The sequence below is a fragment of the Megalops cyprinoides genome, chromosome 1 (assembly GCF_013368585.1).
Source record: "Megalops cyprinoides isolate fMegCyp1 chromosome 1, fMegCyp1.pri, whole genome shotgun sequence".
Lineage (NCBI taxonomy): Eukaryota > Metazoa > Chordata > Actinopteri > Elopiformes > Megalopidae > Megalops > Megalops cyprinoides.
In genome coordinates this window covers 45,874,125-45,938,677 of record NC_050583.1, presented here as the reverse complement: position 1 = coordinate 45,938,677, position 64,553 = coordinate 45,874,125, and the positions used below count along the sequence as shown (strand labels likewise).

Sequence of the window (64,553 nt, the reverse complement as noted above, 5' to 3'; positions counted from 1 at the left end):
AACACACACATATGCTTTCACACTTGCGTGCACATATGCTCACACATACTCAAACTCATGTCTCCTCTCCCACTCTCTCACACACACACACACACACACACTCTCCTCCCCCCTCTCTGAAACTTCTAGCACAGGATCATCTGAGGTTAAAGGGGAGGTGTACCCTTGCGTGCTGGCAGGGTACTCTAACACGCTAAAATTCATGCTGAAAGTGATGCAGGAATGTGTTCATAATGCTTCCCTCCATCTGGCCTCCGAAATGAATGTTCACATGACGAGCACATGCAGTCACTGTGGCCATTCCCCTGGCTTCATTCTTGTGTAACATGCTGCCCTTAAATTACCCATAATTACCGTCTGCCTTTTGCCACGGCACTGGAAATGTATGTCTTAATCAGCTCACAGAAATCAACGCTCACAGCAAGTCGTGTTGGCAATCAGCTTAGCAAGAGGCCAGCTATCAGGACAAACGGCCCCTTTTTAATAAAGTCATTTAAGAACAGTCCTAACTAGCAACAGTTTTTCAAATTTGTAACACAAACCAAAAAAAGATGTTTCACTGGTAGGCTGCTACATTATGAGTTTGTGAGAGCGTACAAAAGATATGAAAGCTTTGTATTTCAGAGAGTTGTTCGTGAGTTGATTTCAAAACCTTAGTCATACGAGTGCTTTTACAGCTGCTCTCATGTATGGAGGCCATAAACAGAAATTCCGACAGACGGGAGGTTCACCTGGTGCAGGAGGTATGATCAGCTTAAGGCCCCAGTCCTCGTACCCACATCATCTGATCTGCTCCGTTGCCTTGGATCGTTTGTGTAATTTTCCATTAAGGCTGAATTTTAGAGTATAGGGTAATGAAGGCTTCTTGCTGAGCTTCTCGCCGGAAGCGCACTCTCTCAGTGGACCTCAGACCATTTGCTGTCAGCGCTGGGGTTGGAGAGGCATCTTTATCCTGCAACCTTTTCCACATCTCTCCAAATCACTAGCCTCCAATGGTATTAATTGGCAGGCATGACCTCTTCCTAATCAGAGCATGACAGGCAATAAGCTGCTGATGACTAAGTGATACCGCTCCACCTGGGTAAAATGAACAAATTTTAGTACAGTTTTAATTATTATGCATTTTTTGTGGACACACGTGTGTGTGTCTGTTTGTGGCCATTTCATTCGCAAAAAGTTAAAGATTAATGTCCTAACATACTGTAGGCAAAAAGATGTATGTTAGGCTAAAATTGCCCATTGAGAGGTAACTGCTATCAGGCTACTGTAGGGCATGTCTCGCAGGTGTGTTTCTGAGCACCACTGCTGCAGACACTTCTGCCATTCAGCCTGATGTGTTCCTCTCATGTTTAAAGTCTGATCTGAATGGACTAATAATTGAAGGTATTTTATCAGAAAGCCATTGTACATGGAATATATTGATGATCAGGCCAAAATCATATCAAACTCATTATTCAGTGTTGAGTTGATTCCCTGATATGTTTTGATTAATTTGTGAGTATGTGCATGTGAACACATTTACATCTGAAGCTGTTGCAAATTTTACTGAATTCATTACATGTGAATGTGTATGATTTACTCATCCCCAATGTAACAGGAACATTGTGTTTTACCAGGTTAAAGATGTGGATTGGCAGTAAAGTTTCGGACTGGGCAGAACCCGAGGGAGTTTTGGTAAAGGTGGTAAAGGTGATGACCCTCAGAGATTCTCTCATTTATTGAATCACTGATGATTTTCAAAATGAGTTCCTGTCTGTGGGCGAGTTAATTGTATCTACTCTGCCTGCAGTGAAAAAAAAACACATTTAAGACAAGTACAGTGGCTGGAGCAAGTGCATATCACAGTGTTTGGTCTGTTGATGTGGGCTGATGCTGGCTTTGAGGTAAAGTGAGGTGGTGAAATCCTGCAATTGAGGGGCAGTCAGGCCTACAGGATTCAGGGGACAAGGTCAGAAGATTACAGAGAGTGTTTTTGGATTTTTTAATATGCATAAAACAGCGATTAACAGAAGCAGCACTGGGCATTGAAGCAGTTCTCTGAAATCATGTGCTTTACAATGTCTCATTTACTTCAATACTTCACAATCTGTTTTAATATCACTGTTCACCTTTGCCTTTGCTTATAAGGGATCGGTAGTTTCAGTTTGGCTTTGAAAAGGAAAAGAATAACTCCCCAGTTATGGGGTTTTCGCGTTTATGTCAGGCTAATGTTGCAACTGAGGAAAAGCTGTTGAAAGTTTGCGGGATGATTCTGACAGCGAGGGGGATTTGTAATTAAAGTCGGGAGATTCTCGGTCGGTATGGGAGGCGCGTTTTCTGTCCTGTCTGTCGTCCCGCTGCCGTGACACCTGTGTCCGTGGGCTGGGCTCTCCGCATGACAGCGCCATTAACCGGCCGCGACTCCGGCGCTCACCGCCAGCCGCAATCAGCGCAAAGCGTCCGCGCGATGCGCGAGCCGGCAGCGTTAATCCTGCGCACGCTTGTAAATGGGAATGCTGCAGTTCTGCGATTATACCTGAGTGCGACCCTTTTGGTTGCCTAAATATCCAGACACAAGACCACCGTGTCTGTGTCGTCACTGGAACAATCTGAGGACTAGCTCAGGGGGTGCTACCAGTACTGCCAACTCTCAAGAGCAAAAAGTGGCTAGACTTTTTTCCAAAAGTAGCTTTTTGTTGATAGATGTTGGTGGCAGTGGAGCTGGGAGTTGAGAGAATTGTATATTCTCAGTGTTTCTCACTCCTACAGGGTTACCACTCTAGAATGAGGACCATTATGACCTGAATGTTTGGGCTTTTTCGGTAACTTGGCGACTTCTATGTGTACTAAATGCCATTTGGCCTCTACATTTCCCTACGTCCACTAACAAAGCCATTAAGTTGGCAGCACTGGACTGGGCTTTGCACTGTTCCCAGAGGAAGAATGCAAAACAGGGTCTCAGTGTACAGTGCATTAGTTCAGTAGTATTAGGCATGGATATGTATTGGTCCATTTGCAGTATATTTATTTCAAATCCATCAATGCACTGTTTTTGAATTATGAATGGGACAATTAAAAAATAAAATGCCATTATAGAGGCAGGTTCTTGGCGAACATGCAGGCGGATTGATTAAGCTTTAATCGGTCCTGTGGCTTCTCATCCTGATTCTCTCTTGTTGCTGGAGGTTGAGCCTGGAGTTCAGCTGCCATTTGGTCCACACGTCCTGCAAGCTTGCCAAGCCCCTGACAGGGAGAGAAGCATATCTGAAAAGCAATTTTCCATAAATCCTAGGGATATCATAGTGGAGCTTTGTTCATTTATTTTATTTTTTAATTATTTTGAATAGTGAGTACAGGGTTGCAATCACCCAAATATTCTGAAGAGGTAGGGTGTAAGGGGTTTGTCTTTAATCATTTTGTAATATATTGAGTTGGAAATACATTAAATTCACATAAAAAATTCATTCTGCATAAATGAAAGTCTTATTTTAAAATGGACCAGTAAATGCTGGTTACCAATCCTCCCCTGTAAATATCCCATCATGGCAGAGCCAATGAGAAATCTTCTTCACTTGCAACGTCATGACCAAAAAAATATTGGTTACTGTCTCCTGATTGGTAGAGAGAGAGAGCTCCTCCTACTGTGTTGATGTATGAGAGTGACACAGCTGGACTGGTAGGTCGGGAGTATGAGTCATTGTGAATATAGTCTCTGCCCCAAGTCCTGACCCTGGATGAGTATCTTCTTTTTACACAGTATCACTGGCAAGTGTGAAGCTCCGGGAGGGGAGTGCAGAAGATAATAACATTATGTAAAATGAAGACACAGGCAGGCACACATTGTCACTCACTTACTCACTCACACATGTGCATGCACACACACACACACACACACACACACACACACACACGCACGCACATGCACACACAAGCACACACTGTCACTCACTTGCTTTTATCCAAATACCTTCACTTAATAAATACTGTCACTCTTGCACACACAAACACACACCCTCACACGCATGCTTGCTCGCTCACTAACTTACATACACACACGTTAAATAGGCATATGCACACACATTCATATTTGAAGGAGAATTCCAGAATCAGAACAGAGTTTAAAGGATTTCTTGGTAAACATATGGTGTCTGCAGAATTCAGATTCTTATTGTGTGTGGCCACTGCGTAAAGGAATCCATCTGGAACAGTCTGTGTTTTTCTGATAAAGGCGTGATTTAGCCCAGTCTGCAGAAACCCCATCATTTATTCTCTTATTTATAGGAGCTCTGAGAGGTGTGATTCATTTTCACAAACAGAAAAGACAGAGCTAATCAAAAAACAGAGGGCTTGTGATTTTCAGACGGCCCTGGGTAATTTATAAATGAGTGGAGACATGGAACAGATTTTAGAATAGAAAACATTTACATTTTACATTTACAAAACATTTTCCTCTTGCTTTTCACCAGTATGGACAGACTCAGCATGGATACAAGAATACCATATTAATGTGACTGTGTGTATTCCATCAACATTTGTCCTAACCATGATAAGTATGTTCAAGTCATAAATTTTCCCTTCAAAAATAGAGTTTGGTTTGGTTCAGCAGTCACCAGAAAATTTCCTAACACCTGCAGGAAGATTTTTCTGTCCTGCTATGATTGTACAGTCACATTAAACCGTGAGGAGTCTGACCCACGGTGTTGCTCCCCTCCATAGGATGAGCCTCAGGTCACAGATCTCTCCCCAGCACAGGTAATACAGATGACCACAAACTGGTTTTACATAGCGGCCTTCTCTCTGGAGCAAGACCACACAGTCTGGCTTCATTCCTGTCACACAGCTGGCCCATTTGCACCCGATCTGGGTATAGGAACACGCCTATGATATCACAATGTACAGACCTGCCCTGGGACGGGTCGATATTTTCCTTTAAAGGTGGCAAGGGGGAAGGGGGGTTCCTTCGAGACTGATGCCAAAGAATCTACAGCTTCTTGCAACGTGCTCCCCCCACTTCATATCAGCCGAGCTGTACTTAGCGCCATGTGGGAAACCGCCACGCTGAGATCAACAAACTCCTATTTTCTCCTGTTGAAAAACATACAGACAAACGATACTCTTGGAACTGCGGTCGTAAATATTTCTGGCGCACTCCAAGTTTCAGACAACCTCCCAAGACGACTGCCCTTTGAGCTCACTGAAATTGCTTCCCAGTCTGGCTGTTTTTGTCTAAAATGAAGCCAATGGAAGCATGTGTTTTTTTCCCCTCCCGATTCGATGATCGCATGTGGGCTTATCAGATTGGCTCCACTGCAAAATAATCAAGAATCGGAACGCTGAAGTAACATCGCTACAACGTAAGGGAAGCGTTCCAATGGCATCTCCGGGGGGCTTTATCTGGGTGTTGGTGGGCATTACACTGTGACTGCCTTTGGTGTCCCTTTTCTATGCTGTCAATGTGTGCTTCACTGATATGGAAGCAGCAAAGGAAATATGAATCACTTATGTGCCTAAGTTTTGGGCTGTCCTGCTCCCACAGGGGGTAGGAGTGAAATCAGGATGTGAAGAAGGGCCAGAATAAGCAATATAGCGAATAACCGTCACCGAACCAACTGCAAATTAAATTACATTTTCATTAAAAATTAAATGTCAGAGCTGCCGTTTCGCGCGTATTTTGACACTCTGGGGGCGTTTTCCTTAAGAGCACACTTTTAGGCCCCCGCGGGGCCACACTCTAGACCGCAACACAAGTCACTGCTCACCCCTGCCTGAGACAAGGGCAGCTTCTTGCAGTGATGCACAGCCGGTCATAAAGCGCCTGGAGACAGAGAGAGAGGGGTGAAAAGCAGGCCAGTTTCACACAAAACACTTACTGCGCTGCGGGAATGTGGGGAGGGATGCCATTCTCCACCGCAGCAATATCTCTCTAGTCACTTCACGTTAGTATTTTGTGAAGATGTAATCATGATCTTATCTACCCGCAGGGCTTCCTACACAGGGAGGTACGGTTTTCTCTGGGACTAGTTTCGTCTTACAGGAAGAGTAAACCCTGTGTTAGCGGCTTAGTTGGTCTAGGGTGGCATGGAAATGTACAATTTCCACTCTAGATGGAGACTACATTCAAGTATATTATGAGTTGCGTATAATTAGGTTCGACCTTAGGTTCGCCAGGTCGACCTTGCCATTACTTTTCAAACTAGGTTTGAAAAATAGTTTTTACCTGATTACTTTTACAAACTAGAAAACATTCTGGCTCAATTCTCAGAATCTGCGAGAGATTACTGCAGTTCTTGCCCTGACTTTCAAATCATCAGTGCTGCCCTAACTTGCTCGCCGGAAATGGAATTCTTTTGATTTGCACTTTGTAATTCAGCCACGCATGCAAGCCCGTATCTTTTGCATTCGACATCGATCGCTTTGAAGTTGTGAGGATATTGGAGTGCAGAAAAAGGGACTTATGATGTAGCTATTCTTTTTGGTGAAATAGAGAAAGAAGACGGTTCGCTTGGAACAGGTACAGGACAACTTCAGAGATGTTTAAATTAGTGGAAAGAAATCGTTTCAGCAGCGCTATTGGGTTCTCAAAGAGTATTTGTTCCTGAGCCAAGACCTTTCTGTCCGCGTGATGCCGAAGCGCATCCCAATACCGTTGAACTATACCTGACAGATTGATATCAAAGTGAAACAAAAGCATCCAGAAGTGAGGTAAACATACACATCTGCAAAGCGCTAAAATCAATGAGGAGGCCTCAAAGGAACGAAATCCAATCTGTCCCAGTGTCGCCACAAGGCAGGCCACCCGACTCGGGGTAAAATAAAAACAAGATACCTGGGTTCTAAATACAAAAAGTTACTTAATGTAAACTTTTTCTTTCTCCCTTTGTTTTTGACTTTACTGCCCCGGATTTTCATTCTGAAAGCATAATGGCATGGTTTCCAGAGAAAATGTTCTTATTTTTTGTAACCATTGCGTGGAAATATTGTCTTAAAATCTATAATTATAAAGAGGTTTTAAAGGTGCTGACAGAACAATGAAAAGGATTACGCCACAGTCTTGGTCTTTCGTTACTTTTGACAGCAGAAACAATATTTCTAATATTTCTTAAGTATATCTAATATCTGACAGCACCGTAAATAAATTCAAACAAAAATTAAACGGCTTCAGGTTCAATCAGTTCATGTTCATTTAAGTTAAACTTCTATCTCAAACGTCACATATTCATGCGCTTGAAGCAGAAACGGGTATTAGGACACTGCAGTAGACATGACCATTGGGCTCTGGGAATGTATTGATGTGAAATACAATTCTACGACTTTTCCTTCCTCACAAAACCGAATCCCGTGTGCATTCCCACGATGCGTAATAACGCAATGCAGGTCGCGGTCCCTGATGAGAAAGAAAAACACAGGTACTGTTTTTCTTGCAGCGTTCTGAAGCGCAGGAGTTGATGACGGACGAGTAACTGACGGGAGCCGTTCCATTGGTCGCGAACCCCGATGATGTCACTGCTGGAGTTGGTGTCTTGGCTGCTCCGCCAGCAGAGTGACACTAGGAGCAAACTGGCAGGAGGCGCTGACTGGAGGCGCCCGCACGCAGCCGAGTCGGAGGGGAAGTCGCGGGAATCGCATTCATGAGCTCGACTCTTTCCGCAGAGTTTCGCTCACAATGGGAGACGGTTCACCGTCTGTCGATTACAGTAATGAATCGCGGCACGGAGCTGTGGATCTCAGCTCGCCGGGAGCCGGCATCTCCGAGCAGTGGATGGTAGGCATGGGGATGCTGATGGGAATGATAGTTCTGGTCATCGTGGTTGGGAATATACTGGTGATCGCTGCTGTAGCCAAGAACCAGAGGCTGCAGACGCTCACTAACGTCTTCATCATCTCCCTTGCGTGCGCTGACCTGATCATGGGCGTCTTGGTGGTGCCGTTTGGCGCGGTGTTAGTGATCAGAGACACCTGGCTGTACGGGTCATTCTTCTGTGAATTTTGGATTTCGGTGGACGTCCTGTGCGTTACTGCCAGCATCGAGACGCTCTGCGTGATTGCCATCGACAGATACATCGCCATCACCTCTCCTTTCCGTTACCAAAGTTTGCTCACTAAAGCCAGGGCGAAGCTAATAGTGTGCGTAGTGTGGGCTATCTCGACGCTGGTCTCCTTTCTCCCAATCTTGATGCACTGGTCGAGGGATGACAAAGAGACCTCTTGCTATGACAATCCCGAATGCTGTGACTTTGTCACCAACCAGGCTTATGCCATAACCTCCTCTATTATATCCTTTTACATTCCATTGGTGGTTATGATATTCGTGTACGCAAGAGTGTACCGGGAAGCGAAAAAACAGCTGAGGAAGATTGATAAGTGCGAGGGACGGTTTCACAGCGGCCAGGGCGTCCCAAACGGAAAGCCAAACAGAAAAAGACCGTCCAAGATTCTGGCCATGAGAGAGCAGAAGGCACTTAAAACGCTGGGGATCATTATGGGCACGTTTACCTTGTGCTGGTTACCCTTTTTCATCGTCAACGTTGTGCGAGTGTTCAGCGCAGAGGTGGTGGACAGGGACCTCTTCGTCTTCTTCAACTGGTTAGGTTACGTCAATTCGGCTTTCAACCCTATCATTTACTGCAGAAGCCCCGACTTCAGAAAAGCTTTCAAAAGACTGCTCTGCTGCCCGCGACAGGCGGACCGAAGGCTGCACGTCAGCTCCTGCGACCTGTCGCGCTGCTCCGGTGGATTCATCAACTCCCTGGATCTCAGTATGATCGGAACCTGGTCGGACTGCAACGGGCTGGAAAGTAGCGACTGCAGCCTGGACAGGAGCGGAAAACGGACCCCTACCGAGTCGCAGCTGTAGCAAACGGCAGATACCTGGAGGTGGAAGCAGACTTGGGCTTCTTTGTAAAAACGAAAACAACGATATATATTTACCGTTCAGGAAAGAATCCCATTCAGGGCAATGCACAACTGTAGCCATTGCTTAGATACTCTAGAGATTCTGTAGTATATTATCACAGTTTCGATTAGGCGTAGTTAATGCTTTATAGTCAAATAACCAACATTTCTAACTCAGAACTGTGTGAAAAAGAAAATCGTATCAGTCATATATTTCACATCAGTAAATTCACAAGCAGCCGTAGCAGCTTAGTTACAGACATTTTAGCGGATCATTCCCGGTTGGGGCAGAGGGACGCAAACCTCGTGCGGACCCCGTGTTTGGGTAAGAGGCGGAATGGAAGGAGTTCTCTGAGAACACTATAATCAGACAAGTGCTCAGAGCCAATGCAATGAAAAATTGTGAATTTTATGAAGTCACTTTATTATTTGTTTCGATAATGAATGTTTGACCTCATAGCTGCCTAACGTGCAAATTGCACAGATAGAAATTGTTTATATTAAACATGTTTTTGCTAAACTTTAGGCTACAATATTTATTTGGCACTTGGTACAGAGGGAGCAACCTAGCGAATCTAAGTAATGTCTCACGTAAGTAACGTGAAACAAGCAGGATATTATTAAATAAACTGGCACTATGAGATATCCATTTGATATTTATAACATCGTTCCAGACAACGTCAAGGTGAAACTTCTCTGTTTTGGATATGAACTAGAGGGAAAGTGAATGGCAACTCTTGCGTAGCCGCGTTTGAAAAATAACTACTGGGTTCAGATATTATGACAATCGCTGGAAGGGATAGATTATTTATTAGCGATGTGAATCTTTTTATATGTATGTACTGGTTGGCTTATTCAATAGAGAAACGCACGGTGACCTTTCCTTTTTTCTGTATGTTTTCATTTTTGTGCAAAGGACGAAAACGACGCTACGTTCTTGCTCCTTCTGTGATTATGAAGTTTGAAATAGACTGGTGTATGATTTACTGACAATGCACTGTATGTGAACTCTCCACCTCTCTCTCCATCTCTCTTCGTATTCCACTCGAGACTTTGTCTGTGTGTACAATTACTCACATAAAGTATTATCCGACAGATGTCCAGCTGCTCAATGTGCAATACAGTGTCCTGACAGACTGAATTGTGAACACAGTAAAAGTAACTCGTTTCGTAAAGCACATTTATGTTCGTCTGTTTTTTGAGTACTGTGGTATCCTGTGTTTATCTTGGGAATGTGTGCGTTAATCTCGTGGGTTGTATTTTACAATGATTAGACCTAAACAGCACGCGCAGTTGAGTCCTATTGTCGGGATAATACAGTAATAACGTTATTTTCGACAAAACAGCGGCTTTGCCACAAACCACATTTGCACGTACTTACGTCTCTGTGAAGCAAAATATTGTCATCAAATCGTAACGTCATTTACCTTTAGTTTTTCGGGACTTTATACTCATGTCAGGGAACACTTGGTTCGTTGCAAAATGTGACAACATCATTTACATACTGTAGCATTGCACGAGGGGTCTTTTAATGCCTTTGTTTGTGTTGGTTAGAATGTCTTATATAGTGATTTTTTTCGATGCTGGTGCATATAAAACAGTTGCATTATAAGCATTCAATGTGTATTTGAAAAGAAAAACGCAAAAGCAGCATTACCTGCCACGCTTTCTTAGAAACACGTTTTCCAACTGCCCTTATTTTACACTGCACTTCTTTTTATTTTCATATATTCATGAGGATAAAAGCCTTGGAATAAGGCGTTTCAACAAACCAGATATTGCTTGTCGTAGAAAATTGGGTACTACATCTGAAAACATATCTTACAATGAACAAAATATTTAAGAAAACGAATTCAATGCATTCTCATTTTAAAATAAATCTTGTAGTGTGAAATATTTACTCGAAAAAGGATTCTGTTTCAGGAAATTCAAACAGAAAGCCATAGGCTACATCTGTTTCTCCAATGGTTTTCAGACGTATTTCTATGACAAACACCTGTAAGCTCATGTAAATAACGTTTTAAGTAGCTTCTTGGCCAATTTCCTATGTGAGTCCACAGCTGCGTCTTATTCAGCAGATTAAATGGGAATGAATTAAAATACATTTGCATTTTGCATTCATATAATACTAATCTCACAGGGGGGCTACTGCAAATTTAAATGAGCCCAAAAGCTGAATGGAATACAGTTTTCCGTGTTAGTGTATAAGCCTCGCGTAAACATAATTATCCGCATTAATAGGCTACATGCTACAGAACCGAGTCTGAAAACAACAACAACATAGCCTACTCTCGACGACATCTTTTTATCTGTTTTCCTATTTGGCAGATGCAGGGTGACGCCCAGAGCTATGGAGAACAAAAGTGCTGGCTGCATGCAGTGTGGAATACCGAGAATGGTGGAAGGAGAGCGGCAGTAAACTCACTCACACTAACAGTGTTTATTACTCCTCAATTTAAGAACAGCAGCAAAACGCTAAGCAGCCCAAACGACTCAGCTCTCAGCGCGCTAAGGCGCGCATGAAGTGTTTATATATTAGAGATTACAGCGGTGTCCAGTCGCACCGCGATGGCTCGTTTCCTCAGGAGAGTTATTAGAATGTTTCTGCTGTGCCTCGGGTTGACCTCTGCCCGGGATCTCTTAGATGGGAAGTCGGAGAACCGTTCCTAAAAGTGCGGGTGCATTATTCGGCCTGTTTTGTCGAAAGGTCACGGGGTCAGCTCATTTCACAGGCTGTGCACTGCTTCTAGCTCAGAATCCCCCCAAAGACACAAAAATCAAATGAAGTGTGAGATCCTATCTCACTTGGACATGTTTATCCAGATTAAAGACAGAATTGCAAAAATAAGATTTACAGAGTAACTCCTCTGGCAGCACCACAGAGGAATTCTGAATAACTGTTTGTTTAAAAGTACAGCTTGGCATCTGTCTTGATTTCCCAGTCCATGCTGTAAAACAAACCAGACAGCCCATGCTTAATCGTGACCCCTGCCCTTTGGTGGCAAAGAGGCAACACAGATCCCAGGTCAGTCCTGGAGGGCGCTGACCACCATCCCTGCTGTAAACATTGCACTGAGCGGGTGGTGTCAGTGGCAGCTCTCCACAGCCACTGCACTGAAAAAGACCCGCTGCGTTGCTGATGACCAGGCCCTGTAACCTCTCCAAACAGAAGCTGCTGCTGCAGGGTATTTTTAGAAGGAGACAATGAGAGCAGGGGTCAGAGAGGGGTCAGAGAGGCTAAAAACAGAGCCATCAGATGTCTGGACACCGTGCGCTTTTTGTCCCTGGAGACTTTCCATCCCGCTGTATGTATTTGATGTCACTCCAGCGGATACCATCAGCACATCAGCTTCCCTGGCCAGATAAAGAGCCTTGTTTTTCAGAGGCAGAGAGAGTGTCAGTGTGCTGACAGTGAGACACGTACTCTAACCGGGCCCAACCGGGCCTCTCTCACATTACATTACATTACATTACTGTCATTTAGCAGACACTATTATCCAGAACAATTTACATAGCTTACAACTTTATCCATTTATGCAGCTGGCTGTTTAGTGTGGCAGTTGTGGGTTAGGTACCTTGCCCCAGGGTACAACAGCAGTGCCCCAGCGAGGAAATGAACCAGCAAACTTTTGGCGACGTGCCCTGCTCCTTACTGCTGCGCCATTTACATTTATTCATTTAGCAGACGCTTTTATCCAAAGCGACGTACAAAAGTGCATATAGTGGGCAAACAGGCACAAGCACAAGGGCAAGATGTGTACAGGTCATACAAAGGTCAGTGTAGCGAGACAGAACTAATCTGATCTAAGGGTACATATAACAAATACAATCACTGGGACAATAAAGTACCGCTATACTGCCTAGGCAAAAAACGTGCTACAAATACAAGGTAAGAGATAGAACTACAAGGACAAGCCAAGAATCTTAGATCTAAAAGGTCGAAATGGCAAGGGTGTCAGTCCAGGTAGAGTCTGAAGAGGTGTGTCATCAGCCCACGTCTGAAGTGTTGGATTGAAGGGGTTATTCTCAGGGGGGTGGGGAGTTCATTCCACCATTGGGGGGTGATGACAGAAAAGCAACGTTTTGAGGAGCCTTTTGTTCTGATGGTGGGAGGAGCAAGGCGTCCGGATGTGGCAGAGCGAAGTTGTTGAGCGGGTGTGTAAGGTTGGATGAGGTCCTGGAGGTAGGTCGGGGCAGTCTTTTTTGCAGCAGAAAAGGTGAGAGTCAAGGTTTTGAAGAGGATCCTGGCTGCGATCAGGAGCCAGTGGAGGGATCTCAGTAAGGGGGTGATGCAGGAGAACTTTGGGAGATTGTAGATCAGCCTAGCAGCTGCATTTTGGATGAGCTGTAGTGACTGAATGGTGCAGGCTGGGAGGCCTGCAAGGAGGGCGTTGCAGTAGTCCAAGCGGGAGAGCACGGTGGCCTGGACAAGCAGCTAGGTGGAGTAGGTGGTCAAAAAAGGGCGAATCCTCCTGATGTTGAAGAGGAGGAATTGACAGGAGCGTGTTGTCTGTGAGATGTAGTCGGTGAAGTCCAACGTGTTGTCGAGGGTGACACCCAGACTCTTCACAGAAGTGGAGAAAGTTACTGTGGTGTCGTCGAGGAGAGGGCTTGGCTGGGATGAACAGCAGATCAGTCGTGTCCAGGTTAAGCTTGAGGTGGTTGGAGGCCATCCATCTGGAAATGTCGGCCAGGCAGGCAGAGATCTTTTCATTGACCTGGAGGGTGGAGGGAGGAAAAGAGAAGATTAGCTGAGTGTCATCAGCATAGCAGTGATAGGAGAAACCATGTGAGTTAATGACTGAACCAAGTGAGTTGGTGTAGATGGAGAAGAGGAGGGGTCCCAATACAGAGCCCTGGGAGACACCTGTCGTGAGAGGAGTGGGTGTCAAGGTGGAGCCTTTCCAGTAGACCTGAGAAGATCTACCAGTCAGGTAGGACCTGAACCAAGAAAGGGCGGTCCCAGAGATGCCAATCTCCGAGAGCCTGGCGATGAGCAGCTGGTGATTGACTGTATCAAACGCAGTGTAGAGAAGAATTAGGACCGAGGACAGGTCGGAGGCTCTAGCTGTGTGGAGGGCCTCTGTCACCCCTGTTTCAGTTGAGTGCCCGGGTCTGAACCCAGACTGGTGGGGATCCAGGAGGTTGTGCTTGTGGAGAAAGGGAGACAGTACCACACTGCCCCCCCATGCTCAGGTGCTTCAGAAGCCAGAAACATAACTTTAACAGTAAAATCACTTTTTTCCCCACTAAAGTCACTTTAAAGTAGTCCTGAAACCTTTTGCATGATTAGCAATTCCTCCCATTTCAATGACAATCACCCGGCAGCAGCTATTTCCTTTGACTTCACTTTGTTTAATGCTGTGTCATTACAGTGCTTCTGTGTACTTTGCACATTCAGTCATTATAATTACACCAGAGGGATTGTGTGACATTAAATTAACTGGATTATTATAAAGGAAAAAGTGGTTTGGTTTTAATTTGTAACCATCCCTAATTTTTCCTCTTCATTTTAACTAAAATGATGGTACTCAAACATAATGCTGCTACCAATACAATCAGGGAGATTTTTTATCTAAATCAGTTTCTTAAAAGCACGCAGCAGTCAAACACATCTTCAGGATCACGCTGTCTGCCTCATGTTTGCAGCTCATTGGCTTTGGCTGCTCTCATATTTCCAGCTCATTGGCCATCACTACTTTCAGGCCTCCTCTTGCCATGCCTAAATAGAGTGTTTGGGACCCAAGCAAAATTCTCGCAGGTCTTTATGAAGTGGCGTAATGCCCTACCCTGCAAACACACTCTGCACATCTAATGCATTAATGGTACACGCTGACAGCAGCCTGTTTGTTCTTTTCCTACTGCTCCTTCCTGTGGTGGAGTTTGTGTTTTCTGTGCCACACTTACAATGATGCTGAACACAGGAGTCGCCTCAGGGGCAGGCATTTGCCCGCTTAACTCAGCGGGTGCTTGCAAATACAGCATGGTGCTGCTACTGGATGCCGGCCACTGTTGTATCCGGCCTTGTGTCTCCAGTGTCTGCCCTTACCTTGTGTGGCACCTGGTCCTTAAAGATGCACCATGGGTGAAGCCTGCAACTCCCTGCGACTGTTCCACGCTACAAAACTCTGGGATCAGCCACAGCCTATGTCAGACCTACCAGAACAGCTTACATAGGTTTACAACGCTGCCTCTCAGCGATCATAAGACCATCCCTGTGGCAATGCCCCGATCAGAGCGCTGGAGAGACATGCTCACTGATAATTCAGAATAAGAATTTACTTTGAGTCATGCTAATGAGTAAACAGGGGCGAGACAGGCAGCGCTATTGTTATCCCGCCGCTGTCATGCGGTCTCCGCTGGAAGGTAATATCGGCTCTGCGCCGTTATCAGACATCGCCGAAAATAGGCCGAGCTTTTACGCAACACTCGAGGTGTGAGCACATGATTAAACCGGCAGCGCTCCGACACCGGGGCTAGGCGCAGTTATGCTGGTTTTCTCCGGTCCTCAAAGGTTAGAAAGCAGCCGTGATTAACGCTGACCACCGTGTACGTTACCGCTTTGTGGTAAAATACAGAACATATATGCAGTTTCTCTGCACGCTTTTCATGTGTAGTTTTAACGTCAGTAGACTTTGGGTCGAAACAGGATGGAGTATGGAATTAAACACGATCACGCTAAATAAATCCTTAGAGCTTATGCAATCATGTTAGTCAATAAATCATGTTAATAAATTGCATTCGTGAAACTGCATTAACTGTCGTGAATCACGTCATATTAGACCACGTAATCTTATATAACCCTGATTTAAAACGATTTTGTTAAACAGTAGAGAGGTGGTTCGATTTCTGATCCAAATGAAGCCAGGCCTGTGGCGAGAGGAACATCAGGCTGAAACGATGCTGGTACTTCTGCGTTTTAAGTGTTTGTAACCCGAACCCATTTTACAGTGATTTCAATCCCGATGAATGTTGGAGAATTTTGTTTCCAAACATTGCATTCTTAAGATCGTGTAAACTTGAGCGTGTTTGTTGTGAGAAGCGGTCTGTATTTCTGACAACACACTCAGACACTTGTGTAAATATGACTATTAATAGCGCTGCCTGCATGTTCAGGAAATGCACCGCCTAAAACACGTTGGGCAACAAGAGGCCGCTGCAGACCCTGCAACGTTCTGTGATTTTCGCGGGCCAGTTCTTTATCGCAATACATAAACTAAAGGCTGGTGTTTGAAATCACGGGTCTGGAAGACTTCATTGTTTCATTGAGTCATGTGCACTGTATATACACACTATTAGCAGCCTTCGGTGGCTAATGTGCATCGGACTGAAACTGATCAAAGGATGCCAAAATCTGCCGTGCAGCTCTTTAGCTGTGTAGGCTTCCTTCAGGCAGAGAAGTCTATCTGGAGCTGATATCCCTCCACACGCGCTGGCGTGCGTCACTAGGAGCGCCAATTTGGACTGTTTCCACGTTTCAATATTTGAAGCTGTCAGCATATCTATACATAAAATGCCGCTTTGTAAATACGCCTAAACACACTTGGGGGCGTTTATAATGAAAACTGATCGGGAAAATCACTGTACTACCACATGAACTCCTTCGAACGGATATTTTTATCGTTCGACGTGTCCTATATGCACATAACATAGTATGATTTGGTCAACACCAAGGTGTGACCGCACCAAACACTGTGAAACGCAGTTTTTGTTTGAGGAGTGGTGTTTACCCGTGCACTTGCCATACAGGACAGTATTTACCACGTGATCGACATCAACCTTCTTTTCTTGTCCCTAAAATTACCTTAAGTGTTTCGTATCAGTGCTGTGTTCAGGCAACATTTGTACTCCCGTATGCCTTTAAAAAACAGATGCTCTGATATCAGTCCAGCTGAAATAAAAATACTACTTGTAGTATATTTTGAAAATTAAGGGGTTTGCATGCTATTAGAACAAAATTCTCAGCTCGTTGGCACCTGGTAGTCGCTGGTCAGTTGCTAGTTTCTTCCCGACCTTGTATTTAGCTCCTGTCAACAGTGTTTCATTAGTCTGTATTGAATGCAGACGCTGCAGGTTAAGGAAATTGCCTCTGTCACTTGGCGAGACCAGGACGGGCTGCAGTCAATGGGGAATAATGAGAGCACCACCCCATCACATTTCTGTCCCCAAAACACGCAGGAATGACAATCGCGACAGGGAGGGGGATCCAACGACGACATGATACGTGACTGTACATGAGCGTTGTGACCGTGTTGTTTGGGGAAGAGCAGGCTTCTCTGTGTTTGACCCGAACATTATATAGACCATGTGATGAGGCTATTATCATTTTTTCAAACATTCCTGCTTTGAAAATGTTCGTATAAAGAGAGCTAGTGTAATACAGTTTTCTACAGTTTCAGCAACAATCTGACAAACAGTACTTACTGTATGCACTTTTGTAAGTCGCTTTGGATAAAAGCGTCTGCTAAATAAATAAATGTAAATGTAAACAATCAGACTGAAGAGGATGCATTGTTGGTATCGCTTTTGTATTGCTGATCATTGGTCGATCTTAAAAACAAAGAAATTCCGTCATAATAATTTTAGTGTCATCCGCCATGAAAAATACTTTTTGGAAAATGATGGCATGCCTTTTATTCTCAACAGCAGCCAACGAAAGACTGGACAGATCACAACTGCTTACTGTTTACGCCGGTCGCTCTCGTGTTGAGGGTGTGTGGAAATGCATGTCGGCGATTGGCTGTCTGGCAGACAGATCCTCACATGAGGTAGACACTAAAAAGCTCTGAACTGAATTCTGCACTCATGTGGAGAAGATAAACGAAAACACCAACCTGTGCGGTCTTAGGGCAGCGTTTTGTACATTATTTGCTTTATTCCAAGACCATGCCCTTGAAATTCAATGTCATCACTTCAGTATTTCGTTAACGTGACTAAAGTAAAACCCAGCCCTTGATTTCAGTATTTGACAAAACTTTACACTATACCAATTTAAGAACTGATCAGAAATTACATTTGGGCATTTTACCCATATATATTGACAAATACATAAATGGCAAATTACTATAATTTGTCTATTTATTTTCATAGTATTCACAGTGGATGTACTAAGAAACCATTCTCCTTAGAAAGGATTCATCAGTGTCACGTCTAGCTTCACTATATGAAGTATTTGTGTAAAGAAAAATCTGCCTCCTTCTAGCATACCTAAACATTTCTCAGTTCACTCTATGGAAATGCTATGGCTGATAGTGTGTAAGGTGTCTCATTAAAAATATCCCGGTTGAATTATTCGCCAGCGCTCCGTGTGAAAGGAGAGGGCTGTGTGCTGGGTTGTCGCGTGAGAGAGGCGATCCCCTTGACGTGCCCTTTGGGCCACAGAGTGGGGGGAGTCAGAGGGCCAGGGTGCGGGCACCATGGGGGTGCAGGAGAGAATGGTACAGTAAACAGGACAGTGTTTGTTATGGTGTTCCCTGCATGCCTGCAATATTACAGCTGTCCTGTTACGAAACAGAGCAGATCTCATTGAAGCTCTCCTCTCTCCCCAGAGTTACATTACATTTTGCATTACATTATTGGCATTTTAGGAGATGCTCTTATCCAGAGTGACTTACATTGGTTAGAGTATTTTTTTAAACGTTATCCATTTATACAGCTGGATATTTACTGAGGTAATTGTGGGTTAAGTACCTTGCCCAAGGGTACAGCGGCAGTGCCCCCAGCTGTAGTAACCCTCTGTCCAAACCCATCAATATATAAATCAATGGATGGACTCGTCTTATACTGTGTCTGCTGCCAGCCCACCCAGGTGATGTACAGAACAGTGGGTCTGCCCATTTCAAATCTGCAAGAGAACAACGGTGCTATAGTATAAATTTTGCACTCACAATGCAGTATATACACAGCTGCATGCCTAACCCTGCTGTTCTTAGATAAAGCACTTATCCAGTGCACTCTAGATAAGAGTGTCTGTTAAATGAATAAATGTAGATGTATGTACATGTATGAATGCCTATTCCTGCATAAGTGCCCCAGATGGTATAATGCCCTGCCCCTCACCTAAGTCTGACTATTACCTGTGTGTCTCATACCTGTATGTCCTGTACATCCTGTACATGACGTAATGCCTACACCTGAAAAAAGCAAAGTTTTTGTTAATACCTGTGATGCAGATGCAGAGGCTGTACAGGATTGCTGGGTCAGGTGTCAGGGATCAGGGGTCAAATGCAATCCACCAGTTTTATGAGTGTAAACTGCTTAAAAAAAACCTGGGAGTGAATCCCACTTGAATCTGAGATACGACACCAAGCTTCCCTGACAGACTTCTGCCTCCTCACAGTGAAAGGCCATGTGACAAAAATGGCACACAGAGTGTGTAAGAGTGTGACCCAGTCCTCTGGGTGATCCCAACACTCAGCACCCTTTGTTAGGGGGCAAAGAGCAAATGGCAGAGAATAAAGCCAGTTTTAGATGTATGTTTTATTCCCTGTAACTGCCATATATACAGAAAGAATACAGAATCATATTTTAAAAACATTTGAACATTGTACAGAATGCTTTATCTACAAATTTATAATCACAGTTTGACATTTAATTGAACTGAACATATTGATGGATCCAAAAAACAACAAAAAAACAAATAAAAATGACAGAAGAAAATAAGCCCTGTTTGAGCAATTATGATAAAAGACACAGTCTTCATACTCCTGACTGTGCTGGAAAATGTAGTGAGATCCACCAGCCGCCTTTTTGACTTCATATTAGAAATCTGTCTTCAGGGAGTGAGGTGCCAGTTGATCTTGTATCGCCAGGGAAACGCAGTGCCAGCACAGTAACGTTGCCACAACGTTCCCACAACATTGTCAGGACGCGTGCACTGGACTTGGGTTACACTGACCATGGTCAAGCACCTCTGTTTCTTCGGGGGAAAAATAACGGCTGTGAACAACACCACGCACGGCGGCCTGCCCCACGACGCAGCAAAGCAGCGAGCCACTGGCCACAGGACGCAACGCCTCACACTCACCGTCAGCAGTACAACTTCCACACGCCACATACAGTCCTTCACAAACGCGACTCTGCCTCTGGCACCCCAAAATCACCAGGGAAGGCCTCCCGTGGCCCGAATCGCGTCTCACTGAGCCACCCCCAGATAACGAAGGTCCTCTGATCTAAAAGACATAACTAACGTGGTTTATCTTAAAGAGGAGCAGCCATCCGAAAAGCTGCACATCTGAGAGCAGAGGCAGGCAGTGTGTTTCTCAGCATTTGAGCTGAGCGTGACTCCACGGTCGGCAGGTAAGGTGCACCTCACAGCAGAGAGGCCTCGGTGATCAGGGGTGTTAATTTCTTCATTTCAGCCTTATGTCCACCGTTCCCTCGCTACTGCTAGAGGGGTTTCAGAAAGCTCTAAAAGCTCTTAAAGACTCCCCCTCTTCTGCTTCTTTGCTCCAGGAACACACTATTGTGCCCTAAAGATGGGCCTCAACAGACTTTTAAGCACACTTTTTCACATTTTCACACTTATCGGAATTACACAGTGCATAGTGCAAATTTACTGTACGAAGGCAGAGATATTTCCAGCAATCTGATCACGTATAGAAGTAAATGATGCATCTTCTTCATTTTTTTTTTTGGGGGGGGGGGTGGTTTGGAAAGGTACGGCAATCTGATATTCATTTCCCCTCTAAAGAAAACAATGAAAATATTCTCAGTGCATCTCCTCATCTCTCAGTACACGGCATTAACCTGCTTAAAAAAAGATGTTGCTGAAACGAGGCTGGAACATCTGAGCAACGCTGAATCCTAACAATGCTCTCTGCATACAGGTGTGACAAATATTGATATCAATGTTGTTGTACAGGTGTGACTGACGCCAGCACTGACGTTCATGTAAAGTCAACACAGCTGTTGATGTACAGGTATGATTAATAACAACACTGACGCCGATATCCAGGTATGACTGACACAGTCGCTGGTGTGAGGGGCAGCAAAAACCTGATATCCAGAGAGTCCTTCATTGCTCTGTGCCTCGGATACGAAAACGCAGGTCACAGCTCATTCTACGTCAGCCGGCTGCTTCTGAGCGCTCACCACGGGTGAGCGGCACACCTGTACGCCAGCATTCAGACCTCTTCGGCAGGTGTGTGTGCATTTCCGGTCAGACCCTCTCTGAGGGCAGGAACAGCGGCTGCACGCCAATAGGAATTGCACTTTTGCCCTCGATATTTACAGCGTTCCTTCACCACACTCTCATGTGAACCCAACAAATTACACACCCATCCCTTTTCAACGTCGCCATGCCAACAACAGCACGACGGAACAGGGCCAAACAAAGCAGGAGTGAGAGGGAAAAGCAGCAGACAGGAGGTGCAAATAAAAGGACAGGACAAGCAGCTCGCTACAGTGTACAGACAGGAGAAAGGCCTCTTCACACCATCGCTTTAAGCAAAAATGTAGAATAATATTTTCACTTAGTCACAATCACAGAAAAAAACCCCATCAGGCCCTAGGAAAACTGTTCCAACATTTTGTTTTGTGGATGTAAATGTGTCTATCTTTATATATCTTACAGAATAGAGCTGTACAGTGTTAATACTGGAAACACAGTGGATGTTTTTGGCTTGGATTTTGCAGTATAACCGCAGTGTGGAAAAATCACCCATGCAGAGTATCTTTGCGAAAATGGAAATATTCTGAGTAGAGCCAGAGCAGATTCTTTCTTTTCAAGTTACAATGCAGAGAGTGCATCGCATTACCAAGGACGAAATACATTCAATATTGGCACAGACACAAGGGAAAAGGGGCGTGTGGAAGCCAGGCTGTGCCGAGCCCGAGATTCTGGACAGGAAGCTGCGTCTCTGACATCACAACACTACATCACACTGTATCTACTCACTACTGAGGGCAGCAGCCCACTGGGGAAAGTCCCTTCATTTCACCTTTAGGTCCATTTCAGACAGGAGGTGCAGGATGTTGGCATAATAACAACAGTGATTTAACGGATGGGGGGCGGGGGTAAAGGTACGTTCTGTGAATTTGGCTACTTTTGATTTAAGAGAAAAAACAAACACAGGGAGGAGGAGAGATACGAAACTAGCTTCACGCCTTCACTCTGTTCCTTTGGGAACAGATGGAGCTACACTGCAGGTGAGGAAGAGAGAGGGAGAGGGAGAGGAGGAAGAGAAGGCTGTGGGGGGACAGTGCTCAGGGCTCGGGGGGACAGGGCTCGGGGCTCAGGGGGGACAGGGCTCAGGGCTCGGGGCTCGGGGGGGACAGGGCTCAGGGCTCGGGGGGGCTGGATCAGCACAGCTGAGCAGGTTACTGACATGTTTCTCATTGTTTTTGCTGTGTGCAGGGGCCCAGCTCCCTCCTGCTGCCGCTGCCTGGGTGTGACAGGGCGTGGCTGGGCGTGGCTGGGTGTGGTGGGCGGAGCAGGGAGTCCCTCCTCTTCTGGTGCATGGGCGGGGCCTGGACCCCTCCTCCTCGGCCCCTCTCTCCTGACCGCCCTGGAGCAGCAGCAGCTCATTTCCTCTTCACTCTCTCCTCCAGCTCCTGCTGCTGTTTGATCAGTCTCTCAATCTCTGCTCCCAGAGTCTGCAGGTTCTCCTACCACAAAGAGAAGCAGCATTACACACGTGCACCGTTACACAAACGCGCAACTAAACTTTCACTTACACCACTACACATACACTCTGACCATTACAGATGCACATCAGACACGACCATTACAGATGCACACCAGACACGTACCCTTACACATATGCTGTCATTCATTCACAGTCCCCGCAGTGACTTTTCTCATCCTCTCCCTCCGTTTCCACTTCATTCACTCAGTCAGTCAGTCAGTCAGTCAGTCAGTCAGTCAGCCAGCCAGTCAGTCAGTCAATGACTCATTTCCCCCTGTATGTCCAAGTGAGCCCATTCCCACCGCAGCACCTCCCTCTCACAGATCAGGCTCTGTGTGAGTCTGCAGATCACCCTTCACACACCCATACACACACACACACACACACTCTCTCTCACAGCCTCTCACAGGGTAACACTGCTCTGATGTGTCAGAGGAGTGTGAAAATTGTGAGCTGAGCAGAGGTGTTTCACAGCTCATTCTGTTCAATCAGAGCACAGACAGAGGCTGGAAATGAGCCTTCAGTGATAAAATCACAGAGAATAATCTCCTTCTGAAGATTTGTGGCACTGCAGGATGAGATTTACTAAAGGCAGCAAGGTGTGAGAACTGCTAACAGCCAGAATCATTCAGCATCCCTGATTCATGAGGATGAGCTCAAATAAACTATCAATGAAGACAGAGGAACAACAGCAAAGCAACACTGAGAATCACAGCTTTCCTGTGAGAGACAGACACACACAGGAGGACTCCCAGAAGCACACACACACACACGCACGCACATGCTCACGCACACACACACACAGGCAGACAGGAGCAGAAACAGATAGACAGACAGAGGCAGAGACAGACAGATAGAGGCAGAGAGAGAGACAGGCAGAGAGACAGACAGACAGAGAGAGGCAGAGAGAGAGACAGGCAGAGAGACAGACAGACAGAGAGAGGCAGTACCTTTAGGGTGATGTTCTTGAGCAGTGTGTCCTCCAGCAGGGCCTGCAGTTTGCGGTTGATCTCCAGGGAGAGGTCGAGCGTGAGGCCGCTGTCAGCCGGGTGGGAGGTGTACAGAGACGCCATGATGCCCCCCCGCCTGCTCAGGTGGGCCTTGTTAAAGTCCGACGCCTCTGATGAGAGCGCGCCCGACTCCTCCCGAAGCACATAACTCTGAATGATCCTGTGAGACGGAGAGAGAGCAAAAGAGGACCTTAGAACAACAGCCTCTCTCCTGAACAACCAGGACAGCCTTCAAACCACACCCCCTCCCACCTCAACAACCGGGACAGCCTTCAAACCACACCCCTCCTGCCTCAACAACCAGGACAGCTTTCAAACCACACCCCTCCTGCCTCAACAACCAGGACAGCTTTCAAACCACACCCCTCCTACCTCAACAACCAGGACAGCTTTCAAACCACACCCCTCCTGCCTCAACAACCAGGACAGCTTTCAAACTACACCCCTCCTACCTCAACAACCAAGACAGACTTCAAACTACACCCCTCCTACCTCAACAACTACAACAGCCTTCAAACCACACCCCTCCTACCTCAACAACCAGGACAGCCTTCAAACTACACCCCTCCTACCGCAACAACCAGGACAGCCTTCACCAAAAAGGCTGATAATCCAACATGTTTTATTAGATAAACAGCCTGAAAAGCACAGGGTGTGTTTCACTGCTGAAAAATCTCCACTCATAGTTTGCTCCTGCTCTTTCGTCAGAGCGTCAAAGTGCCTGTGTCTAATGCAGGAGACTCACCATCTCTAACCCTCTGCAACAAGTCAGGCTTTTCCAATATCCATTTGAGCGCTTAAAGCATGTACGGGCAACTGTCCTGAAATATTTAAAACATTTAATGTTTGATGGAAATTAAAATTTTTCATTAAAAATTAAATTTCTCCTTCTGCCTCTTAGCATGAGTCTAAAATGGCTATGAATTCATAATGCACACAGGGAGAAACCAGCCTCTTCAGGTAACAAAAAATAGATGATATCTCCTGCTCATCTTAGTGTCTGAACTTTACACTGGTGGATGCGCTCGAGTACAAAATGAGTGAGACCGATGCTATTTGCAAATGTAAATTGCCAAAGACTATGTGGAAGGACACACCGCAATGCATTCTGGGTTTTGTACAAGCGTTACAGTGGCTGAACATAACCAGAAACGATTGAATCACCTTCAGATCACCTTGTGTTCTTAGTAATTAAAACAAATGAAAAGCTTTTCAGTAAGATTTCCTACTATAGAAACTGCAAGGAATTCCCAGCTGAATTGTACTGCAATATCACCCTTTTAAGACTTCCTCCTGTTCATTTACTGAGCCATTACCCTTATAAGAGTGTCTCCACTTAATTCACTGTGACATTTTCCCTTTAAGTCCCATTAATTTCTGCAGGTTGAATCCCTGCAGTTGGAAAATTCCACTGTCCTTACAAAAGAGGCAGTGGGGGAAGGGCACACCGGAGCGCTTTTGTGTAACACCTTTTGTGTAACACCTCAACACTGAGCACTGAGCCACCACTTTTTAAAAAAACACAGTTTTCTCTGAAGCTGTTGAACGTTAAGATTTATCCAACATCATTCATTTTAGATCCAAGTCTACTTTATGCCAATGCTGTATGTTAGACTGTTTTAAAACCACAGCCCTCTTCTGATTCTCACTTTTATCAGAGGACCGACTGGGACACAATAAGGGTTTACAGGCTACCTTAAATTAGACAGCTAATTTAAAATAGAAAAAATAAAAAGCCAGCTGGAACAGAACCTCAGGATATGACCAAAATTGAAGCTTTACCTTTATTAAAATAAGAAAGCTCAAGCTTTCCTACCGGCTCATGAAAAGCACTGCGTTAGTCTGCAGTAATTTGTTTTAAATTGGCTCCATTTGAAGCTGAATGAGGCTGCTGCTCGGGTCCTTTCGGTAAGCAGGAGGAAGCAGGAAGGAGCACCTGAAAGCGGTACCCATGGTTTCACAGCGGAACAGCAGAAGAGCCCCGTCACGCCGCAGCTTGAAGGACAGAGTCTGCGCTTCCATTCAGAGCGCTGAATGTCCCCCTCACGAGGACATGCATCTTCACTTTAATTCTAACCTGTCTTCACAAAATCAGCAGGGCAGTGGGCAGACTCCCGCCAAACCAAATGCCAACGCCACACAGACACAACCTCCATCGCGCCTGTCTCTGAGGCCAGTCCCCCATCCCATCTTCTAACTTGCACATGAATAAATATACTGCATATGCATTCTAAAATAAAGAACCACGTCAAACAGACATTCAGTAATATCTGGTGACTTAGGCTAGGTTAGGATAGGGTAGGTTAGGTTAGGATAGCTTTTCATGCTCTGTGTCCCTGCAGCCAACACTGCTGAGCTCACAAAACATGCGCTTCTGTGCAGGAATTTCACAGTGACAGCAAGGCCACCGGTGACATGAGAATCAGGGTCAGGGAGAGGGAAGGACACCCACTTCTGTCACGTCTAAAAGGACACAACACACTTCACACCTTACAGCAGGAGTGATACGCACTCTGTGAAAGAGAATGAAAAAGGACACAACACACTTCACACCTTACAGCAGGAGTGATACGCACTCTGTGAAAGAGAATGAAAAAGGACACAACACACTTCACACCTTACAGCAGGAGTGATACGCACTCTGTGAAAGAGAATGAAAAAGGACACAACACACACACACACAAACCAAAAATAATTCAACAAAGGAGCTTACCTTGAACTGGTCTCAGGTCCGATTGGACCCCAGTTCCCCAAGGCAAGTATTAAAGCAAACAAAAATTGATTCATTAAAAAAAAATTTAAAACATAATGTAATCTAATGGACTTTTCCAATACGTTTCCGTGGCGACAGGGCAAAAAGAGATCAGCGAGATGCAGATCAGCGCCTGACAGGAGCAAGAGCACGCACACTCAGAGGGTATTCTTTCTCAGTCTTCCTCAGGTCCCTGTCACATGATCACTAAAGGACAAAGACCAAACCCCTCAGTGGGGAATATCACCTCTGCTGCCTGTTCTTCTCTCTCCTGCTTTCTGGCTTTTTCTCTCGCTCGTTCTCATCCCTCAGCCTCTCCCTCTGGGATCTGGAAATCTGGGTTTATTGCCGTAAAACAATGCAAGACATCGCTCGTATAACTGCCATAACCCTGCAACAGGCACTGCCCGCATGGTCAACCCTACTGAACACGGCCCGGTCCACAACCCTGTACACAGCACAGTCCGCATCCCTGAACACAGCACGGTCCGCATCCCTGAACACAGCACGGTCAGTGTCCCTGAACACAGTATGAGGAGAATAACCTGATAATGAGCGTAACCATAGTCACATCACTACCTTCCTATTTTTCAGTCTTCTAATCCATGTAACTGAGCCACAATACCTGACTTGTCAACTGAATCCCACCCTTCTCCAAAACCACCACTGTCAGATGTGCCTCTTCCCGAATACAAACGCATCTCTCTCACATCTGCCCAGCGAAATTTATCTTTGAAAATAGTTCAGTGCAAACACATCTCTCTGATACCTGACCAGTGAAATGTATCTGAAATTCAACATCCAAATGAATATGCACGAGCAGTCGTCTGCTCTAATGGAAAAATAACCCAGCCCTGCCTCATCACCCACAGCTACACTATAAATAACCCAGTCCTGCCTCATAACCCATAGCTACACTATAAATAACCCAACCCTGCCTCATAACCCATAGCTACACTATAAATAACCCAACCCTGCCTCATAACCCCACAGCTACACTATAAATAACCCAGCCCTGCCTCATAACCCACAGCTACACTATAAATAACCCAACCCTGCTTCATAACCCCACAGCTACACTATAAATAACCCAGCCCTGCCTCATAACCCATAGCTACACTATAAATAACCCAGCCCTGCCTCATAACCCATAGCTACAGTATAAATAACCCAGCCCTGCCTCATAACCCCACAGCTACACTATAAATAACCCAGCCCTGCCTCATAACCCCACAGCTACAGTATAAATAACCCAACCCTGCCTCATAACCCCACAGCTACACTATAAATAACCCAGCCCTGCCTCATAACCCCACAGCTACACTATAAATAACCCAGCCCTGCCTCATAACCCCACAGCTACACTATAAATAACCCAGCCCTGCCTCATAACCCCACAGCTACAGTATAAATAACCCAACCCTGCCTCATAACCCCACAGCTACACTATAAATAACCCAGCCCTGCCTCATAACCCCACAGCTACAGTATAAATAACCCAACCCTGCCTCATAACCCCACAGCTACACTATAAATAACCCAGCCCTGCCTCATAACCCCACAGCTACACTATAAATAACCCAGCCCTGCCTCATGACCCCACAGCTACACTATAAATAACCCAGCCCTGCCTCATAACCCCACAGCTACACTATAAATAACCCAGCCCTGCCTCATAACCCCACAGCTACACTATAAATAACCCAACCCTGCTTCATAACCCACAGTTACACTATAAATAACTCATCCCTGCTTCAAACCCCAAAACTATAAATATCCCTGCTGGACTGTGGGGGGTGCGGAGCAGGCAACTGTTCAGGAGAGGGGGCAGGGGGGCAGGTCGGGCATGATTAATTCACACCGACTGACAGGATGGCCAAACACAGCCAGAACAGGAGGCTAGTGGCAGTCAGTGCTAAAGAGGGACAGACCTGACCCAACATCTCAGCTACTGTTTTTCTTGTTTGGTTTCTTGCATGTTCACTCCATCTGTCACACTGCTAATTGAAAGGAGTGTACAGCTAAGTGATAAATATATTGAATAAAAAAAATAAAATAAAAAAGACTGAGTGATCAGGGCTTTGGGTGATGTGAGGTTCCAGGCCGTCGTCCGCGTCCTCCTCCTCCTCCCGCCCTTCCTCGCCCGTCTCTCTCTCTCTCTCTCTTGCTCTCTCTCTCTCTCACTCACTTGGTCTTTTTGCGGATCTCCTCCACCAGCTGCTTGATGTGGTCCTCCATGAACTCGATCTTCTCGTTCTTGCGGGCGTGGGCCTTCTGCAGCCGCACGATGCGCTCCACCAGCACGGCCTTGTCCACCTCGGGGAAGCTGTCCGCCACCACCACCGCCGGGCCCGAGTTGTTCTCCGGCGAGCGGTCGTCCGTGCTGCTGCCGCGCGCGTTCAGGGACCCTGCGTGCAGGAAACAGCGAGCGGGAAACAGGAGGCGGACAGGAAGCGGTGTCAGCAGCAAGGCCGGGGCGATGCGCATACAGCTCCAGAGATATACCGTCCAATAGAGTGTGCTTTAAATCTCACTGGAATCTGTCCTGGCGGGTGCTGTAATGCCTGCTGGTGCACTGGGCCCAATTACAGAGGTTTCTGCTTTACAGTCTGCTTTTCCACAGGATCAGAATGAAACACTAATGCCTCCCTGAGACACTGAAAAATACAGCATGCTGGACTCTGTGCCCTGTGGACTGTTGTCTACCCCACCCTCTGTAATTAAAGTTTACCAACGTAAATTTTACCTGAGCACAACAAAGTACCAAATGACCTTTGATCATTTGTTTTTGATCTGATTACTTTTTTAGGAGTGTGTATTATTCAAACTATCTGGTTCTGATCTACTCAGGCAAAAGGGTCTATGTGTAATTCATGAGTAGAGCTCTTTGACACAAAAGGAGTCTGTTGCAAGTCTGGCGCGTGTGTGCACATGGTATGTGCATGTCTGTGTGAGACAGTGTGTGTGTGTCTGTGTGTGTGTGTGTGTGGCTGAGAGTTTAAGAGTGTGAGAGAGATTTTCTGTGTTAAGTGGTAAGAGAGTAATTAAGTTAAGTTATGTCTGCACACTAACGTACTGATCATTTCTGAGAGTGCCCTAGTGCCCTTGCTGAAATAAGCTCAGTGCTAATTATTCGTTTCTGGTGATTACAGTTGTCATCAGACAGGATAGATATTAGGAGCTTAAGGTGTACGATGACTCCCACACAACCCCCCCACCACTCACACACTCACACACACTCACACACACTCACACACACTCACACACACTCACACACACACACACACACACACACACACACACACACCACAGCCCCGCCCGTCACAGTACCAGAGGAACTTGACCGGCTGCCCATGCTGGAGGCCTCTCTGTCACAACCGCCATTTTCAACCTGGTCCAACTTCTTACGTGCTGCGGACAGAGAGACACAGTGTTACTACAGAGAGAGAGAGAAAGAAACAGAGAGAGAGAGAAAGAGAGTGAGAGAGTGACATACAGTACATTGAGTGTTACTACAGAGAGAGAGACAGAGCGAGAAAGAAAGAGAGAGAGAGAAAGAGAGCGAGAGAGTGACATACAGTACATTGAGTGTTACTACAGAGAGAGAGAGACAGAGTGAGAAAGAGAGAGAGAAAGAGAGAGAGCGAGAGAGTGACATACAGTACATTGAGTGTTACTACAGAGAGAGAGAGAGAGAGAGAGAGAGCGAGAGAGTGACATACAGTACATTGAGTGTTACTACAGAGAGACATAGACCTGAGTGCTCTTGCAGACTGTAAAAATGAGCACGTTTCTCATATACCTTCCACCCTGAGGCATATGTAGGAACACTGAACAGAGAAAACCAGATGAATGAGGGATGTCTGCTCACACAATAAACAGTGCCTCATCAGAAAGGCACACTGCGGCCTATTCTACAGACCCAGAAGGAGTTAATGAACCAAATTCACTTTCTATAAATATAACTCATTTTAAACAGCTCAACCTGAGCCACTCCGCTGTGATTTGCATATGAAATGCGCTTAACGATGGCGAGAGCGTTTTCCTGAAGAGCCAAGCGCATATCAAATAAACTGCGATTAACTGATCAGGAAGGGGGAGCTGAATGCGGTCCTGTCCTCTGTAAGAGCTCCCACTCAGCAGCCACGGCAGCCCGCGCACAAACCCGCACTTCAACACAATAAAAAACGACTTTCCTCAAACTTTTTTCCGCTTCAAATCCATTCAATTAAAAAGTTTTAAGAGCGGCCTGGGAAGCCCGGGCTCTTGGCAGCTGCCTCAAGTAGAAAAAAATGAAAGGAGCCCTTCAATCCCGCAGGGTTCGCAGGAGAGCAGAGCCAGATATAGAGCCTCCGTTTAAAAATATCACCACGTTCGTCCCTGAGAGAGAAACACGGTCCTGAGCTCCTCTGGTAAAAGGCGTGAGAGGACTGCGCTCACTGACTGAGTGGTGCGCACTGACTCACTCAGAGGGGGTTTGGAACCAGAGGGTTGCAGAGTCGTATCCCACACGGGGCACTGCTGTTACAGCCTTAAGCAAGGTTCATTACCTGAACTGCTTCAGGGAACACGCAGCTGTGAGAATGGACACTGCTTAAATTGTGTGCCACATAAACTGCCCTTGATTACAGGGTCTACTATGATGATGATGATGATGATGATGCTTCATTTACATTTAAATCTTGTCTTTTAAGCCTTTTATCCCAGGAGTTGAATCAGATATTTTATGTGAAGGGAGAGTCAGAGGAGCTGCCAACTCACTGACACTGCAGGCAATCAGGCAAAGACTCAGCGATGAGCACCGTCTGCTTTCATATCAATGAGCACAGTATATGTTCATATTAAAGAGCACCGTCCACTTTCATATTAATGAGCAGAGTCTACTTTCATATTAATAAGCACCGTCAACTGTCATATTAATGACAACGGTACACATTCATATAAATTAGAGCAGTCCGTTTTCATATGAATGAGTATAGGGCTACTTTCTATTTTCATATTAAATGTGCGCACAGCCTAGTTTTAGCGCATGCTGTGGGTGTGATCGGCGTGCTGCACCTTGCACCAGTTGTTTGGTGAGGTCCTTGAGGTTGGCAGCTTGTTTCCTCTTCTGTGTGACCAGCTCGTCTCTCAGCTCCTCCACACGCGTCTTCAGCTGCGCAGTTTCTGTCTGCAACGCAGCTCTCTCCTCCTGCAGCTTCTGCACCTCCTCCTGCCTCTGCTGCTGCTCCGCATGCAGCCGCTCTGTCTGCAACACACACACGCTTACCCGTCACACACTCTCACACACACGCGCGCGCTTACCCGTCACACACTCTCTCTCACACACACACACACACACACACACACACACACACACACACACACACACACACACGCTTACCCGTCACACACACACACACACACACGTGCGCTTACCCGTCACACACTCTCTCACACACACACACACACACTCACACACACACTTACCCGTCACACACACACACACACACACACACACACACATGCTTACCCATCACACACACACACACACACACGCTTACCCGTCACACACACACACGTGCGCTTACCCGTCACACACTCTCTCACACACACACACACACACACACTCACACACACTTACCCGTCTCACACACACACACACACACACACACACACGCTTACCCGTCACTCACACACACACACACACACACACACACACACACACACACACATATGCTTACCCGTCACACACTCTCACACACACACACACACACACACACACACGCTTACCCGTCACACACTCACACTCACACACACAAACGCACACATACACACATGCACTTACCCTTCACACACTCACTCCTCACATACAAACACATACACATACACACACACACACACACACACACACACTTACCTGTCACTCACACACACACATTTACCTGTCACATACGCTCACAAATCACACACTCACACACACTTACCCGCTGCATTACATTCATTACATTACCCCTCACACACTCACACACATGTGAGTATGTGTCTGTGACAAAGTACGTGTCTGTGACAGAGTATGTGTGTGTGGTAGAGCGTGTCTGTGTGTGACTGACTGTGTGTGTGTAATAGGTAAGTGTGTTTGCGCCTGGCTGGTGATGGTGTCTCACCAGGTCAGCGATGGTGCTCTCCCTCTCCTGCAGCCGTCCCTCCAGCTCTCTCACGGTGTCCATCAGTCTGTCCAGCTGCGCCTGCAGGCCGTTGCTCTCGGACTGCAGCTGCGCATTCTTACTGGTCAGCTTCTCAGTGAAGCCCAGAAGCTCCGCCTCCCGCATGCGGCTGCCCTGAATGTCGCGGTGCAGGTCCGCCATCAGAGCATTCAGACTCTCCACCTCCGCCTTGAGAGAGCCCAGCTCCTGCTCGTCCCTGTGCATGTGTCAGAGAGACAGAGACAGAGGGAGCGTGTGTGTGTGTGTGTGTGTGTGTGTGTGTATGAATGAGAGGGAGACAGAGATAGGGAGAGAGAGAATTCCAGAGATTAGACTTGTGCCACACACTCCATAAGTCATCACAAAACACACAGGCAAGGCTAAGTGCTGCTTTCCTGAGTATGTTTGTCCTCTCACTATAAAACTTTTATTTCTGTCCTGCAGTAGCTCATTCTGGCTGCTCCAGGATTGCCCACACCCCCAGCCAGAGAGCGCGGCTGAACCGTTCCCGTGGATACGCCCCTCGCGGCCCTGACCTCTGCTTTTGCTCCTCCAGACGCTGCACCACTGTCAGCTTCTCCCTCTGGCTCTGAATCTCTGCTTTCTGCCGGTTGATGATCTCTCTGTACTTAGACAGCTCATCCTCCGTCCTGGGCCTCTCGTCCTCCAGACATTTCACCTGTGACAGGAGAGAGTATCAGCAGACATGCTCACACACGCGCACACTCTCACGCACACAATCACAGTTATACACACACACACGCACACCTGGGAGAGCTGAGCGGATAAGTACACAGGACACACACATGCACCTGCACATACACACCTTGGTTCTCAGCGTCTGCAGCTCATCCATTCCCTCCTTGAAGGTCCTCTTCAGATCCTCCAGCTCTTTAATCTTCGCCTTGTACATCTGTCAGTCAGGAAACACATCAGCCTTTCTGTCCTCCTTACCTACTCTAATCCCCCCCCCCCCACACACTTACTCCTCCCTCCCTACCTGCCCTAACCCCCCCCCATAGCTGCTGACTCCTCCCCTTATGACACCTCCCCCTTTCATAACCCCACCCCCATACTCTGACCCCTCACTCATCACCCACCCTAACCCCTCCCTCCTTACCCAACCAGACCCCTCCCCTTCATCTCAACCCCTCCCTCCTATCCCATCATGACCCCTCCCCTTCACAGACTGACCCCTCCTCCCTTACCCACCCTGATTTCCCCCACCACACACTAACCCATCCGTCTTCACACACCTTCTCACTCCTCCACCCACTCTGTTCTAAAATAACCTCAATCCTCTCTCCCCACTGCTGGTGCTGCATATTTATGATGGCCATTATCGTTTGCTTAGCAGGCACTCTTGCACAGGAAACCTTACCTAGCTCCCATAGTTAGGCACCTGAAAGCTACCGGTAATGAGTGCAGTCTCTTAGTTTCTGTGCCAGTGAACCCTGGTGCAGCCCTGCATGCCTGCGGAGGCTTCTGATGACCACGGGTGTCTCACGAATGCTAATACAGCAATGAATGTCATGAATGCTTAAACCCTGTGTGTGCACAGCACTCAGCAAAACCAAGAACACACACCACTATCCATCAGAGGCAGGTACTCCAGGTAATAAACCCAAACCACAGGGAGAAAAGCACCTGGCATCAAACAGAGCAACATTCTGTCAGATCCAGGTTTATTATGGGAACAGATGCGGTGTGTTATTCACACGTTATTACAGCATGTGTGGCATGTTATTCAGATGCTGTTACAACAAGTGGTGTGCTGTTCAGATGTTATCATTGACACTGAGAGGGAAATGTGGTTTCTCATCTCTCGCTGTGGCTGACTGCTTTTTACACTCCACACTTTGCATTGTTTATCTTTCATTTTTTTTTCCAGATAAAAAACCAAATCCACCCTGAAGGCGGAGCAGGAGTGAGTTCGTTTTTCATACCTCTAATTGGTCTGTCTGCTCCTGTTTCTGCTTCTCCAACTCTCCCTTCGTCTCACGCAATTTCGCATCCAGCTCATTAGACTTAATCTCCTCCGACTCCTGACAACAGAGACAAAGGAGGGAGGGAGAAACAGAGGGACAGAGACAACAGGAGAGATATCGGGCAGAAAGAAAGAGTGAGAAAGAGAGAGAAAGAGAGGGGGGGGGGGGGGGCGGACACAGAACGCTCCAGTTAGTCAGAACAGCTCAAACCCAAAGGCACAGTGGCAGATGGAGAGAGCTCTCGTCTGAAGCAGGGACAAACCACAGGTACACAGCTCCCTTCATTAAAGACAGAAAAGCGCTGAGACAATCGGCCCAGGGCCTCTGAGCAGTGGGCTGCCCTGCACTGCCCCCTAGTGGTTCTTTCCTGCACTAGGCCTGCACTCAGGCAAGCTGGTGGCAGAGGCTACAGTGACAGAGATGCCAGCCCCCATCTGTCTGCTCTGACAGGCATCCCACACACTCAAACCCGTAGAGAACACTCATCTCCTTCTGCTGCCATGAAAAGTGGATAATATTAGTAACGGAACAATATGTGAGGGAAAAAAACTGAATATAAAAATATCTCCTAATACCCCCCCCCCCCTCCACTGCGCTTTCCACTTCATTGGCTGGACCAGAGGATCATTACGCAACCTGTCCTGAAGCAGGACAGCCCGGGCATATTAAAGTATCATTCACACCAGAGAGAAACCTTGGTCCCAGCATGCAAAGCATTCAGGGAACACATTTAAATAGACGTCAGATGTAGATTACATTTGTCCTCAGTAGAGTTCTAATTTAAGATTGAAATAGATTTTCTTTTTTTATATGTGTATAGAAAATTTCCTGTATAATTTCAACAGAAATTGGAACAGGTGATTGCATAAGGAACTGAGTTGGGCTAAATGCTGGCGGGGGGTGGTGTGTGTGTGTGTGGGGGGGGGGGGGGGGGGGGGGGGTGACGCCTGACAGGCTTTAATTAGACAGGCTTTTATTAGCTGGGGCGACTGCGGTGACCACTCCACAAAAGCCCTACCCCCTCGCTTGGCCACACTGGGGCCTGATGTATGACCCTAAGGGGTCGTCTCACTCACCGCCGCCAAAATGCGTACCCTGCTCAACCTCCACGGTAACCGGACAGACGGCGGGAAAATCAACCGACACTCAGAGAGCAGTGCTGAAGGAGCTGGCGCTGTCATTTACATACACGCATGCGCAGAATACGGCCACAAGGGTGGCGACAAACTGCGGTCATGACATGACAACAGTTAAACAAAATAAGAGAGGAAAGCCTCGGACCCCTCCCCCAGCTCGGCTCCCCTCAGTGAGCAGCAGAGGGGTGGCACTCGATGACCCCCCCAGTCACGGTGGTGTCAGTGTTTTGATGCTGGCAGGGAAAACTATTCTGCTGTGTCTCAGGTCATTGCCTTTATGCCACCCTCTCAAATTCAAATTCAAATCCAAAAGTGGACTATTTCCATAGCACAGGAACTTGTGTTACCGAAGCACATATACAAAGATGATCAAAGATAACGTAATAAAAACAGAAACACACACATGCACACACACAAAAACACATGTGCACACAGGCATGCAGACATGCACACACACACGCGCGCACACGCACCTGGTAGGTCTTGATCATGTCTTGGCAGTTCTTGCGGATCTGCTCCGTCTCCTCTTTGGCCTGGGTCAGTTTGGTGCTCGTCTCCCTCAGCTTGTCCTTGGTTTCCTGAGAGGCAGAGAAACTTCAGCTCATTCCCAGCAGAACTGAATGAGTGCCACCACATCAGAAACAACAAAAAGGTTGGTGAGCTCATGTTATTATTATTGACATTGCAGACATCATTAATCAGGGCATCTTCCAAATCTTACATTTTCCATGTTACTGATTTTTAGACATGTCTCCATTAGGACTCCAAATGACAGTGTATGTGCATGTGTGTGGGTGTGTAGGCGTATATGTGTATGTCTAATGCTCCACTCAGTAACACGCGACAGATGGATGTTATTACTGTGTGTAGTTCCATTTCAGCGCAGCAGGGGGGCGATATTCAGCGGTTCTGCTTAGTTACCTTGTGAGCGTCCAACTCGCTCTTCAGCTTGTTCTGGGCCCACTTCACTTTGATGGTGTGAGAGTTGATCTCCTCTTTGAACTTCTCAATTTCACGTGTCAGTCGGGCCACCTCGGCCTCCTGGGGGAGGAGTTTCGAAATGTGTGTGACCCTCTGACCCCTGTGCCTCACCTGGTTCCCCTTAGTGCTGTCTCTCTCTTCACCTGTTCAGCATTTCCCTGCCTGAATTTCCCCTCCAGAGTGCCTCATTCACACTGAGGCACCTCATATCAGAGCAACATAACACAATGCAACGTTGGATGTGAACCAGGAACCTCCTGCATACAGAGATGTGCTCCTAACGACTGCACCACACTGCTGCTCCTTTGCAGTATCACAGCTGAAACTGAAACCAAACGCCTTCCAACCGAAGGAATATGAATAGTTCTACCTCAAAACTCTACGCCACCAAAACAGTTACCATCTCCAAACAATCACTATCTTTAAGATAGATGCGATTTCCAAATGGCACCGTTGAAAGGAGAACCCCTGCTTTTTAAGAGCATAAAGTTCTCACAGTTAAAGTGAACATTCTTTGCAGCACCGCTATTGTCTCATAGATGCCTGCTCACAGCAGGGCTGTAGGTGCATTCTCAGCAGTGGCCACCAGAGGGAGCGCTCACCTTGGCATCGTGCAGCTGCTGAAGACGGCCCTTCTCCTGGGCTAGCTGGTTCCCGCGCGCTGCCTGCTTCTCCACCTCCCTGCTGGCCTCCCGCAGCCGGCGCTCCAGCTGCTCCTTATCCCTGCGGAGGTCCAAAGCCTCCTTCTCCCCCCGAACGTACTTCATCACCATCGCCTCCTTCTCCTGACGGGCCTCCTCACATCTCCTGTTCGCCTGAGACCGAGCAGACACACACACACAGACACACGCACGTGCACACACACACACACACACACACACACACACACGTGCACACACACACACACACAAACACACACACACGCACACAAACAAAAACACTGTTCACACATCATGTGGAAACTCCCCATTCTCTAAGCACTTCCTAAAGTAGATAATCCTGACAGTAAACTGCAGGAACTTTTACTGAAAGTCCAAGGAGTACTGAGCCAAAATCCAAGCAGCACAAATAATTGCTCAAACAAATATGTTGTTGGTCATTAAAGATGTCTTTCTACTGATGATTCAGCCGAAATAGACACACACTACATTTCTCACCAAATTATGATATTCAGAGCCCAACAAACAGAATTTCAGTGTGTGCCTGACTCTCCAAATCCAAAACTCTGACCCTGACTCCAACTCTGCAACACTCCAAACTTCTGATTCCTACTTTGTGACTCTCACCCTGTGACTATGTGTGAATCTGTGACTCCCTGTGTAGCACTCTGCAATATGCAGCAGTCACAGACAGGGAGCCACACACCTGTGTTTTGTCCTGGACACCAGAGTCATGGCTGAAACCTCTGAAAGAATGTGAGAGACTGGACGCAGGGAGGTTAAATATCTCCAGATACTTTAAAGCAGCAATAGTCTGAGTGAGGCAGGACAATGATACTGCTGTTGGCTCTGTTCTCAAGGTCAGTACACTGAGAGAACGAGACAGAGAGAAAGTGGGGGGGGGGGGGGTGGGGTAACAGAGGGAGAAAGAGAGAAAACGACACATAGAAAGAGAGACACAGAGAGAGTACACATGGTGGGGTAAGTGATACCTCCCGCCCTGATAAAAGAACACTGTCTGCTCCAGCCATATTTCAGGTTTGGAAACAAAACTAGAGAGGGGTCCAGAGGCTGCAATCCACACACAGTCTAAAATGTCACTGTACCCAACACACTGCGCTCTAATGGCCTTTGCCTGGAGTGGCGCTATTACCTTTTATCTAAGACCATAATGATCAGGATGATTGTGATAAAAATAACAGTCTTTCAGACATCTACCTCTGCGTCCACTGTCTTCCATCAGGAAAAGGCACGGTGTGTATCTGATCTCTGATTCTCTGCCAGGGGGTGTGAGTGTCACGGGTGACCTCCGCTCACCTGCTCGAGCCGATACGCCACCTCCCTCTGCATCTGCTGGAGGGCGCCTTTCGCTGCGCTGTCCTGGGAGACCAGCCTGTCTTTGGAGGCCTGCAGCTCCTTCATCAGCTCCTCCACCCGCGCCTCAAACTGAGGAAACAGACAGCACTGCAGGTGAGGCAGGGACTCAGGTGAGGTAAGTACTCAGATAAAGCAAAGTTACAGGTAAAGCAAGGTTACAGGCACAGCAGGGTTACAGTTTTGGCAGTTACACAGATGAGGCAGGGACATAATTAAAGCACCTACTCAGGTAAGGCAGAGACTCAGGTAAGGCAGGTACACAGGTAAGGGAGAGAGAGAGGTAAGGCAGGGAGGGGCGAGGGATAAACTGCTTTCATTTTCATACCCGCAGCCATGAAACAACCTGTCTGACAAGAATGACAACAGCATGCAAAAAACATACCAACAAACAAGGCTGTTTCCTGCTCCTGGCCCAAAGCGCAGAAACCAGGTTTAGCACGCAGAGCACTTTATCGGTAATCTTTCTCAGGCTCCGTGTGCTTAAATAAATCACAAGCCACATATTTTACACTAAGGTGCACGAAGATCCCTGCCGTTTAGCTCATCATCATTTTAATGACAGGAGCACAGGACCCTTGTGGCAGACCTATTCTGAATATCATCAGCAACGACTAACAGAGCACTAAGTAAGCCCCCTAGACCATATTTTTTAGCTCATTTCTCAAGGGCTGGAGAAGAATAAACAGTCTGCATAGAGTCTGAATGAGAGCTGGAGCTAAAATCAACAGACCGCTGCCATGTGGCCTGGGACAGTGGGTGAACCTTCTCTTCAGGACAAATACCTGCTGCCCGCCGACGCCACTCAACTGAAAGTCATTAACGAATTCACTGCTGTGACGTCACCCGACACACAAATGGACCGGCTATGACATTTTCTGGGCAGCAATCCAATGCAAACACACTGCAAAATCATACCCAATAAAACATCGTTGAAAAGTTCATTACTTACAGTCAGGATTAAATGTACCAACTGAGCTGATATTGGAGTAAAGTATTTCAGCAATTAAGATAATTTAGTTTGTAATTTCACATCAAAAGCCTCACTGAGAGGCCACTGCTCAGGATTACAAATCTGTCAAAATTAAACAGTGAATGGACAAGCCTAACTGCTTTTTCCCCTCATGGCTGCAGCCATGACAATTAGGTGTACTGAAGGGAGTTATATTTAGCCAGTTTATCGGTTACAGACGCTGAATGAAAGCTTTGCATGCAAAGCTCTGGCAGAGATGCCTGTAATCTTGTTCTTCTTGAGGGCAATCATGCCCTTTATGCACAGGAAGCTGTGTGTACCAATTCTGTGCGCCTGATATTTGCTTCCCCCTGGTCACTTCCTGGTAACTACCTGTTTGATGTGTGTTATTGTCAGGCATACAAGGGGACCCGGCTCTATTCAGTAAGGTTATCACTCCGATCTCATGACAAAAAAGCATCTGTACGCAGGCACCTCACATAGCAAACAGGCGACATTCTGTGAACTCAGTCAGTCCTGTCTGAATCGTGGTTTCATTTCACTAGAATTCCCACTTCCAACCCTTTGCTTAGGTGCAAAATGCTAATGGTACAAGCCGGCTGTACGATTCAAACGCAGCAGGGAATTGAACCAGCAACCTTTTGGTTAAAAGCCCTGCTCCTTACCACTGTGTTACCCTTCTGCCCCATAATACGGTAAAGACTCAGTCAGGTCACAGTAATAAATGAAAATGGGAGCTTGTCCAAACGGGACGGTCTGGTTTGCCACAATATGGCTTACTGAATGGGGAGAGTTAATGGATGTGTGAGGGTGGGGTCTATAAGGTGTTTACTGGTGTGTAAAGAGTGGAGTCTGGTCAGTTTTGATTAACCTGCAAGGAGCAATCACCTGGCTGGTGATGACTGGTGACTGAGGGGCGGGTCAGATTGATGATGACTGACATGTAGGGGGTGAGGTCTGATTGATGATGAATGACATGTGGGGGTGGGGTCTGTTTGATGATGACTGACACATGGGGGTGGGGTCTGACTGATGATGAATGACATGTGGGGGGTGGGGTCTGTTTGATGATGAATGACATGTGGGGGGTGAAGTCTGGTCAGTGTTGATTGAAGAGTGAGGGATGGGGTTTCTACCTTCTTAATGGTGATCATATGCTGCCGCTCTGTCTCCACCCTCCTCTTCAGCTCCTCCTTCATAGTGTCCTTCTCTGAGCAGATCCCCAGAATCAGATCCTGGTGTCGTCTGTTTTCATCCAGTAACCTGCCAGGACACAATCACATATCCAAAGACAGGAAAAATAAACCATCAGACTGAAGAACAGGGTGAAAATTCGTTTGATAGAAAAATAAAGGTCAAAAAATAATACTCACTTATGTATGCTGTAAGAGACAAAGATAAAAGGTTTTTTCAAAGGGAATACTTTAATAGTACATGCTAAAACACCGTGACTAACAAGCATTCGTTTTCATTGTTGTCTTTGATATGGGCACCTTGATTTTTTGGTCTGAAGTTGTCCCCCCCTCACAACCCCCCTCCTCCCCATATGTCACTCCACGACCCTTTAGTTTTATTTCCCACACACACACACACACACACGCTCGCACGGCTGGGGGAGCTTTAACAGCGCCAGAGCAGCTGCTGAGGCTCACAGGCTGAGCGCAGAGCCGGGCACAGACCCGGGCACAGACCCGGGCACAGAGCCGACCGCGCTGTGGAGCGATCCGTACGCCCTGAGGCAGGGCCACCTGCATGATAAAGCGCGTTGCGAGAACCAGAGCAGCTGGCTGTGAGAGGATCTGGGGGCCCTGCGGTGTCTTTATCCACCAGACTCTCAGATTAGAGAGCCTGCTGGTTCCCTCAGGGCCCGTCGGAGACGCCGCTCCTAGCAGCGCTGCGGTGACCGCGGCCGAGCTGAGGCTTCCCCTGCCGGGTTTATCCGGCACCAGGCCAGCCCTCCCCGTGTGAACTAACCAAAGGTGACCTTTGACCCTGCACCAAACTCAGCCCCACAGTTTACCCACAAACACAGCTGCGTTTCCACGGCCGCGTCTTGGGCTGCACCCTATCTCTGCTACTCTGACATGATGATCTGCATTTCCATTGGTTGGATCTCACCTCCTTCTGGAGGGCTTCAGAGCCTGAAGCACCTTTACAGGTGAGCTCTCTCGGTCATGCGCACACCTGCCAGACGCTGTGTCTGATTGATCTCTGCTGGAAACGAGCGGGTTCGTGTGCTGCCTTATGAGGAAGTAATGCTATTGCTTCGCTTCTTTTCAGTCACAGTGAATAATAACACACAGGAAATGAAACAGTAAGTTTTTAGGGATGATGTGTGAGCATGACCATGCTGGGGCCCTCTGGCTGGGACACACTCACTTCCGCATGACTCACCTGGGCACTGGGCCAACCCACTCTCCAGTCTATCCGCCCAGCCCAGGTGAGCTTGTTATGCAAACGCCTCAGGTACAACTGACCTGCAGCTACGATGTATCAGTGGAAACGCCTCCGCTAAAATCTTTCGACAACCGCCTCTTTCTCAAGCTGCATGGCACGCGTCAAAAATATACTTTCATCTCCTGCGAATGTAATTCTTCCAAAGTACAGCTGCCTGCAGTGGCAGAACCTGAGCACATTCACTGGCAGAATTCCCTCCCCGTGGCATACAAATCACACTTCGAAACAGGACGACGATTAAAAGCTTGCTCTATACGCTGGCACAATACTGAAGGCAGTCAGTCACCCTTTAGAGAGTGCTCACAATCAATACACAGCTTTCAAGCATTTAAAAAAACAAACTTCTATTTTTAAACTCTCCACAGCTTTAAATGTAGCCTGCATTTCGCCTGCAGCTTGGAGATTTCTCTCGTATCTCCACTCTCCACACTTATGGTACTTATGAAATGTGAGGAACAGGGGTCAGAGGCCACAATACCTTTGAATGGCCTTCTCCTGCTGGGCGTACTTGTACTGGACGCACTTCTCGAAGACAGCGACGGACGCTGGGTCGCTCTGCAGCCCGTTGAGGGTGCTGGGCTTCCTGCCCTCCTTGGAAAACTGGCAGGACATCAGCTCGGACTCCAGCTCCTCCAGCAGGGACTCCTGGGACAGCGAGCGCTGGATCTCTGAGATCAGCTTCCTGCTGCACTCGGTGTCGTACAGGCTGGGCTCACTCAGGGACTCCGAGCCCCGCGATTCACCCAGCTCGTTGCCTCTGCGCTCCTCCGGTCCATCAGGGGGTGGAGCTGAGCGGGGGACAAGGACCGCCCCCTCGGCTGGACCGACCGGCGGCGCCTCCGTCACCTGGGTGACGTCAGCGGGCGGGGTTTCTTCTCCCCTGTCCGTCACTGTTGCTGGACTCTCAGCACCCCCCACAGAGTGCGCCTCCCTGTCCCCCCTGCAGTCAAGATCCGTTGGGTCAGGTGACTCTGCCCCGCCCGAAGGGCAGCCACCCCCTTCCTCTGTGGCAGGCCCTCCCTCAGGGTGCGTCTCTGTATCTGAGCATGCTCCGCTTGGCTCCTCGCTGCGCGGCTCCAGACGGCCCTCGCCCCCGGGCCTCGCTACGGCACTCTCGGCTCTGCACTCGTCCTCGCCACCGTCAGGCTCGCCACCTCGCCCCGCGCCCGCCCGGGTCCCGTCCTCAGGGTCAGCCCCCTCCAGCAGGACACCCTGCGAGTCTCGCCGCTCCATTCTTCACCTGCGACAGACAGCAGAACCAGTGAAACCCAGCAGGTCACGCTCTGCACCGCACACACTCCTCTGCACACGCTCTGCACCGCACACACTCCTCTGCACACGCTCTGCACCTGCTGTTCCAGCCCTGGGAGGGAGGAATTCCACCTGGCACAAGCCTTTAGTAATCTGTGTCTTACTGTCTGAGTAACTTCTTGTTCATAGGCAGGTGACAGAACAACAAACGGATATGGCCAATAATACAGCCTCCTCCACAGCACAGTGAAGGAGAATGTAAATGTATATGGAGGGCTTTGGCTGGGCCCAGTTTAGGAATGTTCTGTGGGATTGCCACCCCTCTCACAGTACAATCACAGCCAGCATGACCAAGTCGGTCGCCCCTCTGCTCCACTATTGGTCCACTCTCAGGAAGGAGGAGTGGCAGTGATTGCTTACAGCCCTGCCTCCTAAGAGAAACACACACACTACACTGCAGCCACACCCACACACACACACGCACGCACACTCGCACACAAACACACAGCTTCTTCTATTCTCACTTTCATCCTCTGCTCTTGTTCCCTGCCTCACTCTCTCTACTCTTTTCTCTGTAGTGTTCCCCATCTCTCCATTTTCTCTCTCCATCTGTGTTTCTCTCTCCCTGTCTCCCTCCTTCTCTCCTCTGCAATGCAAGGTGTAGGTGTGGTGGCCACTGACACAATAGTGATGGGGATCTGATTCCACCCATATGCCTCGCATTGAAACCCGGGTGGGTGTGGCAGAGGGGTGGGAGTGGCAGAGTCTTTCACACCCTGCAGCCTCCTTCCTCTCCCTTGAATAACAGGTCTGTAACCTAGACAATGCATCGCTTCACATTTCAAATTCCTCTACAGAGCCAGGGCTAATTATAACACACTGCTTTGTATATTCCACTGTAACTCACAAGTCAACCCCCACTGAGTGACTAATGTACAACACCACTGACTCTCTATACAGTTGTCATGACCACGCTATCAAACACCAAACCAAAAAAACAAAAACATTTCAACCGTATCAGATTTAACAGCCACGACTTCATTTGCATGCTGACTTTAAGCATGTCCATAGCAATGCATAACCCATTAGCCTTTCCCATGAAATCTGAAGCATGCACATGTCCTGTTGAATGTTATGCAGTGAATGACCCTCCCTCCTTCCTCTCCACCCTCAGGTTTATAATGCATGCCTGATGTGTACAGTAATGACCTTTGGTCAGACTGGCTCTGACAACAGATAAAGCCTTCCTGAAGCTACAGGGTGGCTCCTGCTGGAAGCTGTGAATGCTCGTGCCAGAAAACACCTCAACTCTATGGGAAAGCTGAGTTTGCCGTGTCGCTAGTTAATAAGTGAGCCTCCTCAATCTGGAACCGAGCCAGTGAATGTTTAATTGCGTGCTTTGTAGAAAACCCTCACAAAGACCAATTCCATTTACGCTGGCAGCTTATAAAATTACCCATTTATACACATGAGAATTTGCTGAAGCATTTCAAGTTGGGCTTCAAACCTGCAACATACTGGTTACATGTTCCTTCTACACCTCATTGCCTGGTGTGGCTATCCCTTGCAGTGAGCAGAAATGTGGCTGTACTGCCTAGGTTTGGTCATAGCCTAGCTACACAGTATATCTACACTGAATTGTGCTGTTTGTTGGATTTAGATTAAAACATGGCGGTGACGGGGTGGACTGTGGGTAAAGGCCTATGCACTGAGGATCCTGTCCAGAGAGATGGAGCCAGGGTCAGACGACACTAGACGCAACATTCACACATATGTGTATCTCAAACCCCAGATAAGGGACAGATTAATAATGTCTTAGATGGAAACAGAAAGGAAGTATTGTTGAAGAAAGAATACAGGATCACTGCACAGGAAGAGCTGGACAGCAGAGAGGAATTGAGCTTGCCTCTGGGTAAAAGCACAGGTAGCAATGTTTAGCATCCAAAATGCAGAACTTCCTGGTGGCAAGCGTGTGTTTAACTGAGATAAGTATGCAAGCACCACACTGGAGAGCGTTTGCTTTGTCACACTCTTGTCTCTTACCTAATAGGAAATGCCCACTGCGTTCTGATTAAGCAGGCGAGTCATCCGCTGCTTTTGTAGATACATTATCTCAGTTAATATCACGGCCTGCGGCTAACAAACAGGCTAGCCCAAAGGATCCACCACATTCTCTGAAGCCTCCTCGCTGCTTACACGCAAACTGTTGCGAACTGGCTGCTTCAGTCGGGGAATACCGGCAGCTCCCCAGCTTTGCCCTCATATGAGGGTAGTAATGTAGGTCCCTGCCTTAAAAATACATCGGCAGCAACTTTCGGGGGAATTCAGTGCTGTTGCCCCATAACATCAGTCTCTTCCGTTTGTGTGTGTGTCTCTCTCTGGGAAGAGGACGGCTGGTACGAGCTTCCAGTAAACATTTGCGGCACTTGTAATAATTTACTGCGGTAACTGCATGGTTATTACTGAACTTTAAACCATTACATTGTCGCCGTATGGTACGCAGGTACTGCTGGCCATTTTCCAAATGCGTGATGATGCCTTCGCCCAATGCACAGCGTTAAGGATACGCTGGCTATTGTTCCCCCCCATGGTTTCCTGTGGGCTTATGACAGTTTTACCACAATGTTTAGACAGGGACGAGGGGGTTTGAGGCTTGCAGCTGTTGTGTGTTGAGGATGAAACGCGCGTAATGTCATTACGGGGCTCTACTGGTCATTCAGTTCGACTTAGCAATTGAACAAGCTCAGGTATAGTTTACAAGGACATGGGAACAGAGCATCTAGCTAACACTAAGCAATGTCGTCTGTATCCTTACAGGATCTTTAACGTTACACCTGCCGAACATGAACGTGAAGCGCAAATATACACTGTTTCCAAACAGCCAGCTGATATATTAGCCATAGCCACAGAATAAATTATGTCGCTACCCGCGTTTCAGTCTGACCTGACAGTAGATTTCCCCTCAACAGCACTGAAATACAGCAAAAGATGGGTAATATGCTCGTATAAACAAATTGTTCGAGAAAATTTTGTCACACAGTCGTCATTCCTCGGACGGCTCAACTCGCCACTACGTTATCTTAGCAGGCTAACGCCTATTAGCGCTAGAGATGGACGCATGGATGGTGTAAACCATTAACGGGCTAGCTGACTTGTTAGCTGTATGTGGACACCTTGGCATCGCAAGTGTCATCTCCCCAACATTTACTGTCAAGGTGGCAAATTCTAGAAACCACCCCGCTAACCAGTAGGCTAGCCTAGCTACCGCACAGGTGATCCGCGAGCTACCTGGCAGACATGAAACTGATCAAAGCAGTCTCCAATAGCTAGCCAAATTAGATAGTTACTGCTAGCTTCTGTTTTCTTTAATTACACCACATTTTACCAGCTAACCAGCGTCCCTGCGTTCTCCTTCAAGTAAAGGTGTACTAGAACTAGCTAGATCGCAGCACAAGGAATCTCCACACAGAGCCAATGCTCGCTCTAACAGCCCCTGTCAAACTGCTCTACTGCTGGCTACGCTAACTAGCTAGTGCTAGCTAATAGCTAGCTAACGCGTCTGAAATGTCAATCAGACATTGAGCAAGATGTATATGAAAATATTAATTTCACCCACCTGATTATGATAAATACATCTTACTGGTGATCTCTTGACAGCAAATGGTATAAATGACCACTTTTTATCCTCGTTATGCTGTTCCTAGTCGCTCCGGGGTGACACATCAACAAATATGGCTGCGGCATGGGGAAGCAGCTGCCCGTCGGCCAGCCAATGAGGAGCGGGCGCCCTGCAAACCAGCCAATAAGAAGCGGGAATTTAGGTGATATCATCATTTAAAGGGCAACCCCGCTGGAGGTGTTTTTGCGCCTTTGGGCGCTGCTGTCCTGCACCTGCGAGGTCCGGGTCTGCCGCAGTGCACAGCACAACCTGAAGGTTTCTGTTTCAAATCCCGTCAAGGGACTGCCGTTGTATGTTGTATTAAGATTCTTAACCGAAACAGAGTCTGTGAATACCCAGCTATATCACATATGGTTCGATAAAAAAAAAGAGTTTCAAGGATAAGAACATCTAAACAAATTATTGGTGGCAAGGTGTCTGAGGACACCTATCTTCATTGAAATTCCACTTTTGTAAATAACAATATTCCCTAGTCGACTGTCTGGCACATTTTAGTATTGTTGTTCAAAAAATATATAATTATTTCATGTTTAAAAGGGAATGTTGACGACACAAACCAAACGATGTGTTTGAAAAATTTAAAACGTGGTAGCATTACAGTGTTGCCACAGTTTTATCATGTTATTACCATTTTATCATAAAATGTAAAGTGCAACTAATGTCTCTTCAAAATATTCACAATGTGCTACGAGACACTAGGTTTTATTACAATTCTTATTGAATCTTACTATGTTTCATCGTCTTTGTACCTGATAAAACAACTCCGCTACCTTTGTACCGTACCCTGTCTTGATATTAACTGACAACAGCTGCGCGCTACCAATTGGTAACTTTTTAAAATTTCAGATTCCTCTACGACTTTAAACACTGCACCATGGCGCTCCAGACGCTTCTCTAAGATAGCTCCAAGTTTCTAAGCCGCTTACTCCTGTGAACTTTAAGCATATGCATATTTTTGTTACGGTTTATATTTTCAGCTTTTTCTGATAAGCTCTATTTTACTATTTTTGTGATTTTTTTATTAATAGTCCAAAGATTGCTGGTTCAATTCCCAGCTGGGGCGCTGCTGTTGTATCCATGGGCAAGTTGCTCCAGTAAATGCCCAGTTGTATAACATGGTTAACGTGTACAAATTGTAAGCTATGTAGGTTTCTCTGTATAAGACGGTACCTATAAATATGATCAGTCGGTATATGAAGTCAAACTGTAAGTGGGCTTCCATTAGCGTTTTTTTTATCTCTCAGAAAAGTGTCGTTTCTATCAGTGGCAACACCTAAGCCTAGCGAGACCGTACCCAAAATTGGGAGGCCAATTGGCAGGTGATTTGATCTCATTAACTTACTGCGCATGCGTAGACACATGATCCTATAACCAGGAAAACTAACGGCCACGTGTTGCAGCGCAGTAGGTGAAAGTGTTGTGTAAAACATTACTGTGTAATTTCTACCGCGACATATTATATTAGGTTTCTTGTATGAAATCTAGAGAATGATTTCCATGCCGTTGTAGGAAGTTGGCGATCTCGCAGCTCTTAGCTTAGAGGACTTGGCTAACAATAGCCAAGTTGCTTTGTACCGATTTTCGTCGGTCATCGAGCGCGCCTAGCGAGTTATCAGCACAATAATTCTTGGCAAATTTAACAAGACGAGCACAAATTGTTGGGTATGATGTTAAAACGGTAATGAGTAAGCTGCCCTTATGTTTGTAGTTAGGAAAGTATGCTAGCTCGTCAGTTAATTGGCGGTATTTAGATTACTGAGGCGACTTAGCTTACCAGTTTCTCTAAATTAGTTAGATTTAAATATCTAATTCAGCTTCATGCTGTTGCTACATCTAGCATTGTTTTAAGAACAGGCCAAGATGAATGAACTCTGCTGTGCAGTCATGGCAACATTGCCGCCATTTGGGTACTGTCACACGATCAGTCTACTTTATTACAGAAAATCTATAAAATGCATGTCCTGGCTGCAAAATGTCGATAGTTGTCTAACTCTGAAGTGTGTTGTCCTGTCAGACAGCTTTTTGTCCGTCGGCTTAGATCATGGACACCTGCTTCCCCCAGGCCTCGGTGCGGCCAAACCTCCCGCTGCGAAGACCTGCGACGCCCCGCGGTGCCGTACCGAGGATCATCTCGCCTCCGTTCGGGGAGAAGAGGACAGCGCTGGATGATACGGTTACACCGGGAAACGCAGCCGTTCAAAGTAAAAATGTGCATTCGACAGCAGATAAATGGAGATCTACTTATGCATATGTTCGTTTTGTTACTTGTATGGAACATTATGAGAAATTGAAAAGTTGGTCGTCGAGATGGCTATACTCAACCACCATCAGTTTAACGCATTTTTTTTTTGCATCAGCCTATAATGAATTTTAACATTTTACAGGAAACTTATTGGCTCTTGTCGTTATTCACACATTGTCAAACGTGTGAAATATAAATGTAATGTAAACGAAGGGTGTTTGCGGTGGAACTGTGGGTAATACAACCAGCTGGTACAGTCGGTGTCAGTGAAGGGTTATCTTAAATTACGTAGGCCTGTAAAATAATACTTTTTTTCTTTTTTTAGCTTTAAAAATGGACAGTGATGGGAAGGGAAACGGGCCCATGGCTGGCGGCGAGCTTCCCTCTGTAAGTGCTGGTGCATGTGTTTGTAACGTGCAGCTGTGATTTTTGAAAAAGGTTCAAGAAGGCAAACAAGGATTCTGGGTGCTGCCATATTGGAATTAAGAGCTGTGTTATTCTTTAATAGGTAAATATCGCTTGCAATTGCTAGTTTAGAATTCAAGTCAGATTTCCACTGTGTTTAGTACCATATCTCTGTCTGGTATTTGACCAGGGTGTTTCAGATTGGACAGCTATGGATGAAAACAGAACACTCCTGAAAAAAGAAAGTCATCCTGTTTTTGCTTCAGCGCAGGAGTGTTGGAAATGTACAGTTTGCCGCAATATTAGAGACAACGGACCAGTAGAGTTTTCATTTAAACACTTGATGGATGAATTGCATTGCAGCTGGAAGTAGGCAATATGGTAATTTCCACTCAGAGTACAAAATACAAACATTGATTCCATTTACAGTGGGGCTCTAATGGAACTTTATTCACTTCAAAGTCAGACAAGGAGCACTGAGGTGATTTTTGTTGCTCTGTCAAAGTATGAAAGCAAAAATCAGAGGAGGATCGTGGGTTAAGAAACCTAAGCACTCAAAAATAAGGGCAGCAAATATCTCTGAATTGAAGTGATTATTCATTAATATGTGGATCATTTGATGCAAGCCTGTTGATGGTGCTGTGATGCACATACCTGTTTCCCTTAAGCCATTCGCAGGGAGCGCTAAGGTTGGGTTGCGACGTTGTTCAAAGGACCATTAGTCGGGAGGCTGGTGAGGGTGGAAGCGTTTTACCTGTTGGATGTGTGTCGGATGTCATGTTTTCACGGGTCATAATTTTGCTGTTTGTGCCCCTGCAGAGGATGAGCCCCGAGTCGGCTTCACCAGCCCCTGTGAGGCTGTGTAACTACTGCAGTCAGCAAGGTGTGTTTGATTCTGCCTTCACACACTCACACTGGAACACCTGCACGCAGTGTGTGTATGTCCACTGCACACAGCGCCAGTCTGATTATCTCTCATTTCCTCGTGTGTTTTTGTATTAATACACCTTGTTATTACACATTTGTTTTGTTAGTGCAGCTTAAAGGACAGTTGGCATTTGACCTGCTGGTTGTTTTTCACTTTTAATAAAGATTTTTGAGATTTTTTGCATTTTACTTAATAGACCGTTAGGGGTTTGTTCCTAGCACATGTGTTGAATTGTATGTTTAGTTTTTACAGTGATGTTAAATTCACTGTTAGAAACGCCTGAGATGCAGGTAGAGTCTAGAGCATAGACCCATGTTTGAGTCTGAGCTGCATTATTCAGCAACAGTACCCTGCATCCTTAAATACAGAGTTTGCTTCATTCTGGTGGGTTTAATGGCTCTGTCTTTTTCCCCTGTGGCTCCCTCTAGTGGCAAGTGAGATAGCTTGCAAGTCAAATAGAAGCTTTTGCAAGAGATGAACCAACTCTCTAAGCAGCATTAGAGCCAGACCGATACCGATTTAGATATTTGAGGATTTAAAAATCTGATAATGATATCGTGTATATATATATATATATTTTTTTTTTTCAAAAACACATTACATAAAGATTTTCCTTAACATTTGTTATGTAGTTATTTGAGTCCTCAACAAGATAAGTGTGCAGTTGCAGTGTGCCCTCTGGTGGACAAACACAATGACAACACTCATAACATGATTGAAAGATCCATATTCGGTCTCTCCGTTTCTTTTTTAATTGTCAATTTTCGGCTGTTATAAATGCCGATACCGATTTGTCTGCAAGTAGCTCGCATCGGCCGATAATATCGGCACGTCGATTTATCGGTCGGGCTCTAATCAGCACGCGTACTGATGGGATGCGCTGTGGGACTTGCAGTGTGATGCATTCGCATGCAACCAGTGACACTATCACAAGATCACATTTGTCTCGCTTCGGTGCTCCTACATCAGCCTGGTGGGTGGTGAAGAGGCTGTAATACCATTGGCAATCCCAATTCAGGGAATCGGTAAATTAGTAATAATAGTAATGACACAGGTGCTTGAGAGCTAATCTGCGTGATCCTTCATGTTGGGCATTGATGTCTTTGTACTAGAAGTGCCCCCACGGTTCATTGGTTTGCTGCTTGTCATTTAAATCACCGGTGGACAAGTTTTAGGTTTGTCTGGCGTTGGGCTGATTCATTGGATCATTGCTCTAGTTGTTCACCAGTGGAAATGCCTGCTGACTGATTGACTCTCAGCGCATTGCTGTTTAATTCAGCGTTGGGAATGCCTGCTGACTGATTGACTCTCAGCGCATTGCTGTTTAATTCAGCGGTTGGCATGTTTCAGGGAACTTGCGGTGCTCACGCTGCAGGAGGACCTATTACTGCTCGGTGGCGTGTCAGACGGAGGACTGGAAGGCTCACAGACACGTGTGCAAGCTGGCCGCGGCCGATGTCACTGCCAGGTAACCCAGGGAAACGGGATGCAGGCCTGCGATGACCTGTGTAGAGGAGACCAGGTGTGAATTTGAGGGGGGAAAGGGCTGGCACTGAGGACCGCTTTCAGAGCAGGGGTCTGTGAGCAGCAGCCACATAGGTCACTGACCTTTATTCTGTGGATGGGCTAATTTGATGCACCTGACTGGACATTAGCCCATCCAGACAATATTAAGACTCAGTGGATCTTTGCATTCAGAGGCTTTGCAAAATGGCTTCAGTCCTCAAAGTAGGTTTTCATATCAGCCAATCCCCAGAGATTTGACTGGATTGAGCAGTTTGTCATCTTGGCACCTCTCTCCCTCTCTGTTTTTTGAAAAGCAATAAATCTCAGGAACCCTTTCCATTCCTTGCTGGAAGTGGACCCAGGTCTCCAGTCTCCATGGTAATGACGCTACTCTTGTTGAGTTGGTTGCATGGAAGTGGAGTTTTAGCTCCGACTGAAGTTTCTTCAGAACAGTCTGCTGTTTAAATCAGATTTTTCAAGCTACTTTACAATAGTCTGTTATTGAGGAAAGTGTTTGCCTTCATCTAATCACAAAGGTAAAAATGTAGTTTATTCAGTACCTTGATAACATTTGAGATTTCAGAGAAAATAAAAATGTTTAGAATAAAAATACTACATTTCAACATCCAGTGAAATGATTTTAGGTATAATAAAAATCTTCTGAAATTGTGTGCCAGCTAAGTATTTTGTCTCCTTTAGTTTTGGTGATGTTGGCTGTTGCTGACAGGTGTCATATACCTGTCCCTCCTGACAGGTGGATCCAGGTGCTACGGTGCAGCTCAGGAGGGTGTACCTGCACGAGCTGCCCAAGAACACGGTCACGAAAGGAGCAGAGCTGCAGGTACGACCGTGGTCACGTCGCTGTGTTAGCGACGGTGCTGATCTGTGCTCTGGGGAGTTTTGCTTGCGAATTAGAGACAGTGGATTAGCCCTGAAAACACATGAAAGGACTGAGGCACTAAAGGAATACCAAGAAAAGGGAGACTCTCTCCCCCTTGTGATGGAACTGTGGAACTTCAGCTCTACGTTCTGTATGAGTTTCATAGCCGTACTGGAAGCTGAAATATCACGTAGGCTGCACCCTGGATGCTCCTATGCACATTTGAGAAATAGACTTGTTGCAGTGAAATGAAGTGTCCATTCCTTATCCTTGCATTAGAGTGGGGAAAGGTCAGGAGCTGGAGTCAGAGGGTCACATTCATGGGGAGGAAAATGTAGATTTCATCTGCTAAATGAAGTGCCTATTTAATGTGAAGGTAGAGAAGGGCATGTGTTAATACATTTCTGATGAAGTTCCTTAAGTGTCTCTGTTCCCTGTGGTGGGCTGATGGTGTATTGTGACTCCTGGCTTCTGTGATTCCTTCACAATGTCTGATGAAGTCTTTGGTGTTAATGGTGTGGAAGGCCTTTAGAATGGATTGATGGTAGAAAATCACACGCTTCTGTAATAAATGTCTTTCTTTTCTTTTTCGCAGGAAACTAAGTTTGTGTTTCTCACTAGCTTGACATCAAAGTGTAGCAAAGTCACTGTGCTGCTGTTAACTACCTGGCTAACTCATTGGCATAATTCCCATAAAGCCCTGTGCTAAATGTTACTGAGTGGTATTCACTGCTGAGTGTCCACAAGTGTGTTTCTGTATGCAGATACAAATTAAATATGTCGTATTTCAGTGTAAAAATATATAAGCAGCTCAGTATCATCGGAATTTTACTAATACAGCAATAAAAGTTATCCTTAAATAATTCATCTATAAATCATTGGAAAATATAAATCTGCCATGAGTGGGAACTGTTTTTTGGTATCTGTGATGAATTAATGATGCCTGGCTTCTTCAGGCCTCTGTGATGGATTAGCAATGTCCGTCTTTGTCAGGCCTCTGTGGTGGAGCTGAGGAACCCTGGAAAGTTCTTTGTTCATGTCCAGACAGTGAAGATGATGGAATCTCTGCGGACGGTAACCATGGCGCTGCAGAAGACCTACACCTGTTCTCTTGGCACAGACTACATGCCAGACTATGGGGAGGTCTGTGCTGTCAGATACTCCCAGGACCAGGTCAGAGCATACACCCACCAACAGGGGGCAGGCATGTGTACAGTCAGTGAGGATGAGTTTCATACAGTGCTCTGCAGTGATAACTGTCCATCCTGTTACACATGCATGATACAGCACTGGGCATGTAGCTTTCTGTTATGGACACTTGTATCAGTGAACCTCCATCATTCAGATAGCAGCAGGAACATGTTAAATGTCATTTAAAAAAGTAGTGTGGTTGGAGCGGTGTTCAATTCTCAGAGTAGCAGAAATAAAAGAAACGAAACCCCTCCCCATTCCTCCCTGACATTTGCACAGAAATGGTACCGAGGTGCGGTGGAGTCTGCAGATGCTAATTACAAAACCGCCAGTGTTTTGTACATTGACTTTGGGAACGAGGAGGTCGTGAACCTGGAGAGGGTACGGCCGCTGCCCGTGAGTGTGGATGCCCTGCCACCATGTGTAAGTCACCCTGAAACCAATAAAACGAGAGTTTCAGTGGCAGTAATGCGAAACTGTGATACTGAGTAATAATAATGTTACTGTTGTAGATATTTTATTCCAGTGTTGACTTTTGTAAGAAACAAACTGCTTAGTTACAAACCTTGTAAAGTGGCCATAGATGCAGGCTGTGAAATGTAAGCTGTTATGACACGTGCTGACCTGAGGGTGGGGTGGCGCTGTTGCCTCCGTGTGCTGTGAGCAGGCAGTGTCGTGCCGGGTGGCGGGTGTGGCCGCTGTGACGGGCAGCTGGACGGAGGAGTGCTGCATCGCCGTGCGGCAGCTGGTGGCGGGGAGGACGCTGACGCTCACCGTGGAGGACGTGCTGGAGGGCGGAGCCGTCTGGGCCGTGGACGTGACGCTGCCCGCCATTGGTACGACCGGGGCGACCGTCCCTGAGAGCTGAATTGCGGACGGGTAGTTGTGTTGTGCTGGAGTCCTGGTCCTGGATGGCAGCTTTGCTGCAGGCTCACCTGCTCTCTGTTTAACACTGACACCATTAAAACTCCACTCTAGCAAGACACGGATCAGTGGCTGCGGCCCTCCAGGACCAGGGTAGAGTAGCCCTGCAGGCACTGCAGCCTTCCAGGGCCAGGGAAGAGAGTAGCCCTGCGAGTAGAGAATGTAGAGAGTCAGGACAGTGTGAGAAAGTAATATATTCACCAGTGCTCCACTGCTGTGACTGATGTCAGAATTGCACAGACGGAGATAGGTCACTCAGTCAGTTTGGGCTTACATGGTCTTTAGTGGCAGAAGTGTTCCTCCCTTCTCATGAATATTCATGAAGTGGGTATGATTGGAGAGGCAATCCAGGTGTTGATGACATTCTCCACACCATGCCTCCTAATGCAGCGACTACCTGCCAGCATTGGCTAAAATCTCTAAACCCAGGCTCAGCCGTTTGAGCAAAATAGCTTATTGACAGTGTCCTTGTTTGAGGTGCTGTAATTGGCTCGTAGAGTCGATATGGGGAAGCGGGCCGAAGCTGATGTAGCTCATATCTAACCCTGAGTGCGCCGGCCTCCACAGGTTTCATGCACTGATGCCTATGCGCTGAGTACCTGCGTTGGCCCTTTGAGTGTATCTGGCAGGTTAGCTATAGAGTGGGTCATGTGGACGTTCTCATAAGGGAAGAGGAGGGTGTGGTTGCACTGAATTTGGGGAAACTGCTCTTTACAGGGAAAAAGCTGAGCGCTTTCCTAGTGGAGCAGGGCTACGGTGTGGAGGAGTCCAGTGGATTGGCCGGTCCCAACAATCAGGATGTCGGTAAGATCGTGAACCCACTCGCACAAGCTGCATTGGTTTTAAGCGCATTGGTTGTGTGTTTTAGTGTTTTATGTCAGAATTCGCCATGCTTCTCCCTGAAACACCTCGCACTGAACCCTTCTCTGTCTGTCAGTGTGAAAATCCCTCAGAGATGGCCAGACACTGAGCGATAAGGCACTGATTGGCTGATCTAGCTAGCTGTGGAAAAATGCGTATTCTTGCACGGCATAAAAGATTTGTTAAACATTATGATGGTGAGTGAGGGGAAATGGGTAGGCAGAGGCAACCTTACCAGGAGCGCCCTGCTCGGGGGGCATGGAAACCACCTGAGAAATAGCCAGAGGCAGGTCTGTGAGGGGACAGCAGTGTGGTGTAGTAAGGAGCAGGGGCTTGTAACCAAAAGGTTTCTGGTTCAGTTCCCCGCTGGGATTCTGCTGTACCCTTGAGCAAGACACTTAACCCACAGTTGCCTCAGTACATATCCAGCTGTGTAAATGGATAAAACTGTTACCTATTGCATGGAAGTTACTCTGGATGAGAGCGTCAGCTAAATGTCAATTATGTACTGTGAAGAGCATGAGTACTCTCAGTCAGAGTGAACTCAGCTGTGTGACACTGGTGTGGACGAGCAAAGCCACAGTGACAGCTGTCACAGATGAGTTTTCGGATTTGATCTTCGGTTTGGTGGCCGTGTGCTGCGTGTGTGTGTCAGGACGAGTGCTTCCGCTGCTCTCCTCAGCGCGTAGCCTGTGCTGAGCAATGTAGCGGGCGGCGGTCTCCGTTTCAGACTCCATATTGAGCGCGGCACTGGAGAACTTCAGGCGGTCGTCGGAGGGCAGGAGCGAGATGATGGGGGCCCCGCCCCCCGAGCCTCTCACCCAGGGTGTGGGCGACTGCTTCTCCGCCATGGTGACGCACCTGCAGTCCCCCGCAGACATCATCTGCCAGAAGGTGGACAACGCCCGTGAGTACGAACTCTCTGATTGGCTGTGCTATGGCTCTCTGCACTCTGATTGGGTGCTGTGAGCGTCTTTGAGCTGCAAATGACTCTGGTTTGCCGCTCTTCAACTGGATGCAGCCGATGACTGCACATCGCTGAGCAGTTTGAGCCTGTGATGTGTTTTTGAGCTGTTGTATCACCTCTCTTTCCATTAGCTGCTCTTTCTCTGAGCTCTCTGATCGGCTGCTTCATCTTTGCGCTTTGATTGAGCATCATATGGGAAGCTTTGTTGAATGTTGTTGGTAAGGTCTCTGTGTCTCAGACTGCAGTGTTTCTGAGCAGGTGTGTCCTGAACAGGTGAGATTCAGGAGCTGCAGGTGAAACTGAGGGAGCACTGCGCTCAGACACCAGCCAGCGAGGACTTCAGACCTGCCCCTGGGACAGTGTGCTGCGCCCAGTTCTCAGGTACTGCAGTAATAACCACACAGAGCTCTCAGGTAATGGAATATTGCCCATCCCCAGTTCTCAGAAGTGAGACACATTGTGACTGGTACCAGCCTCACTCTCCATAGCAATGGATGCCATCCTCTCTCTGCCTGCTTTCTGCAGAGGACCAGCAGTGGTATAGAGCCACAGTTCTGGGCTATTCGTCAGAGACCAGGGTGTGTGTGGGGTACATTGACTTTGGGAATTCAGAGGAGGTGGAACTGAGTCACCTGCGGCCCCTCGGTGCGGATCTCCTGGCATTGCCTATGCAGGCCATCCCCTGTGCCCTGGCAGGTAAGCCTCTGACTCCACCCAGCACACCGGTGTCACATGACCCTGCCACGGTTTCTTCTGTCGCACGATTCCACCAAATGCTCTGTCACATGACCCTGTCCGAGCCCCTGTCCGTCACATGACGTGTTCCCCTGTCTTGGCTGTTGGATTTCAGGGGTAAGGCCTGTTTCGGGTGCGTGGAGCAGTGAGGCAAGCCTGATGCTAAAGAGGCTGGTGTGTAACAGATTTGTGCGTGTGGAGATCCTGGGGGAGAGGGAGGGCACAGCGCTGGTGACGCTGACGGACGAGTTCAGCGACCCGCAGACCAGCATAGCGGACCTGTTCATTGCCAGTGGCCAGGCTCTCCCCGCCGACACCCTTGCCCCACAGGAAGACACGCCCCAGAGAACGGGGAAATCTGCTGGTGAGAAATATCCCGTTTTTACCTGCAGAAATGTAGCTAGTGACAGTCTCTCTTGACTCTTGTACACGTGGTTTATACAATCTGTACTTGGCGGCAGGCTGGCTCTGTGATTAGGGAGGCAGACCTGTTCCCAGTATGGTGCAGGTTTGAACACTCAAGCACTGCTGTTGTGCTGTGGAACCAGGTACTTTGCGTGACATCTGTGTAGTCCCCCTTCTGGATTTAAGGTGGACTGGAGATAATGTGTTGCCTTTTTTACTGCAGTGTCCAGCCCCCCTGTGACCAAGTTGGAGTGGACATGCACCGAGCTGCCCTGTGATGGCCAGACGGTGCCTCTGTTGGTCAGTGTGATAGAGACCCCGGACGAGTTTTACTGTCATCGGTATAACGCTGAAGGTAGCCTGACGCCTCCGTCTGCACTGTCACCCTGAAGGCCTTCATACAGACAGGATCCTGGTGTGGGCCAGAAATGATTCTGAATACTAAACTACAGTGGAGAGCTGGATAGCAAATCCTCTATGATTCAAACCATCTGAGTCTTACTGTTTCTGCTCTCTGAAATGACAACAGGCTTACACCTCTACTGAACATCAGGATCAGCTTACAGTCAGAGCGGCTTTGCAGTGATGCCAGTGTTAATATCACAGAGAGGACTCTTGGGAAATGAAGTTTTTGGAGGGAAGAAGAGTCCAGGTTCTGCTGGCGACTGTGTCAGAGGGCTGGTTTGCACGTGTCGGAGCTCTGGTTTGTGTTTGCAGATATTCACACTTTCGCGGAGCTCTCGCTTGAGATGCAAAAGCACTGCCAGGCTGAGGGTGCTGCCTTCACCCCCAGCGTGGGAGAACCATGCTGTGCCGTGTTCCCAGGTGAGGATCAGTGGATAGGACCAGGATCAGTGGATAGGACTGCTCAGTTGCCCCAGAAGGATAGATGATCAGTGGAGGCCAGACTAAAGTCTCACACTGTAGTTTGGGCTTTAGGTTGGGGGGGGGGGGGGGGGGGGTGTAAAAGGTTTGAATTTATGTATCTGAATATTAGTTATCTGATTATTTCATCTTTGGAGCCATAGAGTTTTCCAGACAGCAGTGGAAGTGTGCATCCCTGCTGCGGTCATCAGCACGGTCCCCTGACAGAGACGTGGGCATGTTTGGTGGTGTGTGCACGCTCTGTCTCGCGGAGTGCAGTAACGACGGTAACCTCTGGCCGCTGCAGGTGACGGGTCCTGGTACCGGGGCGTGGTGCAGGGTTTGGCAGCGGACGGGAAGGCCACGGTTTTTTTCGCGGATTTCGGCAACACTAGCAACGTGAAGCGGACTCACCTCCGAGCCATCATACCCAAGCTGCTCAGCCACCCCTTTCAGGCTATCCGCTGCTGGCTGGCAGGTACCTCACACACACACACAGTGTGTATGTGTGTGTGTGTGTGTGTGTGTGTGTGTGTGTGTGTGTATGTATATGTTAGCATGCTTCAGACATATCTGCATAACACTGTCAAATGAGTCACATTGATTTTAACTACAACTTGAGTTCGTCAGCTGCAGGTTTCAGTAGTCTTCTGATAATCTTAAGTTGCTTACTCAAAAAGCACTAATTTTGATGCACTGCATGGTTTCATCAGCAGGTCAGGTCACTGCTAAACCTACCTCTGCTACCAAGTCCATCTTTTTTGCGAGCAAAAAGAAAAGTTTATCTTACAATTTTTATAATGTGTAGTTGATATAACGGTGCTTTTTAAAGTATATAATTGTAATCTAAGAATACCCCCTACCCCCCCCCCCCCCCCCCGTCCGGTGCCCAGGTGTGGAGCCGCTGGAGGGCCAGTGGGGGGTGGAGGTGGTCCGCAGGTTTCGGGAGCTGACTGTGGGCCAGCAGGTGCAGGGCTGCGTGCTCTCCATCACTGACAGGGGCTTCGGGGTGGAGCTGGTGAGCAACGGCCAGAACATTGCCGCCCTGCTGGTGGCTGAGAAACTGGCCAAAGTCAGCGGAGAGCAGGGCCTCTCTGTGGTTGCGCTGGAGGCGGCAGGTAACACAGGTGAGCCCTTCGGCCCCGCCCAGCCCTCCTCAAGACCTCCAGCAGGGAGTGGCTTTGCCACTGGAAGGTTGGGGGTTTGAGTCCTAGGTACAGGGTAGGACATGGCAGTTAGAGCATGGGGAAGGGGTATTTCTTTCCCTGAATTTCATCAGTAAAAGCTCGGTCTTCAAAAGTGGTAAATGTCATGTATGTGACAATTAATTCCTTCCCATCATATAAAGGGGAGATGTATGGCGTTTGTGGATTGTAGCTAGCCGTGATATTAACAGAGTGTATGTGACAAATATTTTTAGGAAGTATTTAGGAAATACCTTTAGAAATGTAATAACCGGGGTTGTCTGTGGTCAGTGAGTTGTTGTTCAAACTGTAGTGACTGAGTCTGCTTTTCTACCCTCCGTTGTGTGGGTTGTTTGGCTTAACTTTCCACCAGGGGGCGCCTTTCCTCTGGATTGGAAGACTGTTCAGTTGCCGCTAAACAAGACATTCCAGCCTCACGTAGCAGCAGTGATCAGCCCAAGCCTATTCTACCTGCTGAGAGAGGATACCGAAGGTGAGGAGTGTACACACACGCACACACACACACGCACACACTTGCACTTTTACAGACTTTGGCTTCTGACAGACTGGCACTTTCAGTGTATTGTAGAGGGAAGCATCAATCCCAGATTTTGTCTGGCTAAATATGAATTGATATACTAATTTTCTTGAATGTTGCTTATTGGTCAAAATCTTGACAAGTTTATGTGTGTGTGTGTGTGTGTGTGTGTGTGTGTCTGTGTCTCAGACAAGGGGAACCTCCAGGCGCTGATGGTGGACCTTGCAGCTTACTGCAGCAGCCATCCTAAAGCACCCACCTCGAACCCTGAGCCCGGCGCTGCGTGCTGTGCCCAGGTCCCAGGTACAGAACCACACCTCAGATACACACACCTGTGCACTCAAAGCGGGCCTTGGGCCTAAACCACAGAACCACACTCAGCTGGGCCTAAACCACAGGACCACACTCGGAGAGGGCGCACTGGTTGTGACCAGCACGCCTGCCATGTCAGTGTTTCTCCCAGGCCCCCCCCCCCAAGTCATTCTAATCATGGCAGTCCTTGTGTTGCTAATGCTGAACCACTTTGTTCTTTTCCTCCCTGAAACAGTTTCATGCACACGTGATCACAGCCGCGCTGTGGGTATGTAATTAGTCGCGGGGGGGGATCACCAGCGATCATCGTGCCCTTGCGGTGGAATTCAGCTAAAGCCGGCAATTTGGCGTCTGCAGCATAATAATTACACCCTGAGCGTCTGCTGCTGTGCTTTCATTCTTGTAACCACAGTGCGTTCCAGAGAGTGTCCCTTTCGGGCCCTGTGCATTCCTGCGCACAGGTAGCAACAGGACCCTGTGTAACTGCAGTTCTTCTGCTGCTGTGTGCAAGGGAAGGGTGATCAACTGTAGGAGCATGAAGGCGGAGTCTGCTTCTGGTGTTAATGCCCATGTGGAAGGTGATTGGCTGTATAAATGCGCAGGAGGGATGTGGTTCTAAATGGGAAAATTTGCAGACTGTCACCCTGGTAATGGTGCTACTGGAGCTTGCCAGTGGTGCGCCCTGAGCTCGTAATGATGCTGGTTACCATGGTAGTGGTACTGCCTGAGCTGGTAATGATGCTGGTTACCATGGTAGTGGTACTGCCTGAGCTAGTAATGATGCTGGTTACCATGGTAGTGGTACTGCCTGAGCTAGTAATGATGCTGGTTACCATGGTAGTGGTACTGCCTGAGCTAGTAATGATGCTGGTTACTGTGGTAGTGGTGCAGCCTGAACAGGTAATGTTGCTGGTTACCATGGTGATGGTACTGGCTGCCCTTGTAATGGTGTTGGTTGCTGTGGTTGGGGCCCTCTGTGTTTCAGGTGATCAGAGATGGTACCGGGCCGTCGTCCTGGAAACCGCAGGCTCTGAAGCGGAGATTGTGTGTGCGGATTATGGGATGGTGGAAAGGGTCCCGTTAACAAGCATCCTTCCCATCACGGAGCAATACCTGGCGCTACCTTTCCGGATCGTCAGGTGTGCACTTTCAGGTGAGGGTCACTGGTTTCATGGTGGTACACCAACTGTCATGGTATGTAATATCACGATAGCACCCCCACATTCTCAAACCTACAGACACATACACACGCAGACTCTCTCTCTTCCTCTCTCTCTCTCTGAGAAGGGACGCTGGTTTGTGACAGTGCTGTCCCCCTGCAGGAAGGGAGCTCTTCCCTGCTGTGTGGCCCCGGGCGGCGCTGGAGCTGTTTGGGTCGCAGCTGAGAGGCGGGTTTCGAGCATCGGTGGAGGGCTTTGACGGGACCTACAACCTCCTGGCCCTGACCGCCATTACCATGCAGGGCGGGGCCAGCGTCAGTCACATGGTCTTAGAGTGCTTGAGGAAACCTCTGAGGGAGGTCACCGAGCCCAGACACCATGGCTCAGATCCGGCTGATACCAGAGCTCCAGAAATCCGGGTCCCAGAACCTGCCAAGGCCAGAGATTCAGAACCCAGGGACTCCGAACCGGCCAAGGCCAGAGATCCACAACCCCACGACCCGATTCAGCCCAAGAGCTCCAGCGGTCCAGCTACTGGTGTGTGCAGGGTTCTGACCCTCGATTCAAATGTAGATCCAGAGTTTATGCCACAGGCCCAACAGGTGTCGCAGTAAAAAGTATTCAGTGTTTCTTCACCAGCCATTGACATAACAGTGAGTACCATTTGCTGCGGATGGTAGCAGCCATTTTTTTGTCTTGGGGAAAAAAAATGTCCAAAGACATTTATGAAAATCAACTTCTGCTGTAGATACTTAAGTGCTGTAAGGGGTTAAACAGTACACCCCCCCCCCACCCCCCCACCCCCCAATTCCTACCCAGGCCATGTTGCAAGCCATATTTAATGAAATGTTCAGGGCAATATTTGAGACCCCAAAGTTACAGCCAGTCACAGTTCACACCTTTGTGCTGTATCTGGCCAAATCGGTGATCAGGAGTCTGCTTGTAGATTTAAGCTGATGCAGTCGTTATGTAGCTGATCTGCTTTTAATGAGTCAGTGCCTGACTGGTGTAAATCATACTCTGGGCACTGAGAGAAACAGTGGTGCCAAAGCAAAAGCTACTTTTCTGAGGAGAGGAGGAAACCGCAGGAAAGACAGAGTACCTTTCCTCTGTCCGCGTTCTGGCAGGAGGAGGGCTGATGCATGATTCTGCACATTGTTTTTGTTTATGAGAGCCCAGTTTGCCTCTGTGGCTCTCCCTCTCATGTGTGCTGGAAATAGGCCCTCCCTCCCTAAATCTTAGGTAACCCCTAGTAACCCCTGCTCTAGATGGAAACTGACCGGCCTGGTCTTTGAACCCAGGACCCTGTGGTAAATTTAGACATGAAGCCCACGCCCAACATGCTTTTACCTGTATGGCTTTTGCACTGGGAGCAGTCAGTTGTTAAAAAAACCTTAGAATTATAGGTCCTTTTACTGTGATGCTGTTTTTCAGCTGGAGAAATATTTACTTTGGTGGGGAAAGATACAGTAACATCTCATTTCAGAATGTGATGGCAAGACGTTGACGATGAATGACGCAAAGATGGGGTTCAGTAAGGCGGAAAAGGAGAGCACAGACCAACCGCAGCCCAGCGCTGACCAAACCACCGCTGAGGGTACACCATTCCCACCTGTAACTGGTATGCGTGCTTTTCCTGAGCGGCTGAGAGAGACGGACCATTCCATGGCTTGTGGCTCAGCGAAGGCCATCAGGGTTCGAAAGCCGATAGCACTGAGAAGGGGGCCAGGCTTCATGAAGCCCAGAATGGGTGGAGCTGCTATATGTGGACGGTCGCTGACTAGTTTGGTTCAGTTCAATCGATGATTGGTTCAATCAGTGTTTTGCTGCGGAGAGCACAATGGATGATCGATAGCTCACGGGAGTTCTGCCCGTTTTGGGGCACTGGGTCAGTTCTCTGCCTGTGTAGGGAGTGGAGTTGAGCGGTCAGACTGGAGGATGGGCGTCCTGCTGCGCTCCTGTGGAACGTAACAGCCTCGTTCTCTCTTTCCCACAGCAACTCTGCCCACCCCAGAGGGAAAGTGCTGCTGCCGCCACCTGCTACAGAAGGTGCTGGAATCCTCCGTCACAAAAACGCACCCCCTGAATCCACGTGGCGGGGTGTCGCTGATACGACATGCATGACCTCATGGCTCTGTGGTCACATTTCTGCAGTACTGCTCCTCACTTAAGGGTTTCGGTAATTTTATCTTTCTTTTGCAGATGGATCAACTGGAGGAGCTGATCCTGCTGCTGATGAAGCACATGGGAGATCTGCCGAAGGGCAAATAGTTCTGCATGAAAATCACTGCTCGCTGTGACCAATAGGGCTACGATAGGGTTAAAACTGCAGCCAGTGAATGCTGTAACTGGAATGTGCATAGTTTGTTTTAAAGATTCTGAACCTGTGGCTCAAACTAGGAGCCTGCTTTACAAAGCCTTGGATCCTGTAAGAATGAAGCACCACAACAAGCAATGTTTCTGTTATTTTTATTTTTTGAAGTGGATTCTCTGGAATCTATGAGTGG

The 64,553-nt window shown here is 47.4% G+C and overlaps 3 protein-coding genes across 3 annotated transcripts; 2 read left to right on the top strand and 1 right to left on the bottom strand.

Moving 5' to 3' along the window:
- The first annotated feature begins 7,554 nt into the window (after positions 1 to 7,554).
- On the top strand, positions 7,555 to 8,833 carry adrb1 (adrenoceptor beta 1). Its single transcript, XM_036544086.1, has one exon. It carries the CDS (start codon positions 7,643 to 7,645, stop codon positions 8,831 to 8,833), a length of 1,191 nt encoding a protein of 396 aa, XP_036399979.1. The 5' UTR covers positions 7,555 to 7,642.
- A 13,283-nt stretch (positions 8,834 to 22,116) lies between these two features.
- On the bottom strand, positions 22,117 to 46,994 carry ccdc186 (coiled-coil domain-containing protein 186). Its single transcript, XM_036551991.1, has 16 exons — positions 46,882 to 46,994; positions 42,493 to 43,254; positions 40,694 to 40,820; positions 38,528 to 38,656; positions 37,154 to 37,366; positions 36,492 to 36,611; positions 36,044 to 36,148; positions 34,393 to 34,491; positions 33,273 to 33,359; positions 32,983 to 33,125; positions 32,408 to 32,663; positions 31,320 to 31,509; positions 29,592 to 29,672; positions 28,450 to 28,669; positions 23,450 to 23,669; positions 22,117 to 22,479 (listed from the first exon to the last, which is right to left on the bottom strand). The coding sequence occupies exons 2-16, from the start codon at positions 43,245 to 43,247 to the stop codon at positions 22,396 to 22,398; spliced, it is 2,829 nt and encodes a 942-aa protein (XP_036407884.1). The 5' UTR covers positions 43,248 to 43,254; positions 46,882 to 46,994; the 3' UTR covers positions 22,117 to 22,395.
- A 1,991-nt stretch (positions 46,995 to 48,985) lies between these two features.
- Positions 48,986 to 64,317, top strand: tdrd1 (tudor domain containing 1). Its single transcript, XM_036544119.1, is given in 22 exon segments — positions 48,986 to 49,117; positions 50,411 to 50,474; positions 51,870 to 52,027; positions 52,780 to 52,866; positions 53,899 to 54,078; positions 54,376 to 54,519; positions 54,764 to 54,932; positions 55,738 to 55,824; positions 56,612 to 56,788; positions 57,122 to 57,229; positions 57,374 to 57,544; positions 57,699 to 57,947; positions 58,212 to 58,343; positions 58,706 to 58,813; positions 59,160 to 59,330; positions 59,746 to 59,979; positions 60,410 to 60,529; positions 60,764 to 60,877; positions 61,872 to 62,039; positions 62,209 to 62,583; positions 64,043 to 64,095; positions 64,249 to 64,317. Coding segments are annotated over 22 exon segments (3,270 nt in total).
- The last annotated feature ends 236 nt before the right edge of the window (positions 64,318 to 64,553 follow it).

Excerpts from the sequence above, each read along its gene's own strand:
- adrb1 (XM_036544086.1), top strand. The coding sequence starts at position 7,643 with ATGGGAGACGGTTCACCGTCTGTCGATTACAGTAATGAATCGCGGCAC.
- ccdc186 (XM_036551991.1), bottom strand. The coding sequence starts at position 43,247 with ATGGAGCGGCGAGACTCGCAGGGTGTCCTGCTGGAGGGGGCTGACCCT. Across the intron at positions 33,126-33,272 it reads TGCAGACGCTGAGAACCAAG|GTGAAATGTCTGGAGGACGA; the intron begins GTGTGTATGTGC and ends CTCCTGTCACAG. Across the intron at positions 31,510-32,407 it reads AGAGCACCATCGCTGACCTG|ACAGAGCGGCTGCATGCGGA; the intron begins GTGAGACACCAT and ends TGTGTGTTGCAG.